The 72,089-nt window shown below is 38.0% G+C and overlaps 4 protein-coding genes and 1 long non-coding RNA gene across 8 annotated transcripts in view; 4 read left to right on the top strand and 1 right to left on the bottom strand.

The window, feature by feature from the left end:
* Positions 1–5,513, top strand: part of LOC114686850 (caspase recruitment domain-containing protein 17-like) — a 9,153-nt gene extending 3,640 nt beyond the window's left edge. The window contains exon 3 of the mRNA XM_037207783.1: positions 5,373–5,513. The gene's annotated coding sequence lies outside the window, so the exon portion shown is untranslated. The remainder of the gene's footprint in view (positions 1–5,372) is intronic.
* The window catches only part of LOC114686854 (caspase-1), a 5,809-nt gene extending 296 nt beyond the window's left edge, over positions 1–5,513 (top strand). Inside the window, exons 1-3 of the mRNA XM_028861533.2 lie at positions 1–149; positions 756–1,022; positions 5,373–5,513. The exon at positions 1–149 is cut by the window's left edge and continues 296 nt beyond it. Coding sequence (XP_028717366.1) covers positions 143–149; positions 756–1,021 — 273 coding nt within the window. The 5' untranslated portion in view covers positions 1–142 and the 3' untranslated portion in view covers position 1,022; positions 5,373–5,513. The remainder of the gene's footprint in view (positions 150–755; positions 1,023–5,372) is intronic.
* A 7,142-nt stretch (positions 5,514–12,655) lies between these two features.
* On the top strand, positions 12,656–23,575 carry Casp1 (caspase 1). Its single transcript, XM_028861531.2, has 10 exons — positions 12,656–13,105; positions 13,709–13,975; positions 14,238–14,300; positions 17,101–17,213; positions 17,833–18,006; positions 18,396–18,630; positions 19,141–19,281; positions 21,812–21,921; positions 22,368–22,471; positions 23,471–23,575. The coding sequence occupies exons 1-9, from the start codon at positions 13,099–13,101 to the stop codon at positions 22,464–22,466; spliced, it is 1,209 nt and encodes a 402-aa protein (XP_028717364.1). The 5' UTR covers positions 12,656–13,098; the 3' UTR covers positions 22,467–22,471; positions 23,471–23,575.
* LOC119088346 lies at positions 20,940–45,227 on the bottom strand. Of its 3 annotated transcripts, XR_005092001.1 has the most exons (4): positions 44,745–44,832; positions 40,897–41,053; positions 23,808–23,872; positions 20,940–20,979 (listed from the first exon to the last, which is right to left on the bottom strand). It is a non-coding gene; the product is annotated as an uncharacterized LOC119088346 (long non-coding RNA). The 3 variants fall into 3 exon arrangements; XR_005092002.1 differs by lacking the exons at positions 20,940–20,979; positions 23,808–23,872 and adding an exon at positions 45,138–45,227 and having other exon boundaries at positions 40,624–41,053; positions 44,745–44,888; XR_005092003.1 differs by lacking the exons at positions 20,940–20,979; positions 23,808–23,872 and adding an exon at positions 44,973–45,062 and having other exon boundaries at positions 40,624–41,053; positions 44,745–44,888.
* LOC114686852 (caspase-12-like) lies at positions 45,163–60,372 on the top strand. Of its 2 annotated transcripts, none has more exons than XM_028861528.1 (12): positions 45,163–45,256; positions 46,196–46,447; positions 47,814–47,876; positions 48,741–48,818; positions 48,989–49,066; positions 50,859–50,953; positions 51,344–51,517; positions 52,265–52,499; positions 53,278–53,427; positions 56,274–56,383; positions 56,761–56,864; positions 59,781–60,372. In XM_028861528.1, the coding sequence occupies exons 1-11, from the start codon at positions 45,184–45,186 to the stop codon at positions 56,857–56,859; spliced, it is 1,407 nt and encodes a 468-aa protein (XP_028717361.1). In that variant the 5' UTR covers positions 45,163–45,183; the 3' UTR covers positions 56,860–56,864; positions 59,781–60,372. The 2 variants fall into 2 exon arrangements, with proteins under 2 accessions (XP_028717361.1, XP_028717362.1); XM_028861529.1 differs by having other exon boundaries at positions 56,761–56,879.
* Positions 60,373–72,089: the final 11,717 nt, after the last annotated feature.

Below are 72,089 nucleotides of genomic sequence, written 5' to 3'. Positions count from 1 at the left end.
AACTGAGTTTCAGAAGAGTAAGTCTGATTAGGGAAGGAAGCATGCCCACACATGAATAGGGGTTATTGCTCAATCTGCATTCACGCCCTGGTGGAAACGAACTTTCAGTTTCAGTAGCTCCGGATGGTAGGAGAGAAACACCATGGCTGGTGAGTTTTCCCTGCTGTTAAAGGGGCTAATTTGGTGAATAAGTCGTTTGGAAGGGGGCTTTTCTGGGAGCTATCAGCAGCTTCTGCAGATACTTACTTGAGCTGAATCTGGGGAAAGGGAAGACTGTGTGGAAGAAATTTGCACAGCAGATTCTAAAAGCCACAGAAAGCAAAGGCCAGGACCTGAGAGGAAATGGTGCTTTACTTGCATCCTGCGCCATTTTGCAATCTTAAGTATTATGTGTCCCTAGTCTGACAGCTTGACTGTCAGATGACTCACAGAGATGTAGGCTGCGAAGGAGAATGGTTTATCGTTATTTCTTTGTTTTGTTCATCTGATTTGAGAACATGTGAAGCCAGGATGAGCGTTTATACTTCTTGAGCTCTAACAGAAAGACAGTAACTTGGTACTCCTGCCTCCCCCATATGCGCCTGTGTAATGTTGAGGGGAAACAGAGAAGAGAGATAGCAAAAAGAAAGGGATAAGGGGTGTGTGTGAAAGAGACATTTTACTGATTCAGTCTGAAAGAGGCTATGTCCTCTTTACAACATGAAAGGGGCACGTGGTTGTTTTCTTGACTTGAAAAATCTTTTTGCCTTAAACAGACAACATCCTCAGGGCAAAGAGGAAGCAGTTCATCTGTTCAGTGGGTGCAGAGACAATAAATGGCTTGCTGGATGAACTTTTGGAGAAGAAAGTGCTGAACCAGGGAGAGATGGAGAGAATAAAAGCTGTAAATGCCACTGTTATGGACAAGGCACGGGACCTGTGTGATTCTGTCATTAAAAAAGGGCCTCTGGCATGCCAAATCTTTATCACTTACATTTGTAATGAAGATGTTTACCTGGCAGGAGTTCTGGAACTCTCCTAGAGTAAGAATGAATCTCCCAGGAAAATTTATTTATTTTTGCCAATGTTAACTTTTTTTTTTTTTATTTTCTTATGTGGTAGTTAATCTTGACTGTCAATTTGACCCATATGGATTATCTGGGAAGAAAGTTTTAGTGAAATATTATCTACTATTCCGTTGGCTATGGAGGACTTTCAAATTTGTTTCTTGATATAGTATAGCCATGCAGTTCACTGTGGGTGGTGCCATTCAATATGCAATGTTAGAACAGTGTAAGAGAGAGAACAGTACTGAAGGCAAACAGGCAAGAAAGTATCCCTGTGCTTACTCTCTGTTCTTGACATTTCTTCAGTTATGGACTGAAAACTGAGGTGTATACTAAAAAATACCTTTTCCACTAAGTTGATCTTTGGCAAGTTGTTTTGTCCCTGCATCTGGAATTAAACCATAACAGGAATCAACTGGTACTGAGGGTGAGATTCTTGCTGTGATCACCCTGAGCATGTAAGGGAAGGATTATGGAGACTTTGGAAATTTGGCCTGGGTAAGCCATTGAGTGCATGGGCAAAGATTAACAGTCCATTACAGTGGACATTTGGAAGAGGAGAATCTTGAGAGGAATGCAGACTGTGAAGGCCTAATTCATGAGGTTTCAGAGAGAATGTGCACTTTATTAGTAACTAAGCATCAGGCACTCATGTGAGCCTGTGATATTATTATGGTCAATAATCTGTGTCTGCTATTCAGACTTCATATAAAAAACTCAGCTGGGATTGGTTTCAGTCAGCATCACTGAGCTGAACCCTTCTGAGATTCATTTGAGATAATAGAAAAGTAGTTTCTTGGATCAGCAGAGAAGCTCATGCAATTGTGGTCCAAGGGAGCCAGGCTACATCTCAAATTCGGAACATATTTTGGTAATATAAGAGTCATGCCAAGAGTACCTATGGAGAGACAATGAAGGTCATTCACAAATATGAAGCCTCAATTGCAATGGCGATGATAATGGCAATCGCAAGACAGTGGACATCCATCAAGGAGAGCATCCGGTGTGTAATAGTGTAGGCTGAAGACGGATGCCATGTATTATGTGTATTATGGATGCCAAAACTGAAGGGGTGCTGTTGTGTTGATTGACACTCTTCCTGGGGAAAGATGAACAAATATCTGCTCATACCACATGGAGAAATGAGGATAGAGAAAAGTAAGGGCACATCAAATCTTACCTTGCTGAAACCAGGAGTAATTAATCGGGGTCATCTATAGGACTTGAGGTAAGTTTCTTACAGGAGCAGGAACAGCTCAGAGGCAGCTGCACCATAGAATGCCCACACCAGCATTGAAATCTGTGCATGATTTATATGCAGCTTGATAATCACAGAACATCTCTGATAGGCAGCTCTCCTAGTCTGGGCCTCTTCCAGGCATCTTGGTTGTATCTTTTCCTCAGCAGGTCTCAGTGTTTCTACAAGCTTGGGCATGGGAGAGCCTAGTGCACCTGGCCGGTTTTAGAGACTTCCTGAGGCTTCTGAGTTGTTTGTTTCTTGAGTATTAAGGAGACCTACTTTAGAATGTTCTGAGTTTTGACAAGCTTTAATTTAGGACTTTCTGAGTCCTAAGGAGCTTTTGTAAAAGATGGATGCTTTGATTGGGAGGAAATTGCTGCATACTATTCCACTCCTTCCTCTGGCTATTTTATTCTTTCCATCTCCTCTACCAACCCTGTTCCCTGTACTGCAGAGGGCTGATGTACCTGTCTGTCTAAGGCTAAGCATTAGGCCATTATGGCACAGAAATAGTTACTGGAGCTTCACTAGTGGTTATGAATCTCTGTGATATGAGATCTATTCCAAATAAGTGATAGTTAGTCTTGGCAAGCTAAGTGGATGCTAAAAAATGAATGTTAGGAAGGACAAAGCAGTATGAAAAAAATCTTCTCAATTTTATTGATTTTTTTTTAATCAAAAGAAGAACATTGGATATAGTGGCATGAATGGGGTGGGAGGATACTAACGTATTTAGTTGTCATTTTTAATCCATAGTCTTTATCCCTACCATGGGATTTACTAGTTTCTGAAATTGCATCCCAGGCCAAGGTCCCTGATAAATTCATCTTTTTTTTTTTTTTTTTTCTATCAGATAAACAAAATCTGATCTGGTCTAGTGAACTGGGTATAAAACACTGCTTTTGGTATTTTAATGATTTTTTTATGGTACTGTTTCCTGTTTACTATCCTACTATTTCCGTGGTGCCCATGTGTTTGGGTCCCAAGAAGGGCTGCTTGGCATGGATCTAATCTGTACTCTACTCTGCTTCCATCCTGTCAACTGTAAGATAGCATCTCCATCTCATTGTCTCCTACATAAGATTTTCTCTGAGAAGCTACCTCCAGTCATGCTGGAATTATTAACTGGCTTGAACTTGTGTGAGCAACCATAGCTGCTCTGGGTTTGTGCTTGCAACAGACAGCCCACATTCTATACTCCATCTCTTACATTATACCCACACCACTTCTGTGATGTTTACTTAGGTTTAGGGTGCCTGTGGGTATATGTGTGAGTGGTATGCATGCCTCATCTGTGGATAAGGACTCACAGTCATGTATTCTCAACACTTTAAATACTTCCATGTTCCTGAGTTAACCACAACCCACTGTGGGGGAGGGAAAGGGATAAACTTCCTTGGCCAGGGTTGATAACCTCACAAATTAGTGACTATAAATACAAATATTTAGAAGAGAATTTGACACCATGATCATTTAACAAAACATTAAATCTACTCTGCTGACCAGGACCTATGACCTCCCTGGGCTTTGACAAGAGTTACAGTATCAGGCATAAATTCTTCTTGCAGCCTCAGATCCAGTCACGAAGCAGTGGTTACCCCCATAGTCATGCCACGGTCATCATTGCACCAGTGGACACATCTTGCCAGATAAGTCAGTATTGAAACACAAGGTCCAGTGCTATATGGGACTATTGATGTCTTTTCTTCCCCATCAGCCTGCATAACATCTTGCAGTACTAGGAAGTCTGGAAAGCAAGGGTTTTCCCACCAGTTCAAGATTCATTTCTCTATGTCTTAATGCCAAAGTGTATGGTGTCTTCAGCAAGAAGGTCTTACTGTCTAGTTGAAATGGCAACTAAGAGTTATAGCAATCATTTGTATTGTTTTGAATGCCTCTGGGGCCTCCCTAATCAACAGGTAGTAGGAAAGTAAGCCATTTCTGGCACTGAGATTTCCATATAATAATGACATCTTCTGGAAGCAGCACTGTCCAAACATAAAGGATACAAATGTTCAAGCTCATTTTAAAATATTTTTTAATTGGCTTACAAATTAGTGAGATTTTATAAGGCTCCATTATATAGCCTTAGTTTTGATTATCCCTTATTTTCTCTTTTTTCTCCATCACCCTATCCTGATACACATTTAAACTTTTAATCTGAAATGCCCTATGCCCACCCCCATCCTTTCATGTCATATGTTTTCTACTTGTCCTTATTAGAATTATTACTTAGGTTGCAAGATCATGGGTTTCCATATAGCTTTTTACTTACATGCTTCATTTTGGCTAACCTTTCATACATCCCCTTGTTTCCTGGTCTGATCCTTCAACCACACTCACTGGTTCAACCTCTCTGCTACCAGAAACTCTCCTATTAGTCAGGGTTCTCTAGAGTAACAGAACATATAGCACAGATCTCTCTCTCTCTCTCTCTCTCTCTCTCTCTCTCTCTCTCTCTCTCTCTCTCTCTCTCTTCTCTCTCTCTCTCTCCTTCTCCCCTTCTTTCTATCTCTCTCTCTAAATAATATAATATCCCAAAATAGAAAATCAACATAGCCAAAGCTGACTTCAATGAATATAGGAAAGGAATCTGGGGTGTCCTCATGTTCAGTAAAACTACTGAAGTAAATGAAGAGCTCAATGCTCTATCATGTCTGCTAGGCAACAGGAACCAGTCAGTAGTGATGGCCTATATAGGTTCCTGAAACAGCAGACTTAAGTCCGAATTTAACAGAAGCAGTGAGAAACGTATTGTCCAACCTTCCACCCACCTGACTCAATCCATGTTATTTACATTTTGGAGTATGTATTGATGGTGAAATTTTCACAGAAGAAGTTGAATATGTATGTAAAATTGTGCCAAACAGTTATATTTTAATTTTGCTGTTTGTACTTGTGTGTGTGTGTGTATATGTATGTGTGTGTGTGTGTGTGTGTGTGTGTGTGTGTGTGTGATGGTATCTTTATATAGTCTCAATCTACAGACATTTTTCTGAGGTCTACCTTCTGTGAATTTGCCCTTCTAAGAACAAATCCAGATCATCTATCTGATCACTCCCGATAACCCGTTGCTTCCTCTGCAGAGTGAAGATGAGATCTGATGGACTTCAGTCATTTTACAGAGCTTCTTCAGGAGTATGAGTTCTTCTTAGATGAAAAAAATCCTTGCACTGAACCATGTCATCATTGGTTTTCTGTTTCAAATAAATTTCTGTTTTTTTTTTAAAATTCATTGTTTCTTATGTTTCACATTATCACTCCAACCAAGATGAACCAACATCAGTGGAGGCTGTGGGAGATTGACAAATTATTTGTCTTCCAAATTCTCTTTGCTTCTTGTTCAGAGTTTCATTATAATCCTTAAGATACACCAACTGTTCACTGTGATAATTTCAGGCAGTATGAGCTACAGCCATGGAAACCAAATGAAGTCTTCATCCTGAAATTTCAGTAACATTGCATCCTTTTAAGTTACACACATACACACACACATGCACACAAAAACACTCTGATATTTCAGATATGGGTAGGTCTATAGTAAATATTTATTAAAAGTTCACAATTTCAGATATGGGTGGGTCTATAGTAAATATTTATTAAAAGTTCACAAGTCAGCTGGGCGGTGGTGGTGCATGCCTTTAATCTCAGCACTCGGGAGGCAGAGCCAGGCTGATCTCTGAGTTCGAGGCCAGCCTGGTCTACAGAGTGAGATCCAGGACAGGTACCAAAACTACACAGAGAGACTGTCTCAAAAAACAAACAAAATAAATAAATAAATAGAGTTCACAAATCTCTGTTACTTTCAATGCAATAGACCAGATCTGAGGACACTTTTGTTAGAAGAAGACCTTCTTCAAAACGTGTTTTAGGATGTACCGATACTGTCTTTCAATTACAATGTGAAGGTATGGCTGATGTTGCTTGCTCTCTGGGAAATAAAGATGGGCACAGCCAGTACAGTATAGTGATGTATCAAGGCTCTGAATCTTTCTCTGGAGGAAATTGACCATCATTCTTAGGCTAACTTCCACTCGCATACATAGTGATATATATCAAATATAATCTTCTAGAAGGTACAGGACAGGTTCTGATTCATTAACTCCTGTCAATTTCTAAAATTTCAAGCATAGAGTATAGTACAGGATGTGTGCCAGGAATGAAAACCAATACATTTACTGGAATATTAAGTTAGTGCACTTTTGATGAGCTCTTTATGAAGCTGAAATAAAATCCAATGTGTTTCCTATTCTCTTGAGTTTCCTCACTGTAAGTGTCTTAGTTAGGGTTTTAATTGCTGTGAAGAGACACTATGACTACAGTAAATTTTATAAAGGAAAGCATTTGGGTGGCTTACAGTTTCAGAGGTTTAGTCTATTATCATCATGTTGAGAAACATGGTGGTTTGCATGAAGCCATAGTGCTGGAGTTCTACATCTTGATCCATAGTCAACAAGAAGTGAACTGAACACCGAGCATGGCTTGAGCATGTATGAGACCTGAAAGCCCCCACAGTGAAATACTTTCTCCACGAAGTCATACGTACTCCAACAAAGGCCCACCTCCTAATAGTGGGACTTCCTATCAGCTATGGGGTCCAATTACATTCAAACTATAAGTCACAGAGTGAGGTCACTGTAAGTTGAAGCTAAATACAATATTGAGTATTTTCAGTGTTTTGCTTCACAGAAAAGGTTCTGGCCACTGACAGTGATTTTTTACTTTTGTATATGTTGGAGGTTTTTATAATGACATGAATTCTTTGGGAGGACACAGTTTGAGGATGGTCTGATATCATTTCAGGAATCAAGAGTACTACCTAGGATCAATGCAGGACAATCATAGGATGTGCGGCCATCTGAAATTTCCTGGCTATAATTTGTTCAATATGTAAAATGGAATTAACACCACTGTCCCTCAAAGAACTAAAGGACCTTGCAATGGCCTAACTGAATGCTTGATAGCAACAGAATGAAAAGCAGTGAATATATTATATGCATTGCTATCAATATCCATAGAGACACAGAATCACTGTGTCTGAATAAAAGAAAATCCTGGAAATATGCATTATAACCCCTGCTGCAGAGGTGACGAATGGATTTCCTTTAACATCATGAATACTACAAAACTTAGAATTAATCCAATCAACATAGCACAAGCCTATTCACTGCAAATAATTTCGAAGAGGATTAGAAAGGCTCTTGAGGGGCTTCATGTTCAGAAAAGCTATTAAAGCAAATGAGGGCCTTGAGGTCATGGGCATGTGCACCGGGCAGCACCCACTCTTCTGCCCTGGTGGTCATGACAGTGCCTGGAAGGACAGACTCAAAGTAAGAAGAGCTGGCTTCTTCCACCCACTCTGACTTGATCTCTGAAGCTCAGAAGCTTAGTTAACACTAGTCAGGCTATGTATAGTGCAAATCAAATCTAAGAACTTAAGACAGAGTAGTTTAAAACAATTGCCTTAGTTTCTGAATTCACAACTTTCTTAATCAGGAAAGTTCTCTTACATAAATATTACAGAGCCACCACTTTAGCTAGAACCTTTCTAGAGAAATTCTCTTTTTCAAATAGAACAGCTTCATTTAATAGCTTTTAAACATGCCCCCAAATGGCAATTCTCTGTTGCCAGCTTACCTAGCATATTTGTTATGTTTATCAATGTTATGTCAAATACCTAAAAGAACAACTTAAAGAAGAAAAGGCTTATTTTGTCTAACATTTAAGAAGGTACAATCATCATGAAAGGGAGTCCCGGAGATGAAAGCATGAGATTCTGGTCATACGGAATTCCCAGTTAGAAAGCAGGAAATGATGAATTCTGGTACTCAACCTGTTAATCACCCTTTCTATTTCTCTGGGTATCCCATGTACATGCTGGTTCTACTCTCACCCTGAAAGAGCAAATCTTCCTTTCTGGGCTAAAGTGCTTTGCAAACACTTTGAAAGACTCACCAAGATCTCCTATGGGATTTCAAGTCAAGTTAAGTTACCACAAAGATTATCTGCACATCTGGCTTTTTTGTGGAATATTTAGCCTCCCCCATTTTAAGTCTTCAGTGTACTCGTTGAATCAACTTCTATCTTTTCTCATCAGAATGCTCTCCTTCCCCTCACCCCAACCTTATGCACAGACACTTAAATCTTCAGTTCTATTACTGACTCTTCTCATGTGAATTGTGAGGGAGCCTTTACTATGTGTCAAAATTCAATATCCTACCAACAATCTTGATACTAGTAGCCTATTAATTACTGTCCAAAATACTTGTTCTTCATATCAAATTCTAACTTTCTAATTTTTTAAAAATTTTATTGATTTTCATAATTGTGGTTTGTAAATAAAAGAGACATTTCTATTAACTACTCCTCAAAACAGAGTAAAAGGCTAACATAGTTACTCTATGCAATGTAAGCAGAGTGATCTCACCGTTTATGTAGGGCCTAATGATGACCTTTGCACCCTATGATTGTGAGGAAGCAAGGTGACCTGATTTCCTGTTTCCACAGTAAATGTTTGCAAGACTATCTCAAAACAAAGAGGCTTCCCACCCCTTTTTTCTTTCCAATTTTCTTTTCTGTATTCTCCCTTAGACCAGTATCTCCAAGGTGAATGACTCCATATTGGAAATACTTATATAGTGGTGGTCAGCTTTGGAGTATTAAATACATATCCACTTTAAACTTGATTCATTTTTATGCTATACATATTTTTTCCTACATACATACATGTGTATGATGTGCATGTGTACCTGCAGAAGCCAGCAGAAGGCTTTGAATCTCCTAGAATTAAAATTGTAGGTATTGTGGATGTTGGGAACTGAACCCCTGCCTTCTGCAAGAGCAACAAGTATTCTTTAACAGTGAGCCATCTCTTCAGCCCCAGTATATCTATTTTAAAAGATGAATTTCACATCTGGACAGTAGTTGGTAATGTCACTGCTTCCAAATAGTCAAAACTATTTATCCTAGGAAATGAGATTTTTCTAACAAGTATTTAGTGTGTGGAAGAATTCTTTTGACATTTCTGGAAAATTGGCCAGTGACTGTTTTATTAGGTGTCATTGCTATGTCACCTACCATTTAAGAAGTTGTTATTATACAAAAGCCTCCTAACCACAGGTGCCTCCCTCTCAAGTAAATTAATATGTTGGTTTTTGTTGTTTGTTTTTTAAATCAAGTACAGTCTTTGAAGTCTATCCTTTTTGATATTATTTACAAATTCAAGAAGATGTTTCTTTTCTAAATCACACTCAGAAATGTTCTCTGAGTCAGATATGGTAGCATACAACTTTAATTCTAACATTCAGAAGGCAGAGGCAGGCAGATCTCTGTTGGTTTGACACCAGCATGGTCTGCATGTGAGTTTCCAGCCATCTAGGGTGCATAATGTGACCCTGTCTCAAATAAAAGCAATAACAATTGAAAGAAAAAAACCAGAAAGATTCTCAGAACTGCTCATTGTATCCCTATTTTGAGTCTTCTCGACTGTAGGTTGCATCGCCCTTTATCAAGTTCTCAAAGGTAAAGCACTTTTGTGGCTTTGTAAACTTTCTCTTAATTGACCAACGAGTTTCTTAAATCACATTAAACTGGGCATGTCCAAATCTAAAGTTATCATCTTCCTCCAAAGTTTTTCCTCTTACACTTTACTTATTCTACTAAGGGCATCACTATCTATGCATAATTTGGTATGCATGTTTTTAATTAATGTAGAATGTCACTTTTTCAGTTGACACCTGTGTTAGGGTTTCTATTGCTCTGGTGAAACACCATAACAAAACAACTTGGGGAGAAAAGGGATTTATTTTACCTTATTCTTCCAGATAACAATCTATCACTGAGGGAATTGAGTAAAAAACTCAAACACGTAGGAATGTAGATGCAGGAGCTGATGAAGGGACTATGAAGGAATGCTTCTTACTAGCTTGCTCCTCATGGACTCCTCAGACTGCTTTCTTATAGAACCCAGGACCACCAGCCCAGGGATGACTCCACCCACACTGGGCTGAGCCCTCCCATATCTATCACTAATTAAGAAAAGGCCCCACAGGCTTGCCTACAGCCTGAGCTTATGCACACATTTTCACTTTTAAGGTTCTGTCCTCTCTTATGATTCTAGTTTGTGTCAAGTAAAAAAAATAATAACTAGCCAGGACAACACCCCAACTGGTAACTCAAACTGTGGCACATTGTTTGATTCTGTTGTCATGTGTATACACCAAACTACCACCCTTCCAGTTATCACCTGATTGTGCAAACCTAGCTGTAGGGTCCAGGAATATAGGAATAAGATAGGAATATAGAAATACTCTTAAGAAATGAAAACTGACAGCCTTCAGCTTGGCTGGCGAAAAGGGATTAACCTTTAACTGCCTGCAGTGTTTTATGATGAGCTGCTCCACAACCCAAATGTCAGTTTTCTTTTACTAAAGACTACCCTTTGCAGCTCTGGGGTTAGCTATTCTTTGATAACCCCTACCACTCACTACCAAAACCAAAGTTAATTTTTAATGAGTTCTCTGTGACAGCCTGCCATGCCTTGTTTCCTATCCCCCACCCCCACCCCCACCCCCACCATGGGAACCCAGCTATGTCAGGAAAAATTAATTGCAGGTTTGGACAAACATCAATTAACTGAGTTAAGAAGGGCTACAGGGATATAAAAATATTATTTAGCTAAAATTCCCTAAAACCATGTAAATGGAAAATTGTAAAAACCTAGAACAATTTGTCTCTAAGAGTTTAACTTCAAAATTGTACAAATTCCTTTGTCTATGTCTAATGCTTTACTATAAAAAAGAGGCTCATAGCCCACTCCCTCCAACTGCGACAGCCTCAGAATAGTGAAAACTGGCTGTGGTCTCAGCTGGCTGAGAAGTTTTTGTGCCCTGCAGTGACATTTCCATTCCTTGCGGGGTGGTGGTGGGGGGGGGCGTGGAATAAAATCTGCTTCTGGTTTAATGGACTTTAGTGGTTTGTCACCCATTATTGTGTGACCGCAGACCCAACATAGCTTCTATATTGTCCTGGGTTTCCATGACAAAAGTGCTCCACGAAGTAGATTTTCTGGATCTCTCTCTTCCTCACTACACTGTAGCTTCTAATGTGACTGACAAGTGTGTGTATCACCATTGAAGCTTCAGTCATGTTTGCAGCATAGTTGAATGTCATTCCTTTCTCTTTTTAAGATTTTAAAAGAAGCTTATGTTCCTTAAATATGTACATTACAGCAAACAAAAGCCAAGAGGACAAGAACTAAGGTCATCTAATTGCAAGTATGAAGGAAAATCCCCCCAAAGAAGCTATGTCTGGATGTGAACACAAAACGCCTGGAAGAAAATTTTGTATCCACAGAGACTGGTGGACCAACTGGAATTTCTGCTCTGTGGAAAGATTGGAGTTTTGTAGGTTCAGAGACTAATTAGTTTATGTTGGGCTAATTTTAGCCTCCTGCAACAGCCATTCCTTGCTCCACTCTGTATCTGAACCCAGTGATAATAAATAAAGACCACCGAGAAGCTATTAACTCTGGAGAACATGAGATTTCACCAATCAGAGAGCTGAGATTGTCATCAGATAACAGTTTAGGACTATAGCAAAGCTTTGCCCATCTCAGTGTATCTGCTGAACTCACCAATACATTTTACACTTGCCTGGATTTATGGCTTTCTTGGTTTTCTAAAACTCGAAAAACTTGATGAAACTGCTTCCATGTTGGAACTTGGGATTTGGGTAACTGAAGTCTGTGTTCCTGGGCCCTAGAAATGGCTCCAGGATAAACCTCTCTTTACCTGTAGGATGAGAGCTGTGTTTTTATGACACAAGCAGCTCAGCTTGATGTGTCCCTATAGACCCCACTCATTGTGTTTTGTCCAGCCCCCACCTCAGCAGGCATGCCCTGCTAGCCCAAGGGCAGCTCCTGCCTGGAAACTGAGTGGTCTGACTGAGGATCCACACCTCTCCTCCTCCAGATCCACTCTCAGTCTCATCCCCAGCCCTGTAGCAGAAAACCTGCTGCCTTCTCCTTTCCCTCTGTCCTCATCCCCAACAGATCACAAAGATCTTCTCCCCAAACTCCCTTTCCAAGACTCATCCTCTTATCCCAGCCCCAACACCAGCAGGCATTCCCTGTGAACACTCCAGCCTAGTAAGCCAGGGAAACAGGAAAGCCCACTGAAGATCTCCCCCATCCCCTCTTGCCCTCCCAATCCAATCCCCCAGTCTCATCCCTATCTCTGTAGCACAGCCCAGCTGCAGCCTCCCTTGCAAGTCCCACCTCCCAGGTTACATTTCCCGTGGATCCCGCAGAGCAGCCCCTCCCAACTTCCCTTGAGCCACTCCTGGCTTTACTCCAGCCCCTCCCCCAGCTGGTGATCCTGCTAACCCACAGACCTCACAGGCCAGAGACCTTCTCTTCTCCCTCTGCTCTCCCAGCTCCAATCTCCAGTCTCATCCTCAGCTCTGCAGAAGGAACAACTGCCGCAGCCTTCCCTGCACTCCGGTTCCCATCTCCTGTGGATCCCACAGATCTTCCCTTTCTAACCGTTCTGCCTTAAACTTGTAGCCTTGTCCCAGCTCATTCTTTGCTTATGACTGAAACACACTGGCTTCCTACCAGGAGCGATTCCAAGTATTGTGGAAAGATGATTTCCAAGGTTGACTCTTTGTCAAACTGAGTTTCAGAAGAGTAAGTCTGATTAGGGAAGGAAGCATGCCCACACATGAATAGGGGTTATTGCTCAATCTGCATTCACGCCCTGGTGGAAACGAACTTTCAGTTTCAGTAGCTCCGGATGGTAGGAGAGAAACACCATGGCTGGTGAGTTTTCCCGGCTGTTAAAGGGGCTAATTTGGTGAATAAGTCGTTTGGAAGGGGGCTTTTCTGGGAGCTATCAGCAGCTTCTGCAGATATTTACTTGAGCTGAATCTGGGGAAAGGGAAGACTGTGTGGAAGAAATTTGCACAGCAGATTCTAAAAGCCACAGAAAGCAAAGGCCAGGGCCTGAGAGGAAATGGTGCTTTACTTGCATCCTGCGCCATTTTGCAATCTTAAGTATGTGTCCCTAGTCTGACAGCTTGACTGTCAGATGACTCACAGAGATGTAGGCTGCGAAGGAGAATGGTTTATCGTTATTTCTTTGTTTTGTTCATCTGATTTGAGAACATGTGAAGCCAGGATGAGCGTTTATACTTCTTGAGCTCTAACAGAAAGACAGTAACTTGGTACTCCTGCCTCCCCCATATGCGCCTGTGTAATGTTGAGAGGAAACAGAGAAGAGAGATAGCAAAAAGAAAGGGATAAGGGGTGTGTGTGAAAGAGACATTTTACTGATTCAGTCTGAAAGAGGCTATGTCCTCTTTACAACATGAAAGGGGCACGTGGTTGTTTTCTTGACTTGAAAAATCTTTTTGCCTTAAACAGACAACATCCTCAGGGCAAAGAGGAAGCAGTTCATCCGTTCAGTGAATGCAGAGACAATAAATGGCTTGCTGGATGAACTTTTGGAGAAGAAAGTGCTGAACCAGGGAGAGATGGAGAGAATAAAAGCTGTAAATGCCACTGTTATGGACAAGGCACGGGACCTGTGTGATTCTGTCACTAAAAAGGGGCCTCTGGCATGCCAAATCTTTATCACTTACATTTGTAATGAAGACGTCTACCTGGCAGGAATTCTGGAGCTTGAATTGGGTAAGAGCCTGCATGTCAGACTAAATTGAGAATGCATTTTTATAACCAATATCTGATTCACATGTTTCTTATGCGGTTTGAAGATAACTCCCTCACCTCAGACTCCAAAGTCCATTTTTGTTTCACTGGCCCTGTCATATCTCCTGTCTTTATTACTCCTGTTCCTTCTGCCTGGTCTCATGTAGCTCATATTGGCCCCCAACTGGCTGTATAACCAAGATTACCTTTGAATGGTAAATTAATTGCTTTTGCCTCTCTTCAGGTTCACCAGCTGAAAATTCCATCAGGACAGATAATTTCCAAGGAGGACTTCCTTCTTCCTCAGGTAGACCCTAATCTTTTTGGCTATTATCTTCATGGAGTAAACCTAAGTTGAGGGGATATGAGTAACTCCCAAGCATTGATTCTGTCATTTTCCTCCTTCTATTCTCTACATGTCTTGCTCAAGCAAAAGCAGTTCTCGTGGCCTCACCACCCATATTTATAGCAAAGCTTTCGGAGTTTGTCCCTCAAGTCTTAACTCCAGATTTGGGTACCAAACCTTACATTCATGTGCCTAGTGCACATATTCCCATCTCCTCTGGATGTTAGTTTCTAACTCCGCTGCAGGCAAGCTTCTCAGTCTTCCCTATCCTACTTCCCTTCAGTGTTCTCTGCCTTTGCTAAAGCTGTCATCATCAGCCATTGTTCAAATGAGAAACTCAAGATGCATTCTTAGCTCTTCTTTTCCTTTCCTACTTACCAACTTTCAGTGTGTGGCTAAGTTTTAATGGGTTCCCTCTCAAGTCCTCCTGCACTTTATCACACATCTGTTATTTATAGCATACAGTAATTGCCAATCATTACTCTCTCTATGGTTATCTATGTCAGCTATAATTTTCTTGGTCATTAGAAAGGTAGTTATCACATGCCAATTGTATTCTAGACATTGTTCTATAAAATTCAAGAATAATAAGCATGAAAAACGATTGTTCTGATTGAATTGAACTTGAACAAATAAATATTACATGAATATTTATTTAATAGTATTTTTATCACTGAATTAAAGCTACAAATATTTTAAGCATAGTAATGATGACGCAAACCTTTATTAAGATAACATGGAGCTCAGTTAGAAAGTCAATATTCATAGTGTTTCTTACATGATAGAAGGTTGTTCCTTATTCGAGAAGATTATAAAAGTCATTCTCAATGAGCAAGCAGCCTCTTTGTTAGTATTTCTGGCACCACCTGGCCTATCCCCAGGGCCCCCAGCTGCAGCCACTACATATACCTCTGGCATGCATGTGTTGTCAGTATTCAGGCAGATGCCTAACCATCCCAGGATGCTATGACCATACCTTTAAAAGCAAGTGCTGCCCATTCCCCCTCCCTTTTTCTGCACCACTTCTCTCTCAAAGGCAGGTCCCCACGAATCTCCTCTCTCCCCAACCCTTTCAATAAACCTCCAATGTGGGTTTGTTGCATGGTGCGATCCGTTCTCATCACCACCACTATGACATTGTTGTGAGAGACATTGGAGAGGATGTGAGAAGATTGTGGGAGACTTTGTAAACTCAGCTTAGATGTGTCACACACCAAACACATGTGTGTCTTCTATTGCTTACAACTGATCATTCAGACAATACCTTCTGAAATGCTGGTAACAAGGATATCTTAGTGGCACAGGGTGGGTGCATCTTATAGACTGATTCTGAGAGTGTACAATCAACCTTCATTGGAAAAAAAAACAAAAATAATCTTAATTTACACAATATTAGAGCTACCACGGGAAACATTTATGTCCCGAATGACAAAAACCACATTAATATTTCAGTGGTCTTCATTGAAATGGCACCGTAACCTTATGGAAGCTGATGATCCACACATACCAGATCCATTGCTAATAATGTTAGTTTTGAATAAGCTCATGTCTTTCTTAAGAAATGGATAGTGTTGCATGTTGTAAGAGAGGTTTTTCACTGTAGTTCTGAAATAATTTCATGCACAAAACAATGCTTCCTCTCAAGTCAGAAAGGCAAGTGTTTAAAAAACACCCAATTATTCTACTGGATCTATTAATTTGATAGTTAATCCACATGTTTTATTCTATATTTCATGTAGTGTGACATTCTTATATACTTGAATACTTTATTCAATTACTTAAAAATACCTCTAATATGAATAAATATTTGTTTAATTTGTTGTTGCTTTATACTTATTTGTGCAGAAGCAAGACATCTTTTTCCAAGTAATGAGTATTTTCCAGTATATTCTTTCTAAGTAATTTATGTTCTTTTCTACAGTCAACACATTTTGATGACTTGGCTCAACTTGCTAAACATACAATTTATCTAACACCTTTTAAAATTAATCAAAATATCCTCATTTTAATTGCTTCATTTCTGCTCTCTAAGTACCTAAATAAATTATTTCTATTTTGAAAATATATCAAGTGTACATCAAATCATTTAGAAGTGTATCGCCTGATTGAAGATATTGGAGTTGGGATCCGATAGGAGCTCCAGGAACTCATAGAAACTACTGTGAAACTCTCCCTCATAAGTTAGTGCAAACAATAATGAATTCACAACATTTGCACATTAATTTTAGCACTTACATGCTACTTCACGTTCATTCTAGTAAATATATTCAATGTTGTTCCTTCTTTGGTTAATGTACACATACAATAGAAAGTGATCATGAGGGAGAGGATAAAGAATCATTTCTAAAAAGTACTTAATGTGATGGCTACTATTGTGCACATGTTAAAAGAAAATAGGTAAGCATGTGCTTTTTAAATTTTTCAATGGAATTAAATAAGATATATTTTCTACCTCCCCTGCATGAAATTTCATCTTAGGCTTCAAATAATTTCTAAAATCAATTAAAAATCTTAATACTCTGTGCTTTGTTCTTATCTAAAATATTTGTTAAAATGCTAATCACAAAATAGATCCTAGATCACACCACTGGGCATCTCTGGCTTTCAATCTGCCCATTAATGATGGTGTGTATCTCATTCTACAGTGTGGTAATAAACCCAGGGTTGTCCTCACCTATCTTCACACATAGATAAGACTGTAAGAGACTTGATGTGAGAGCGCCAGGCTTCAATACATCCATGGTATTTTTGTCTTTTACAGAAACAAAGCAAGGCCAGAACAAAGAAGGCAGCAAACTTCCAGGACCAAGTGGGACCCTCAAGTTATGCCCCTTAGATCAAGCCCAGAGGATTCGGGAAGAAAACCCTTCAGAGGTGCTGTGCACAGAATTTGGGATGGAATGAGCTGAGGAATACTGAGGCCATCCTGAAGGACAGTGCTTCTTTGTCACAGCCATGTTCATTGAAATGTCCCAGAGACTCCATGAGCCACTTTGCCTTACATAAAAGTTCCCTACCCCTAGAATCTCAGGCTTAATTTGGAGTCTTACAAATTTTGTTAATTCCTTGGTATACAATAATAGCAACAGCAAAATCAATGGCTGACACTAGATTCTTACGTGAGTCAAATATTACTCCACATACTTTATATCGACCTTCAAAATGACCCACATTAGAGATTCAGAAACTGAATCAGGTACAGGTCAATATTATGTCTAGAGTCAGTAAAAAATTGGAGGAATCAGTTTTACAATTTAGAGATCCCTAACTTTGTTTTTCAAAATTTTACTTTCAAAATTAAGGGTAGATGCCCAGAGACCACGTGGAATTTTGGAAATTCCATTAGCACTTTGACTTAAGAATCAATTCCCTTCCTGTTCTTAACCTAATCTTCACAAGGTTGTTTTCTTGAAGGAATTAAGAGGAGGGAACTAGGAACTACCATAAGCACATAATTAAACAAGGCTTTTCATCCAATCTGCCCTTCATACAGATTTATCCAATAATGAATACATCCACTCGTACACGTCTTGCCCTCATTATCTGCAACACAGAGTTTGAATACCTTCCTAGGAGGGATGGAGCTGATGTGGACCTCAGAGAAATGAGGTTGCTGCTGCAGGATCTGGGATATACTGTGAAAGAGAAAGAAAATCTCACAGCTCAGGTAGTATTGCTCATAATATGAAAACAATGTCCATATCTTTCAAACCCCTAGATAATGCTGGAAAACATGTAGCAGAAGTTTGTAATGATGATATCCTTTGGTGAGAAGCCACTGAGTATTACACATGCCTGTCAAGTGCTAAATGCTAAATGCTTTAACCAAAGTCTCCTGAAACATCTAATTGGAAAATATTTCTACCAGTTGAATGATCTCAGGATGACTTCCTATAATCTTTATATCCTTGATTTTCATAAAATTGAAAATTAGAAAATTTCTTTTCCATGTCCCTCATTTTCATTGAATTATTCAAGGACTCCCTTTACTGTTTCTAGAGACATCTCACAGTGTAATGATAGTTCATCTAAAATCACTAATCTGGTCTCTTACAGGAGATGACTGAAGCGGTAAAGGAATTTGCTGACTGCCCAGAGCACAAGACTTCTGACAGTACTTTCCTTGTATTCATGTCTCATGGTATCCAGGAAGGAATATGTGGAAAGACATACTCTGATAAAGTACCAGATGTTTTAAAAGTTGACACTATCTTTCGAATGATGAACACTTTGAAGTGTCCAAGCTTGAAAGACAAGCCCAAAGTTATCATCATTCAGGCCTGCCGTGGGGGTGAGTTCTGATAGTTTAAATCAACAGGACATTCACAGTCTGACCTTATCATTTATATGTAGACAGTACTTTCCAGTGTTTGGGGTTGATATGTAAATATCAAACAGCTGTTTTACTACACAGTTAATAATGCATTCTGTAGATTGTATGTCAAGGTGGTAGACATTTGCTTCATTTTCCACTAGAGAATATCACTATCAACTGTCAGTGAATACATATTGGTCTCTGGATGTTATTGGAGTCCATTCAAAGATTAAGAGAGAAAAGAATCATTGAAACATTCCTATAAAACACACACACACACACACACACACACACACACACACACACACACACACACAGATACATACATATATATTTACATTCACATGTGTGTATGTATTCACATTTATATATATATTTGACTAAAAGCTGACTAATATGTTACAAATAGAGTTTAATAAACACTTCAAGCAAACAATAATTCCCTTGGAAATTGTTGGTAACATAAAATGAATTTTGTCTTTCTAGAGAACCGAGGAGTGGTGTTGGTAAAAGATTCAGTACAAGACACTGGAAAAAAATTCCTAGTGGATGCGGATTTGGAAGATGATGGAATTAAGAAAGCCCACATAGAGAAGGATTTTATTGCTTTCTGCTCTTCAACACCAGGTAAAGATTTTTTTTTTATGCAATCTCCAGACATAGTCTACTTCTACTACTACTTATTACATAAGATATTTAATGACTTCATATTCAATCCTTCCTTACCCATAGAGACAAAATATACATATTTTTTTCTGAATTAGTAAACTCTTTCATGATGCATAATGTTTTTCCTAGAAATATGAAGGAAAACAATGAACAGATGAATACGCACCCTAAAGTTCATTAGAATCTGAAAGGTGCATACCATTGGGTTTAGTCAGGACACCAGTGTGCACAGGTATGAAGTATTTCCAAAATCCTGATGATTAAGACATGGAGACAGGAAAATTAATCACTGGACCTCAGGTCTTCTGAGCCCAAGCTGGACAAGTGCCTGCAATCCCAATGTTGTTGTGAGTAGTTGAGAGGGTGGACACAGGACAACCTCCTGAAAACATGACCAGCTAACCTATGCCACATATTGGAGGCTAAGTGGGTTTAATGTGAGATGGTTTTATACATGAAAAGAGATATTAATAAATAATTCAGTTATATGCTAAACAGTAATAGTCAGACTACATCCTAATACTTCCAGTTATTACATCTTATGTTAAGGCTAGTTGTTTTATCTTACCTGAGATTTCTTTGAATTTCTCACCAACATTTGCAAATATACTTCTTATTGTGGCAAGGATTAAACAAGACTATATGTGTAAAATATTGAACAATTCCTAAAAACTCAAACATTAAGTTATTCTTATTATCAAAGTTTTAATTTGTAATCTAACTCAAGTTACCTACTATATTAAGAATTAAATAAAACTCATTTGAGTCTTTCATTTCATGAATTTTCCATTTTGGGGGGTCTATATTATTTTACACAAATGCAACCTTAAGGCCCTACCTCTGATCAAATAGCTTACAGATTATGTTATTGACAATGGTTACAATCTCTAGACATAGTCTACTTCTACACTGGTTAGTTCATGCCTTAATCTGTATCTCACTCCATTATTTTCCAATGACAAAATTTCATGGCTATTGATTCATTCTGGGCTCATAGGGCCTTGCTGAATAATTGGTTACTGATAAATTCTGGCAGATGGAGAATCATCTTTGGAAATATACCAAGTAATAAGTCTATGAGACTCCATTGCATAGTTTCATACCATTGGTCACACAGACAGCCCTGATTACACTCAATGAATCATTAAAATGACAGAATGACATACACACAGGAAGGAGACATATGAGTGGAGAGGTGTTGGCTTATGAGTAGGAGGGAGTTAATGAGAGGGTAGGATATAAACATAATCAGATGCATTCTATATATGGAAGAAATTGTCAAAATAAAAAAATATACTGAATTTAGAAATACCATCACAAAATATCCACATTTCCAACTTAAGAATGTAGCCAACTTTATTATTAGATTTAACTGTTTCTTTATATCATTTCTTCTCATCTTGCAAACACATTCCTCTCTGGTTGTAGTCTTCTTCGTCTATCCATTCTTGCCATCCATGCTGCTGGTTTCTGTATCTCTTTCTTTTGCTATCTTCACTATTCTTTGTAAATGGTTCAGACTCAGTTGGGCAGTGGTGGCACACTCCTTTAATCCCAGCACTTGGGAGGCAGCACCATGAAGATCTTTGTAAGTTCGAGGCCAGCCTGGTCTATAGAGCGAGATCCAGTAAAGGTGCAAAGCTACACAGAGAAACTCTGTCTCAAAAAAAAAAAAAAAAAAAAAAAAAAAAAGTCAACAACTTAGCCGGGTGATGGTGGCGCATGCCTTTAATCCCAGCACTCAGGAGGCAGAGGCAGGCGGATCTCTGTGAGTTCGAGGCCAGCCTGGTCTCCAAAGCAAGTTCCAGGAAAGGCACAAAGACACACAGAGAAGCCCTGTCCAAAAAAAAAATGATTCAGACTCCACCTATCTTCCATACCCACTACCAAACCCAGTTGTAATTTGCCTGTGTAAACCTCAACCACATAGTAGGACTTTTTGGAAAAGAATCTGGACTTAGTAGGACTTTTATGGAAAGAATTTGGCCTTTTATTCTCTTCACTGTCAAAGTATTTGCAGAGATACCTGTTTCTACTCCACATTTCCTTTACCTAGCTCAGATTTTTGTGGTGTATTACCTGTTCTTCAAATGTCTCTTTTTGGTAGAAATATTTACTCCCAACTTACAATTAAAAATATTGCATTTCAAAATGTGCAACAGACTTAAGTCAGAGCCATTACATGGCATCCTGGATAAAAACACTCAGATACTTATTCTCCCTTACCCTAGGGCCTTCCTCTCTACTAGATTTTCAGCTCTTTGACATCAAGAACTACACCATCTGAAAATCTGCATTGTATTTAGCAACTGCCTTGAGTAAGAGGGGAGGGGCATTCATTGAATTTTATATATCCATTGAAAAATGGCAGGCAGTTTATGAGATACAATATAGATTCTATAATGTGTCCAGTTAGAGTGGAAAGGTTAGAGTGGCCTATATCCAAAGTAAGGCCTGTCATAAGATTTGGAATATATGTTATTCACAGATAATGTCTCCTGGAGGCATCCTGTCAAAGGCTCTCTTTTCATTGTGGAACTCATCAAACAAATGAAAGAATATGCCTGGTCTTGTGACCTGGAGGACATTTTCAGAAAGGTAGGATTCTGAAGCTTTATTGATTCTACTTCCCTGGTCCTTGGCTATTTAGGCTGGTTCTAATGGGAAAGTTCTGGACATGTTTGTCTTGTAATAATGTAGTCCTTTCCAAACAGCTTTGTATTATTATTATTTCTTTTTGGTTAGTCAACAATACCTCCATGATGCCAATGTTTTATGATCAAAAGCTTTAAGAAATAATCATTTATATTAACTGCTATCCTGCCCCTATTAGAAAATGGAACAGAATCTAATATCCCTGTGTCCATCATATTTGTAATTCTAGCAAGAGAACTTAATAGTCTGGGAGATAGTCTCATAGCCGTAGTTCTTACAAATGCCTTGAGTTATTGTTTATTGTCATGCTAGTCAATGCAGTTTTTTCCATCTCAAGTCAAGATTCTACTCTCTGAAAATAATGGCTGTAAACCTCCTTTCTCTTCTAGGTTCGATTTTCATTTGAACAACCAGAATATAGTTTACAGATGCCCACCACTGAAAGGGTGACTTTGACAAAACGTTTCTACCTGTTCCCAGGACATTAAAATAAGTATGTTGTACCATTGTCTATGTACGTGTGTGTGTGTGTGTGTGTGTGTGTGTGTGTGTGTGTGTGTGTGTGTGTGTGTGTATACAGCAGGGAAAGGTTGGATAAAGACCACTGAAGATTAATAAAACTGATCCTGGTCCAGGTTGCTAGGTCTGACATAATTATTGGAGAGAGTAGGGAAACACTGAAGGGATGCCATGTAGCATGAATCTTAAAAGTTCTTATTAATAAAGTCAAACCTGAGGCCAGTTATTGGGGTGAACACTGGAAGATCAGAGAGACAGAACAAGCCACAGCTATCTCACCTCACCGGATCCTCAGCTGGTCTTGTCTCCTCAGACTGGAGGCCTCTGAGTCCTCATCCGGAATGGGTCTCAGCTGAATTACTGCTCAAAAGCCTGAATGCTTAACCAGCTGATTGCTTAACCAGCCATATGCTTAACCAGCCAAATGCTTCTAGTTTCTGGTCCTCACACTTTATATACCTTTCTGCTTTCTACCATCACTCCCTAGGATTAAAAGCTTGCTTCCTGGGATTAAGAGCGCGAGTCACCATGCCTGGCTGTTTCCAATGTGGCCTTGAACTCACAGAGATCCCAGATGGATTTCTGCCTCTGTAATGCTAGGATTAAAGGAGTGTGCTATCACTGCCTAACTAGTGGCTTTTCTGTTCTCTGACTCCAGATAAGTTTATTAAGGTACACAATATTTTGGGGGACAAAATACCACCACATTGCCATGTTTTCAGTTCTCTACAAACAACATTCTTTCTTAGCATTCTCAGATTTGGATGGGTCTTTCTCAGGGTTAGTTGTTGTGAACCAAAATTTTGTGAGGCCTATGTTCTATGTGTCTAGATTTCATCTCAATAGAATAAAACTTAAACATCCCTTGGTTCTTCTCTGTTATGAGTGTATATACCAGAATTACAGGGTGATATGATAATCTGCATATACATCAACAGAATACTTATGTTTGTGTAATTTCTCTTTCCCTTAGGAAGCCAAGAATTCCATCATTCTGTACCTGTTTTGGGAATCATGTCAATGAAAAGCAACATTTCACTAAATGATGCAATAAATCTCAAACAAAACTGAAAGGCTACCCTGTTTGTTGTTGCTGTTGCTATTGGATTTTCCTTTGCTTGATTTGATGCTCAGAGCACAAGTGTGTCTTTTTTTATTGAATTAATTCTTTGATAATTTTATACATGTATAAAGTGCATTTTGATTACTATAACTTCATACCTTCTTTAGTATTCTTTTATCACGATAATTACTCTCCTCTCTACCATTCCCTTTCACAGACCCATGTGTCTTTTATTTTTGAGACCTACCAAGTTTAACCAGGATCATCAGGGCAACCATGGGAAGGGACTGTCCACTGGAGCCTGGTAGATACCTAAATGGAAATAGAACTGCAGACAGTTAACTGGCCTTCTCTGTAGTGAATTACTGTTCTGTCTATGACCTTGTAACACCACCCCTAGATATGTAGTAGTAACTGACCTACCTACCTATGACCTTGAAGTACCTGCCCCTAGGGCATGGCTTGGGACTACCCTTAAGACTTGAGACACTTTTAGGCTGGTTTCTTTTCTTACTCATGGGCTGGATGTTGCAGACAGTCTCAGTGGCAGAACAGCATTAGACTGTACCTCAGCTTTCCAGGGTAAATCTCCTGTGCTGTAAAATTCCTTTACCCTTTAAGCAGACTCCATGGATTTCTCATTATCTGGCCCCCAATGTGGGGCACAAGCCCACAACCCTGGGATTAAGAGTCCCATGATCTATCAATTGAAACTAATTTAGCAAATTATCAGCCTTAGATAAATTGCATTGTTATGGATTCTTATATATTGATACAATTTAAACTATTTTTCTACTCCTATGTAAGATAATTTGTATATTGATACAAATTCAAAACTATAATTGTCATATTGCACACATGTTCCTACTTGTATTTGAAATATTTTGTATATTAACACAAATGGAAAATTATATTTACCATATTGTATGTATGTTCTACTTTTGTTTAGAATATTTTATATATTGATACATATTAAGGATATTGTTATATTGCACTATATATTTCTACCTCCGTTTAAGATATGTTGTGTGTTGTCACAATTTTGAGGTCATTGTTCTTACACTATACATCTGTTTATAGACTGTTTACCTTGATATGTGAAGCCTTAGTCCTTAGGTTATTTAGGTAGGTAAGACTTACAGATTAATAGTCATCTATAGTTGTGTTAGTTAGGTTTTCCAGATTTACAGAAACTTATGTCAGATGGATAGGAATCTTTAAATGCTTCATAGACCTAGGGAACATGGCATTTAAAATGTTTTGATAACTTAGAATTCTGTTAACGTTGAGACACAATTGCTCCTGGAAGGACCAATCTTCTCACTTGAGAGAATGTTGGACTTCTAAGACACTCCATTTGAAAGTTTATCTTCTTCTTGGCACAAAATGCCCTGCTCAAAGAACTTCCCTTGCCTTGACTGCTGACGGTATGAGCGCTGTCCTTTCTGGACAAGCAGGACACAAGGAAAAGTGACTACTGAAACTTGCCAAAACAGGTTAAGATGGTCTCTCAAAATTTTGCTTCTGAAAATGGTCTGACAGATATTCTAGTCCTTTAGCCAAAATGGATGCCCCAATTGTGCTGAGAATCTTTAGGTGACTGTCCAGGCTACCAGCTGTCTCTGTCTATTCTCATTTTTTTTTTTTAGAATTTGCTTGTTTGTACTTCCTGTTTTCTCAGGTAATATTATTTTCCTTCTCAAGTCTTTGATTGGGTTGAAGACTAGATAGTTACAGTTATAATCCTCTCATATATCTTAGCTAAGATATTTCAGATAATAAAGTTAGATTCTTTGGGATAGAACAGCTATTGGAGCAATCTCTGTAACATGCCATTTACCTATATTCTGGACATTTCTGGATTTTAGTATATGTCTCTTGTTTGATGTTGTTCTTGCTGGTTGTATTTCTATTTTTGTTTATGTTATTACCTTTACTTTCTCCTGGACAATACTTGATAATTGTTCCTATTGTATATAGTTTTCTACTAGGTTAGAATTTTCTTATTTAAACAAAGGGAGACATGTAGTGGATAGCTGTTCTGTCTATGACCTTGTAACACTGCCTCTAGAGATGTAGCAGGTAACTATCCTACCTACCTATGATGTTGAAGTACCTGCCTGTAGATGTAACCAACCGTCTTATTAAAATAAGAAACACAGAACCAATGTAAGTGAGAAAGCCGAGAGGTCAGAGCTCAGAGCTAATATCTTACCTCCTGCAGTGCTCCTAGCTTCCCTGAAAAAGAGCTACTTTCTGTGTATCTGTCTTTAAATAGTCTTTTTGTTCTGCCTTCTCATTGGTTGTAAACCCAAACACATGACTGCCTCGTCACTGTCTGTAAGTACCGCCCTCCAGGTCTTAAAAAAAGGTTATAACTAACAAAAGAAAAACTATATACAAAACTACAATAACTATATACAATATATACAAGTAACAAATACCTAAACAATGTCTAGTCCATTTGTGTTTGACAAATCAGAGAAAATAATTTCCTTATCTATCCTATTTTAGTAAGTCCAAAATGTATCTAATGCACTTTCTATCCTAATTAATCTTCAACTATAACTAATCTTCAACTCCCTCAGAGACCCAAGAAGGAAATAATATAAGCTAACAAAAATAAAAACAGGAAGTGCATGCAAGCAACTTCCAAAAATTTTATGAGTTGACAGAAACAGCCAGCTGCCTGGACAGTCACCTGAGGTTTCTCCACAGTGTTGGGGCATCATCTTCAGCCTATAGGCTTAGCGTATCTGACAGACTCATTTGTGGAGCAGGATGTACACAATGTCAACAGTTCAACCTCACATTAGGTGAGAGCAGTCCATGTACCAGAAACACCTGAATTTCACTAGTGTCATGTCATGATTCAGGATTTTAAATTCTGGAAATTGTTGACAGTTTTTGAATTCAGCTGTCCATTTTTCTTGGCTGTGTATATATGGCTTCATCTCAGCTCTCTTTCAGGAAAGCTAGGAGCACTGCAGGAGGTAAGATTTTAGCTCTGAGCTCTGACCTCTCGGCTTTTCTTTTACATTGGTTCTGTGTTTTTTATTTTAATAAGACAGTTGGTTACATCTACACCTGCCCTTGGGACATGGCTCAGGGCTACCCTTAAAACCTGAGATGCATGTAAGCCATGCTGGTTTCTTTTCTCACTCATGGGCTGGATGGTGTAGACTGTCTCAGAGACAGAACAGCATTGGACTGTACCTCAGCTTTCCAGGACCCTACAATAAATCTCCCATGCTGTAGTGAGTTTTCTTCCCTAATAAATTCATTCACCCTTTAAGCAGACTCCATGGATTTCTCATATTACCTACCAGAATCCCTTAGTAGCCAGGGTGTCAACAGAGTTCTTAGACTTGGCTCTTGAGGCTGAACTGGCTGGGCACCATTATTTCTTTTAAGGTATCATTTGCTTGTCTTTCTCTATACACATATAAAATTGATATCTTCACCACAGGTGTGTGAATTGCAAGAATTTAGAGCTCAGCAGAAGAGAAATAGGAAATAGAACTGGGAAGGTGACAGCCAAAATGATAAATGGCATTTCAAAGTGAAGTGCTTACTACTGTTGAGGCTTTCACAAGAATCCAGCATTTTCTACATGCTGCTATACTTCACGGTTTCAAAGAAAATATTGATTCAGTCCAGAACCTTAAAATTTCAAAATCTCATTGTAAAGATAAAACAGTCAGCACCCCTAGCAAATATGGAATAATTAGCAGACACATATGATATTGAACAGGTGGTCGCTTGTGTTACTCCACAACATTTGTTAGGTTAAGGAAGAGCTGAGAGAAAGGCCGTCCACATGCCCCTTTCTAACCCATCCCATCTAATCCAACATTCCCTATAGCCTCAAAATTGATCACACCACAAACTTTGTCTTTGGCCCATTCTCTAGCCATGTCCCTGATACACCTCTTTGCTGAGATCATGTGGTCAAGCATGCATTCTATTAAAGCCTGAAACTGCCTCTATGAGCAAGGAGCAGTCTTTGTTCAGAGGATACCCCACATAGTGGTGATTAGTCACTCTCAGCAAAAATGTATACACAAAGGCAGTCTTGCACAGTTAATGAAAGACATTCAAAAAGGACAAAATGGTTGCTCTGAACTATGTTTAATAAAAGACTAAGGCTATAAGAATACACAACAAAATGACATACCATCATGATTAACACATTGAAATAGGAAGCAAGAAAATTGTTTAATTCTCAACTGGAAATGAGACTTTTAAACTTCACCGACAGCGCATTAGCTCTAGAGAGCAGAGATAGTGATACTGAGAACTCAAGAGGAGAAAGAATCAACAGTAGGTGTTAGTTACTGGGGCCTTGAAGAATGGCGAAAATGCAAAGTGAAAACCTCTCAGAGGGTGGAGCCTGCAGAACACTATTTTATTTCCATTTTTGCTGCTGTTGCTTTTTTGTTTTTAATTTCATAAAAGGAAGGACTAGAGTTCAGGAAGAGAAGGGCAGTTTTATGAGTCATAGGGGACTTCCTTATAAGGGCTGAGATTTTCTGGGCAGTCTTTTCATAATCTAATCAGAAGTCCCCACTTCCCTATACTAAGGAAATACCCAGCAACTTACGTTTTACAATATGAAGCTATCTGCACTGTGGAAGAGAATGGAGGCTTTTTCTCATGGCTGGTGAGCCTGGGAGCCCTCCCAGAATAGGGGCTAGGACTTAAATCATAAAAACCACATTATCCATATCTCTGAGAGAGGCAGAGGTAACAAAAGGGAAACAGCAATAATGTAGAAGCCAGACCCCACCTGCCTGGTCATGGTGAACTGCAAGCTACTGTGTATCAGGAATTGTAGAGATAATGAAATACATGTAGCTTTGAGCCACAAAGACAGTGATCTCTTGTTTTCCATTTCTGGGAATCAAAGAGAAGGTAAGAACAGAATAACACACATCTGAGAAAGCTCTAGAAGTCTGTAATAAACTCTGAAATTTTGTTTTCCTGGGATACTGAATTTTTTTCACTTAGGCACCAAAATTCCTCTTATAAACAGATTAGAGCACACATGAGGTCACCACCCATTTCCCATCTATAGATTAAAAAGAATTCCATTTTCTTGCTAGCTCTCTACTTCTGCTAAAACCAACTCTGATGCAACTCACTCTAGGATTCCTTTTGACTCCTGTCTCTCTTTGCGGCTCTTAGCCTTCTGTTCCATCCTTGGCGTACTTCAACAATAAGAATGGGAAATGGACTGACATTACACAAAACAAAGTATAGTATCCTTATAAATATACACATTTATAACATTCTATTATGCTGCCTGGGACTGAAATACAGACTGGATGGGTTCCATCTTCTAATTTTCCTTCTGATTTTTTTTTTTTTTTGTTATCACCGCAAACCCACCTAAGCAATAACTACAGTGACAGCAAATAATCTACAATTATGATTTTTGAAGTATTTAATGATCTCTGTCTTCATATTCAAAGTTACATGAGTATGTTAGCATTACCATTGCTGTTTTATGATTGATGAAAAGTTATGTATATCACCCTAGGTCCAGTAGTATCATTTGGGAGAGTGATCTGAGTTTGGCCTTACTCACAAACTCAGCAACCTGACATTACCTTACTTTTCTGCAGAAGTCTTCTAAGAATTGCTTGCATTTAACCATTGCCTTTTCTGATTTTGTTGCACACTTTTGGTCAGAGTATGCTCCCTTCTAAAGCTTATGAATATAATAAAGCTCATATATGTGCATGTATATATTTCAAGTTTTAAGATGTGGTATTAATTTTCATGGTTTTCCTACTTTTATAAAAATGTCACTTGACTTTTGATAGAGATTCCATTAAAGCTATAGTCTGTTTTAAGTGTTTGGCTATTTTAACAATTTTAGCCCTTCCATTCCACAAACATAGGGTATCTCTTCATTTATATATGACATTTTACATGCATATTAGATGTATCTTTTACCAGTTTGGATAGATTCATTCATTTTTTAAAACTTTATTTTTATTTATTCTTTGTGTCTTTTATATCATCATCTCTATCCTATTCATTTCCTCATCCCTTCCTATATCCACCCTCTGCCCTTGCAACCTCCCCCCAAAAAATAAAATAAAATAAAATTTAAGAGAAAAAAGGAAGAAAATAAAGGAAAAATCAATCATGTCATGGAAGCTGTAGTGTGACACAGTGAATCATGCAGTAAATCCCTTTATCAATATATCTTTACTACAAGTGTACATTGCAAAGAGTCGTCCTTCTGTTTTGAGGCCTCTGGTTTCTGCTACCCTATCTATACTGGACCCTCACTGGGACTCCTCTTGGATATCCTGGGGCTGCCCTGTGTTGTGAAGATCCTGCAGCTTTGGATCTGCAGCCTGGCCTCTTCATATATGGAAGCAGATCACAGAAAGGGAGGATGTTGGATCGGGCTAACTCATAACCCTGGTTCTGGGCCTGGGTCATTGCAGTGTTGATCAGCCTATCAGCTCTTCCTTGTCCTCACCACCAGGGTGAACTCTCCAGAATTGCCTCGGCTAGTTCACCCCTTGAGGAAATGAGCAAGAGGCGGGGCCAGATCTCCTGCTTTCACATCCTCAGGGTCAGCTCTCCTACATCTATATACCATCAGGGCTAGCTCCACTGTGTTGTCTAGGCAAGGTGTGGGGCTACTCTCCCAAGTGCTACAGTAGGAACAGCTTTCCCACTCATAAGTTCATGGCCAGCTCTTCCACCTGCCATAGGTGGCAAGGGACAGGGGAGGAGGGCATCTCTACCCTGTCTACACCCCCATAGGGCAGATGAGGGGCAGTGCCAAATCTTCCCTGATCGTGTTCTCAGGGTGGTTCAACTGCACCCTTGTTGGGTCAGCTCTACTCTGTTGCACAGAAGAGGTTGAGGGCCCACATTCCCTCGTGCTCACTTGGTAACGGGGAAAGTCGATTCCCTTACCTGCCACAGGTAGTAAGGGAAGTGGGGAGGGCACCCTAACCCCACTCATGTTGCTATATGGCAGATGAGGGGCAAGACCAGATCTCCCACACTCACATTATTTGGAACTGGCTCACCCCTGCCCCCATCAACAGGGTGAACTCTGTTGTGCTGCCCAGTCAAGGTGCAGGGCCTGCTTTCCTGAGTGATGTGACTGATAAAGGGGAAGGTCAGCTCCCTAGCCAGCTGAAGGCAGTAGGGAAAGAGAAAGGACATCTTTCCTTTTCCTACTACTACACCACAGTTGAGGGGGGCAGTATGAGCTAAGCCTCCCTGGTGCCCTCAGAGCTAACTTACCTATGTCCCTGTTTACAGGGTCAACTCTACTGTGGTGACCAGGGAAGGCACAAGGTCTATTCTCCTGAGTACTGCAGCTGGTGAGGGGTTGAAATTCATTCTTGTATAGATTTTTGTAGCTACTTTTAGTGAAATTTATTTCTTGACTTATTTTTCAGATAACTATTACCATAGAACAGCTATATTTTCATATGTTGAAATTTTTTACATTTTTATTGAAAAAAATCCATACAATATTCTGTTTAGTTTCCACTACCCAAATTCATATCAGATCACACCTTACTTTCCCACCTACCCTAAATCATGACCATTATTTCTCTCTCTCTTTAAAAACAAACAGGCAAATAAAAAATAAATCAAAACAGAATAAAACAAAAAAGAAAAATACATATACATACACAAAACTAATAAAAACATAAAATTGAAAATAATAATATATAATCATAGTAACAGTAAGGGCAAAAAATTCCAAAATAAAGTAATAAAAAACAAAATGTCTAAAAAGTACCCTTGAGTTTTATTGTTTGTTTTGTTTTGTATTGGTCATCTACTGCTGAACCTGTGACCTACCTTTAAATGTGGTTTGTATACCCAGTGAGATTCCACTGAAGAAAGCTAATTTTTAAATCATATGATCTACTAATAGAACAACTAGTTAGTGTTTTCTATTATTTTAGTTGGTAGGCTTTTTGAGACAGGTTCTTCCTATATATATATCCAAGCCAGGACTCACATTCACAGCCATCCTTCTGTCTCAGTTTCTAAAGTGTGAGAGTTCAGATGCATAAACCATTATACCTATTAGTTTTTATAATTGATGAAATATTAAAAAATCCTTTATGTTCCTTAGAATCAGATGCTTTATATTTTGTTTTCTAATTTCTAGAATTTTCAATATTTTATGGAACAGAAGTATAGAGGGTAACTTATTTCTGATCATATAGATATTATTTTATGCTAACCATGGTGAATTTTTTCATATAGTTTTGTTATATTGTAAATCTTTTTATCACTTACAACTCATCCCTCAGTCAACACTCTTCTCATTTTGAAAATACAAATCACTATGACAGAGGACCAGAACTCAGGCAGAGCTGATCCTCAAACACTATTCTGAGTTCTATTTAATTATTATTAAAGTCTGTGTGATGATGTCCTGAAACATCATATTAGTATGTTTTCAAGCATCTCTTCACCAAATGGCTCATAATATCATCTGATGTTATAAGAGAGGGCCTCTACATTCTGAGGCCCTGTGTTTCAAGTCTTGCTTTCCAGTTCTGTTTAATTGATAATATTTTTCATGATTTGACCAACTAATAACAAGTTTTTGTGTATGCATTGTAAGTTTTATCTCTTTCACAGAAATTGTTTTTTGTGGCATCTTGGCGAGAAAGAACATTCATATGTAACAACTGGCAAATCAGTAAATATTAACTGTTATAGATCTTACGTCATAGTTGACTATATATGATCTTAATTTGTTTATTTTCTAGTAACTTGTTAATTAAATTTTATTATATTTATTTGTTATGATATTTGAAATGGATAAGTTATACTATGGCACAAGCTTACTATGAAGATCTAGTATACTTATATGAACAAAAACTCAGACTAGAGACTTGTACCTCATAGTGGCATGGTTGGCTTGGACTGTTTTCTAGGCCATCTCTATTTAGTTATAAATGAACAAGCAATGTTACCTCTATTGAGTTAACTGCTGTTATGTAATTTTTCATGTTTTGTAATATCTATGTGTTTTTTTTTTCAAAATAAAAGCCTAACAAATGCTTAAAAGAACACACAAGACAGCTAGAACAGGGAGCCCTGCGACCTGGGCTGAAGTCCTTGCTCACTATGTTGGTAAATTTTCATTGACTATGTCACTAAATTGTAAAAGCAATTTTGACATTGACTTTAAGCACTTAGTGACAAGTCTTGTAAGGTTAAGTGAGAATTGTCTGAATATTCTGCCTGTCCATATCCTCCATGTCCAAGTCATCTTTAGAACTAAAATTAAAAATGGTATTTTGATATCTATATTCTACTACCCTATAAAAATTTAATCATCCTAAGGAACAATACATCAATTCTTTGCCAAATAATTTTAGTACACTGGAAGATTAATATTCACAATATATTGGGTTCTAAATTCTGTTTTTAATAAAATAAAATTAGGACTTTTAATGCACTTGTCCATTTATTCGTAATACATGTATTTATAAATAAATCCTTTAAAGCATACTGCATTAACTGAAGAAATTGAATGCAAAGGACTGAGAAGACTGAAGACTCACAGGAAAACTTTCCTGTCCTAACAAGAGTACTGGCTTCCCTGAAAACACACATTCAGGATGACTCATCATCATTTCAACAATGACCAAGAGAACGGTACAAATAAAAACAATGAGTGGCTAATGTTACGGAATGAAGAGAATCAGCTGCCAAAACACTTAGTTCGAAATGACCTGATAAGCACAGCCTTGTGTAAACTTGAAAGGTTGTCCCATTGCTGCCGGTGCAATGAAATCGGCGTATAATCTTGTGGAGAAGGGGAAAAACAGACATTGTTTTTCAGATCTTTCACATTGCAAAGGCTGCGGTTAGGGTGAGGTCAAACACTCTGGCTTATAGTTGAACGAATCTTTCTGTCTCTAACAGAAAACAACCACCCTTACAAACCACTTAAGGTGCTGGAACAGCTGGGAAAAGAATTCTTTATGGAGTATTTAGAAAAAAAAACTGGGGGCAAAGCAATGTATTGAAATTAAAGGAGGAAGAAATGCAAAAATTTAACAATGCTGAGTGCAAAGACAAGTGCTGGTCTTTGTAGATGCCATGAAAGAGAAATACAGCAAAATACTTCTCCAGACTTTCCTTAATGTGGACAGAAGGCCCAATAAACAGCTCAGAGTGTCCATTATCTGTTCACACACCCCAAGCCCTCATGATCTTCCAATCTTGGTGTTACTGAAGTATCATTTTTTTCTAAAATAGTTAACCTTTCAGGGATTGTTTTGCCTTTCATGGGTTTCCAAATAGGTAAAAATCTAAGTCCAATGTTTAAAATATTTTGAGAAATAGATAGTCATCTGACAATTCTAGAAAAGAGCACTAAACCTAAATTTTATCACACTGAATTTTGTGACTCTCATAAGTTTTAGCATCTGTGACATGGTGCATAATAATACTTCCTGACATGATCTTGTAGAGCTAGAAACATGATAAAACGAGAAATTTAACTCCCCAAATGCTAACTCTCATCCAAGGTTCTTTCTTCTAGATTAAATACTCAATGCTGCCTGCACAGTCAGTACTGCACAGATGTTCCACTGTTTCATGAAATGAACATACATAAAACTAAACTCTTCCCATGGAATTAATTAGCTGCTTTTCTACAAACTAAAAAAAAAAATCTCAAACATAAAGCTAAACTAGAAATAATGCAATAATAATAATAATAATAATAATTAGATAAAGGTATTCAAAATGTTTCTAGCAACCTCAGAAATCATACCAAGGTCCAAATTCTGAGTTTAAGGGAACTGCATACTCAGCAGTGAGGAGGCACAAGTGAGCACTCCCATGAAAGGTCTTAGGAAATGCTGGGCTCTATGTATGTTGGAATCTCCAAGATGAGCTCAGGACAATGTGAATGTACTGGCCCAATAGACCAGGCCACAGGGGAAGATGGAATATTAGCGTAGGTCAAGACTCTAGCTAGCCATTTGGATATGAGTTTATTCTGAAGGATCTCAGCATATGCCTGAACAAACAGAGTAAAGGATAGGAGGAATCCAAGATATTTGTTTCATTGAACTACTTTGTGCCAGGCAATTTCAGTCATAGACGTTCTCTCTGCCTAGGATGATACATTTTTTTTATTCTACAGATCCCTCATTTTTGTATCAATTTTATAGGTTTTTAATCAGCGTATAAAAATTGGAAGTTAATATTTTGTCTAAATTCCTAATTTTTAAATTTCTTCCCATCCATGATAGTGGTTAGGATCCACACATGCATGCAAAAATGACAAAATGTATGATACATTGCACTAAAGAGTATTACTAAAATGATTTCCTTAATTTTTTTCTCTTCATTATATATAATATTAAAAAAATCTAAGTAGATAACACTCTGGTATGTAAATTATTCATGCTAAGATACAACTGAAGTAAACAAAGATGAGGAAACATTTAGAGCAAACCCCAGGAAATTTAAGGTCTTTGTTGGGTATGAAAATGTCAACTTTGATCCCAAATTACAGTGGTATTCTCCAAAGAATTATCAGAATTCAGGAACTTATTGTTGGGTTGTTCTAATCTCCACACCAAGAACTTCCCTGTAGATGTAACCAACTGTCTTATTAAATAAGAATCACAGAACCAATGTAAAAGAGAAAGCCAAGAGATCAGAGCTCAGAGCTAAAATGTCACCCTTCTTCTGTGGTGGTCCTAGCTTTCTGAAAGAGAGCTATTTCCCTGTGTGTAAATCGTTTCATAGTCTTCATTGCCTCTTCATTGGTTGTAAACCCAAACTCGTGACTGCCTCGTCACTGTCTGTATGTACAGCCCCCCAGGTCTTAAAGGCATTTGTCTCCAATGCTGACTGTATCCCTGAACACACAGAAATCTATGGGATTAAAGGCGTGCGCCGCCGCCGCCGCCGCCGCCGCCGCCGCCGCCGCCGCCGCCACCACCACCACCACACTCTATCTATGGCTCTAATAGCTCTAACCCCTGGGCAACTTTATTTATTAACATACAATCAAAATCACATTTCAGTACAATTAGAATACTACCACACTTCCCTCTCCTTTCCTAGCTGTGCAAGGTCCTGTACTACAGATTAGCTACCCCTAATCTTTATATATTAAAGAGCCTTCTTCCCTTGATTTTCTTCTAGACCATTTTGCTCAGCCAACAAACCAGGTCTCATAGTCAGACATACAAATTTACATTGTGTGATTATTTTACAGTTGATCTAGAAATAGAGGAACCAGAAGAATCCATGGACACTCACGAGCTTTGTTACCCTGAGGAATTCATGAGACCTATGTAGAGAAGAGACTCAAGATGCACTGCCCTTCCTGCTTGGAACAGAGAGACAAAAACAACTTTTCATACTAAGACAATTTTTTAAAACTCTGAGTTCAAGATATGGGGTTATAACTGCTATAGATTATAATTTTGATTATAAACACATTCTAGGTGTCTTTTAACTCAGGAATAAAATTCATAGTGTTCATTTAGTTCATTTATTTTTTTCTCTTCTATGCAAGGTTTATGAGAATTTTGCCTGCAGTTATGGAATTTAAAATATTTATAAAACAACATAGTTGAGTAGTAATTATCTGCAGTCTAGCTACAGAGCACACACATTGAAGATGTTTCACTATTAAGGTATACGAAGCATGATATTGATACACTAAAACTGTACCACAGTAATGTTACAGAATGCACTTTGTTTTACTACTTGTTTAACTTGAGCCAATAATATCTTTGGATTTTAAATGTGACCTATGCCTTGAATTCTAGGGAAATCTAACTAGGTACAAAAAGAGGAAAGAATAGTAATTACCTGGTTTTCTAAAGACTTTTGTTTAACTATCCTGATTATAATCTGTTATGGCTTTAGCCCTTGAGAAGAACAGAGGCTGTATCTTTTTGGTTTGAGGTTGAGGGAGAAGGAAACTATTGAGACCTTAATAAAGCAATGTTTATGATTGACAGATAGGTTTTCAGAAAACTTAAGTAAAAGAAATCCATTGTATGTCCATTATCTACAGATTTACCCAATAAAAGAAGACAAAGGTCACACTTGAAAGGCTCTTATCATATGTAATGCAGAGTTCAAACATCTCTCTCTGAGGTATGGGGCTAATTTTGACATAAGGCATGAAGGGCCTTCTTGAAGACCTGGGCTATACTGTAGTGGTGAAAGAGGAGCTTATCGCTGAGGTAAGAGTCACTACACCTTCATATATAGTGAACATGTGTTTTAATCACAAATGAACATCATAATGTTAAGCAAAAAACTCTACAAGCCTAGGGATACATGCATGTGCAGATGTGTATGTGTGTGTGTGTGTGTGTGTGTGTGTGTGTGTGTGTGTGTGTATGGTGTGAGTGAGAGAGACAGACAGACAGAGACAGAGACAGACAGACAGACGGAGATCAAAATAGTCAAATTAGGAAAATGAAAAAAATAAATCTGTGTCTCTTAAATTCCAAATATTTCATGTACCACACAAAAATGTCTAATGTTGGTTCATATAATATTCTTAATTCCAAAGTAGAGGAATTAAGATTCAGTGCCATGACATAATGTGGGTCTGGTTATTTGTTCCCATCTGTTATAGGAAGAAGATTCTCTGAGCAAGGCACTGATCAATGATGACAGCAGAATATCATTAGGAGGCATTTTATTGCTTCTTTTTAAAGATTTTTTTGGGGGGGAGGCTTGTTAAAAGGTAGTGTATAATTTTACTCTAGGTCCTTGGAATATCTAGTCTCAGGTTCTTGATCACCCAAGCAGTGTCAGGTAATGGTTCTATTTTGTGGAGTGGGACTTCAGTCAAATAAGTTATTGGTCATGATATTTTTATGGCACCATTGCCTCAGCATATCTTGCAGGCAGGATAACATTTTGGATAATATTTTGTATATTAGCCCTCAATCATGTGAGTAGTTAATAAAAATATTTTTTTATTCTTTAGGCCATTGCTTTGTCTGAATGGCAGTGTCCTCTGTCATGTAATAACTTCTCAGTGTCATGAGGTTCCATTTATTAACTGTTGATATTGCTGCTTGTGCTAATCAAGGTGTCCTGTTCAGAAAGTCCAGTGCCAGTGAGTTCAGGGCTATACCCCACTTTCTCTTCTATCAGGTTCATTGTAACTGGGTCTATGCTGAGGTCTTCGATCCATTTCAAGTAGAGTTTTGTGCAGACTGATGAGTATGGAACTATTTGGATTCTTCTATATGCAGTTACCAATTTGATAATCACCATTTGTGGAAGATTCTGTCTTTTGTCCAGTGTGTATTTCTAGGTTCTTTACTTTAAAAATAATAGGGATGTGGGTATCCAATTAGATTTCATTTATCAACATGTCTGTTTTTCTGCCAATAGCTTGCTATTTTTTTATTTCTATTTTAGCTATCTTGCATTGTGTGTGTGTGTGTGTGTGTGTGTGTGTGTGTGTGTGTGTGTTTCCATATGAAGCTGAAAATTGTCCTTTCAATGTCTGTGAAGAATTGTATTGGGCCAGGTGTTAGTGGCGCACACCTTTAATCCCAGCACTTGGGAGGCAGAGCCAGGTGGATCTTTGTGAGTTCGAGGCCAGCCTGGTCTACAGAGCAAGATCCAGGAAAGGCACAAAGCTACACAGACAAACCCTGTCTCGAAAAATAAAATAAAAAAAAAAAGAATTATATTGAACTTTTGATGGTTATTGCATTGATTCTGTAGATTGCTTTTTGTAGGATTACTCTTTTACTATATTAATCCTACCTATCTATGAGCATAAAAGATTTTTCCGTCTTTTGATATCTTTTTCATTTTCTTGAAGATTTTAATCATACAAAAATTTCACTTGTACTTTTAGAGTTATTCCAAGATATTTTATATTTTTGAGAATATTGTGAAAGGTATCATTTCCCTGATTTCTTTCTTAGTCCATTCATCATCTGTACACAGAAGGGCTACTGATTTTTCTTAATAAATTTTATATTCAGCTACTTTGCTGAAAGTGTTGATCCCCAGTGGAATTTTCAGAGTCTCTTATGTTACTATCACAGCATCTGCAAATAAATGTACTTTGACTTCTTCCTTTCCAATTTGTATATATTTGGTCTCCTTTAGTTGTCTTACTGCTCTAGCTAAGACTTCAAGTACTACATTCAATAGTTATGGAAAGAATGGATAACATTGTCTTGTTCCTGATTTTACTGGAATTACTTTTCATTTCTCTCCATTTAAGTTAATGTTGGCTCTGGGCTTGCTATAACTGCTTTTATTATGTTAAGATATGTCCCTTGTATTCCTAATCTCTCTAGCACTTTTATCATGAAGAGGTGTTAGATTTTGTCGAAGGCCTTGTTCTTATCTAATGAGATGATCATGTGATTATATCTTTCAACTTGTTTATATAGTGGATTGCATTTATCGATTTACTTATGTTGAACCATTACTGAACCTCAGGGAAGCCTACTTAATCATGGTGGACATTTGTTTTGATGTGTTTTTGCATTCAGTTTACAAGAATTCCAGCACCTATGCTTAAAAAAACAATTATTCTGTAATTTTCTTTGTTGGTTTTTTTTTTTTTTTTTTTTTTTTGGTTTTTTGAGACAGGGTTTCTCTGTGTAGCTTTGCGCCTGTCCTGGAACTCACTCTGTAGACCAGGCTGGCCTCGAACTCACAGAGATCCACCTGGCTCTGCCTCCCAAGTGCTGGGATTAAAGGCGTGCGCCACCACCGCCCGGCTCTTTGTTGGGTTTTTATGCTGTTTGGTTATCACATAATTGAGGTATAGTAAAACAAACAGGGGAATGCTCATTCTGTTTCTGTTTTGTGGAATAATTTGAAGAGTGTTGACATTAACTCTTTTTTGAAAGCCTGGTAGAATTCTGATGTAAAACTGGCCCTGGGATATTTTTTGGTTATGAAAATTTAATTACTGTGTTAGTGTATCTAACATAAGTAGGATGTGATTAGCTAGTTAAAGGAAAAAAAATTTCACAGGTCAGCTATTGCTGATTGTGGGATTCAGCCAGCATTCAAGCCTTAAAAAGAAGATGCTGAGATTTTAATCTACTTTAGTGAATCCTAATCTTGCCCAAGGGTTAAAACTAGATCATCCTCTAAATTGAATTCTCATGAATATAAGGGAAATAAATGGAGATTGGAAGGTATCTAATTAGATATGATGTTCATTTTATCTAGAGTATAATCTTACATGGGGTGGGGTAGTAATAATGAGTTAGAGTATTCATTAGCTTCATCTCAACAACTTCTGAATCCTCTGTCATCTCTGCAGGTTTCTGCACTTGAAATGAAGCACGTTTTCTATGAATTTTGAAGGTTATATACTTCACAGCTTATTTTTGGCTTTAAGTGCAACAATCAAGCATTAATTTCCAGATACCTACCACTGATTGGGCAGCCCTGAAAAGATACTTATTTCCTGCTAACTGAGAAGAGTAAGTAGATTTATCATTAGAGACCTGACTACTTAGATAGTCAAGTTGATGTTTTTGGGTGGCATAGTTCATTCACTATTGGCATATTTGTTGTTGTTGTTGTTTTACATCCCAGCTACAGTTTCCCTTCCCTCCTCTCCTCAGTCCCTCCCCAACTCTGTTCCCATCCCTTAATCTACTCCTCTTCTGTTTCTGTTTAGGAAAGAACAGGTCTCCTAAGAATATCAACAAAATATGGCATATTGATTTGCAGTAAGACAAAGCACATACCTGTTTATTGAGGTTGGACAAGTATGAGAAGTAGAGTCCCAAAAGCCAGTAAAAGAGTTGGAAACAGTTCCTGTTCCCACTGTTAGGAGTCCCACAAGAGGACCAAGCTACAAAAGTCTAACATATATGCAGAGTGCCTAGGTCTGTCCCATGCAGGCTCCCTGGTTGTCAGTTCAGTCTCTGTGAGCCAAGGTTACTTGATTTTGTGAGTTTTCTTGTGGTGTCCTTGACCCATTTGGCTCTTACAGTTCTTTCTCCCCATCTTCTGCAGGATTTTGCAAACTCTGCCTAATGTCTGGCTGTGGGTCTGCATTTAATTCCATCAGTTGCTGGATGAAGCCTCTCTGATGAAAAGTGGGTTAGGCACCAATCTATGAGTATAGTGGAATATTGTTAGGCGTCATTACATTGACACTGCTTTTCCTCCAGTGGTGTTTGGCTCTATCCTAAGTCTCTGGGTCATCCAGTGTGTGGGTCCTGGTGCTCCAGGCAATGTAAGGGGTGGGCTCACTCAACTCACAAGGGTTTTAGGCTAGACCAGCCACTGTTTGGCCACTCTCTCAATCTCTAGGTCATCCTTACCCCAGCACATCCCATAGGCAGAACAGACTGTAGTTTGAAGGTTATGCGGCTGGGTTGGTTTCCCACTCCTTCCATTTGAAGTCTTGCCTGGTCACAGGAGATGGTTCTACTGTCAAGTTTTTATTCTACTTCCAAGCATTTAGATTGAATTCATCACCTCAAAAAGATAAAGAAAATGATAACAGCTATAAGAGAAACCAAGGTAAAACCAAAAAGCAATAATAAACCGTGGAAGGCATAGTTTGACAATTATTGAATTATGCTCATATGTTCATTAGTGTTTATATTCATTTTTGTCTTATGATGCATCTTTTCCTATCCTGCATAAACTACAGAGAATCTAGGTGGATATCAGGTATAGCAAGAATATGGTTGGCAATGAATGATGAGTGAAGTGCAGTGGATATCTTTCTATATAAATAAAACACTGATGGCCAGTGACCAAACAGGAAGTATAGGCAGGACAAGGAGAGAGGAGAATTGGGGAAACAGGAAGAAGAAGGGGGAGACACTGCAGCCACTGCCAGGACAAGCAGCATATAAAGACGCCAGTAAGCCACAAGCCACGTGGCAAGGTATAGATTTATAGAAATGGGTTAATTTAAGATATAAGAACAGTTAGCAAGAAGCCTGCCACGGCCATACAGTTTATAAGTAATATAAGTGTCTGAGTTCTATATATGGATTGTGGGACTGTGGGGCTTGGTGGAACCTGGAGAGAAGCCCTCCAGCAACAGTGAAGGGGTGGATTCTTTATGGAATGAACATGCTCACCATCTATTCTTTGTCTCCTCTCCAGAAACAGCAAGCAACTGAAGCTCATTTCATCAGTCTGGCCAAGGATCAAGGATTTTGACCAAGGATTGTGTTGTATACCTATAATCCCAGAACTAGGGAAGCTGAGAAAGAGATGATTGTGAATTCAAGACCAGTCTAAGAAATATAGTGAGATTTTTGTCATAGGAACAAAACAAAAAACACTTTACCTAAAGATAAAATACATGTATTTAATTATGTGTGTGTTACTGATTACAAATTGAAAGGCGATCGAGATGGTAAGTTTCAGATTATTTACATTTTGCCAAAATAAAAAAAAATATCAAAACAAAGTACTATTAGAGAGAAAATGGAGAATGGAGCTCAGTTAACTTACACAGAAGAGAGAAAAGCCACTTTCTAACACTGATGAAATGAAAATGGGGCTTAAATGTGGTTTTCAAATCACTATGATGGTCCAAGCCTCCAGTCTCAACATTCATGAGGCTGAGGCAGAAGAATCAAGGGTTTGCTACCATCCTGGGTGTCTTAATTAGTGTTTCTATTGCTGTGAAATGATGCCATGACTGTGGCAACATTTATAAAGGAAAGCATTTAATTGGGGTGGCTTACAGTTTCAGAGGTTTAGTCCATTATCACTATGGTGGGATATGAAAGCTTGCAGGCTGGCATGGTACTGGAGAAGGAGCTGAGAGTTCTACATCTTGAACTACAAGCAACAAATAGTAAACTGTAACACTGCATCCCTTAAGCAAGAGACCTCAAAGCTCATTCTCACAGTAACACACCGACTCCAACAAGGATACACTTCCTAATAATGCACTTCCTTTGGGGCCCATTTTCTTTCAAACCACCATACTGGGGCTATGAACCTTGTCTCAAAAAGTTACTTAATAATTCATACTACATGGTGTAGGAAATAATTGAAAGCCATGGCATTGGCAACAGGAAGAGAAGAGACAGTTTAAGCTAGCTACAGTTCCTTTTTATATGAAGTATTCAATGACAGGAAATATATAAAATAGACATGCTCAAGTGTTAAGAAGATAGATAGATATGCAACAAAATGATATCTTCTGGTCATAAAAAAAAAAAAACTGCTACATGGCTGCTGCTACCTAATATGAACTCAATGAGGCTGTGACTATCTTACATGAATTCAATGTAGTGTGACTTATCTCACATGAATTCACTGCATTTGTGACTATATTATATAAGCTCACTTTAGCCTTGTTTACCTTGTATGAACTCACTGAGGTTGTGGCTATTTTACATGAACTCACTGTGGTGTGACTACCTTACATGAATATTGTGATTAAATCGCTACCAATCCACTGAGATAGCTTAAAGATTATAAGAATTTATTGGGGGGTTAACTCACAACAAGAGTAAAGGAGAGAATCTCGGAATCATAGAGGGGTGGGGTACGGTCCATCTTGGTTCTCAGGAGAGCTCTGCCTTGATCTACAGCACCAGCATCCAAGACCACGAGGTAACAAAGAGAAGAGCAAGCATGTACATGTATGCCAGGTCTTAAGGGGGTCCTTGTCTGGCCAAGCCTCAGGGGGACAGGTACCTAGCAGCTACCTGCTGCCTCACTCGGGGCTATGCTTCCAGTTAATGCACAGACAACCACCCCTACACATGAGCTCACTTCAGCCTTGGCTGTCTTATGTAAAACTCACTGAGACGGTAGCTATTTCAGGCTCATGATTGGAACCATCAACATTTTGTCATGGGTAGAGGAGAGGCCCTCCCTGAAGGACTATTGGCAGCTGAGAGTTCTTTAAAGAGGAGTTATCAACTTCTTCAGTGGTATAACCACTGCTAAGCTTCCATTAAATAACCTCCCATCTGTGATCAGTAAAGAAAATCTAATAAACACAATGGGACACTAATAGAAAAGGGACATGACAGGAAGGGACTTGTTGAGAAAGACTCCAGCAGGAGAGGAAGGGGATAAGTATGGGAAATAGGGGTGAAAATAGCTACAGTTCATTCTGTGAAACTGTCAAACAAAATCATTTAAGAAATGATTACACCATTCAAAAAATAGAAAAAGCTTAGGGAAGTTGTATCTAAAATACAGAAGTAAGGCAAATTGGAGACTCTGGTTTTTATTCTAAGCTTTTCTACACTATGCTATTCATTGAATTTTGAATGTAATAATTTGACAATATAGCATTTTGAAGTTATAATCTACTAAACTTGGTAATTCTTTACTTGTCAGAATATATGTTATTCACTATGAAGTTTTAAAAAGCAAGTTAATTGATTTCTGATAAGATTGTATGACATGACACTGTTAGCTTTTCAAATCTCATTTTGATTGGATTAAGAGAGGCTTGTCCTGTCCTTGAGGCAGGGATGATTGTGAGAGAGGTTCTGGAGAGGATTGAGTGTGGGACAGGGAGGAGAGCTGGCCTGAATGTGGTTCCTTTTGTTCAGAGGTCCTGAAGTAGTTAAAAAGGAAAAAAGGAGAATTCCAACTGCGTGTTTGTCTCCCCTTTTCTATGCTTCCTGGTCTGCTAAGAAATGGGCAAGCTCTCTCTCTCCCTCTCTCTCTCTCTCTCTCTCTCTCTCTCTCTCTCTCTCTCTCTCTCTCTCTCAGAAGCACCAGGTAATCTGCATGGGTGCTCAGGTGTCCAAGCTGGAAAAGTGCACAAGGCTTTGTAAAGACAGGGCCTAGAACTGCACATGATTCTTTGGAGGTGATGTGTTTGCCACACCAATTAACTCCTGAGGCCTTGCCTTACTATAAGGTGGCTGATGTAAAAAGCGAACAGCATTAGAACTGTATTAAGTATTTTATAAAGAACGGAAAAAAATTTCACAAGGCAGGCAGCTAACGTGTAGCCCTCAATATCATGTAACATTCTTTTCCATTTTATAAATATTTCAATTATTTAACTTTTATTGCCATCATTTATCCATAAAACTTTAAAAGTTACAGTGAAAGACTCTCTTGTGCATTTTACAAACAAAAATGTGCACTTTTATCTCCAGATAAATAATATCCAAAATTGACAAGTAAAGATGCTGACTCAGAGACAAGAAATAAGATTGCTTACCTGGGTTTGAATTGGTGGTAGCCACATCAAGGTTTGACATATCTCAGCATCTCTTTCCTCTGAAGCCTTCTAGACTGGCACATTCTTTGTTGAGCAAGTGCCACTGTTGTGTGGTCTCTTATCTATGCAAAGGCCCATGTGACACTGAGAAAAACAGAAGTCACATTGCACTTTGAAACAATGCTAAAAAACAGATTGGACTCAGAATGTATTTGTGTGTGAACATACATTTTTAGTCAGAAAACATTGTTGTGTCAAGGAGAAGCATTACATATCAAAGCAAATTCCTGGTTGACCTTCTGGACAAAGAGCAAGAGAATTTGCCAAGCTGGAATCTCCCAGTGAGACAGCATCATCAGTGTTTCCGGAAAGGAAAGGAATTCCCCGCCTTACCTCCCCCACACTGAGACATCATCATCGGTATGTTTCTGGAAAGGAAATGCAGACTGTTTCTGAGATTGCTTTCGATTTCATTGCTTTTTACAACCAGGAAGCCTGCACAGCCATGGCGGGTGAGTCCTTTCTTTGTTTATGATTCTGTTAAGGAAGTTACATATGGGTTTCAGAGAGCAAAAATAACGATGTGGAGAGACTTCGTAGGAATAGAGTTGTTTTAGTCTGGGAGTGAAGGGGCTATGGCAGCACAGATTACAGAGGGAGCATGCAAACACTGAAAGCCTCCAACTTAGTATTTTACAACTGCTGGAAAGAAAGGAAAATGTAACCAATTCAGACTCATCATTTCAATATTTTCTTGTGGCTTAAGGCTTGGCTTTTGATTCACTGACTTGAGGTTCTCTCCCACTATGTGAGTGCCTTGTTGTGAGGGTGAGAAGCTGTACTATTGAGCAACTTGCATGTCCTCCACCATTCTACTAGGTGTCTGAACTGCTCTCAGCAGCAAGCAAGACAGCTAGCTTGGTTTCTTCATCTCCACACAGAGAAGCCTACCAGCCCTGGCAATATAATAGAGCAAATGACAGTATAGCTGGAAGTGTTCACAGTTCACTATGCCCTGTACGCAATATAACGTCTTTCAAAGTTATTAACAAACATGAGCAAAAGTGGAAGGATCATGAGTGGTACACAGAAATGTCAGATATCTACTGCTAAATTGCTTAATGGAGTTGTTACTCTTCTCTCAATTTCCTCCTGTATAAACTTGAAGAGTGTTAGACAAAATACATGTTTGTGTGCTTTCTAGACAAGTCACACAAGTCAATTTCAAAAAATAGAAGGAACAATTAAACACACACACACACACACACACACACACACACACACACATGTCTCATCCTAATGTATTTAGCAGAATTCCAAGAATTTCATTCAGGGAGTACTGTTTATTTGGCTATGTAGATGATTCTTATGTACATTAAAATCTGAAAGCTCCTAGTGTAGGAACAGATATCTAAATTTCTTTTCATGCCTAAATGCTATAATTTTCACAGGCAAGAGGACACATGAAAGAGATCCAATCTACAAGATCAAGGGTTTGGCCAAGAATGTGTTGGATGGGGTTTTTGATGACTTGGTGGAGAAGAATGTGTTAAATGGAGATGAGTTACTCAGAATAGGGGAAGGTGTGCGCTTCCTTCTGAACAACGCTGAGAACCTGGCTGAGAACATCTTTGAGAAAACAGAAATGGCAGGCAAAATATTTGCAGGCCACATTGTCAACTCCAGGCAGCAGCTGAGACTAAGTGAGTAGTTCTGGCCAAACGCCATCGACTCATTCCTTTCCACTGCCCATGAGCCTTCCATCTTTATTTCTCCTGTTTTCAAGGGAAGTCTAATTTACCCACATCCCCCAGACTGTTGCTTGTCTATTTGTTTAACAGATTAAAAAGGTTCCAATTCAGTCGGGCGGTGGTGGCGCACGCCTTTAATCCCAGCACTCGGGAGGCAGAGCCAGGCGGATCTCTGTGAGTTCAAGGCCAGCCTGGGCTACCAAGTGTGTTCCAGGAAAGGCGCAAAGCTACACAGAGAAACCCTGTCTCAAAAAACCAAAAAAAAAAAAGGTTCCAATTCACCCCAACTGCTTTTCTATTCCCGCGTATTTTGCTTTTGGTTGGACAGTTATACCATTAATTACCCCCACAAAATTTACATATTCCTTCCTTTACTTTGTTTCACTATTGAAAACATGGTCTTAATAAGGCAGGTCTCTGGCTGCTTTACTCATGAATATATATTGAATATACAAGAACAACATCTGACACATGACAGGTGCTCAGACAGTATTAAGTTAGGTTGAATTCAGTGATAGTGTTTATAGTGTTCTGAGCTTCTGGTCACATATAGAGATGTAGACTTATTCTTAGATATAGATTGTTGAATGGGGGAGGGGAGAAGTCCACACTTTTTCTCTTAGCTCTGGCTTAATTCCAGAGAAGAAATTTTCACCTTAATTTCTAATGGGAAAAAAACCCTGAATTTGAAGGTTAGTGGAACATTAATTTATCTTTAAAAACAATAAACATTGTAAATTGTGTGTGTGTGTGTGTGTGTGTGTGTGTGTGTGTGTGTGTGTAGTTGTCTCCTTCACATCTCAGGTTTTCTGTTTTGGCAGGACAGCATCAATTACTGCAGGGCAGTGGGGTGTTTATGCGCTCCATTAAATACTTAACACAGGGTAGCTGGTGGGACTTATTCTGCAGGGCCACAGATTCTACCCCAGCAAGCGATAGAGAAAATGTATATCTTAAATTCTTGACTTTTTCTTATGTGTTATTTTTGTTGTATGAAGTCTATCTTTAATACAGTCAAGTATTTTTTTTCTTAGAAAAATAAATTCTAAGAAATTTTGGTTACAGATTTTGACTAATTGTTTATATAATAATCACAGTAAAGAAAAAAATCTTGCTTTATAGGGATGTGCCTCATTTTTTTTCATTTTAATTTGGAAGAGGCTAGAGTGTTTGTAAACAAATATGAAGCTTGGAGAACAGACAGAATCTCCATGTTTCACAGAGTAACAGAATAACATGGTGGTTTACTTACCAACGTTGTGGGAGGGCCAGGAATTTAGTTACATCCCTCTAAAATCTGCTGTTCTTATTGTTCCAGAATTTCATTCTGATGATGAGGATGATGAATCTCAGAAAATATCTATAGCATCTTCTCCAGCAGGTAACTGCCTCCATGCCCCAAAGCAACACATAAACCAATTGATGTCAATTTTCATGTTCCAGTAACAACCCATGGAACTGTGGTCTTGTACATTTTCATTCTTAGAAATGACAGCAATAGACAGATGCTGAGGGAGGGAGAGTCACTTGACACTAGGGACATGGCCACTGGTCGTTCAGATCTAGTGGGTAGTCATATACCCATGAGCAACTCGGGAACATTATTTTGACTTGGGTTAATAATAACACAAGAAAAAAGCAAAAGGAGGAAGTGACTCTGGATGAGTAAGGAATGGGGAAATGAGCAGTGGTGAAAAGGAGATTAAACCTGGAAATCGGGACAAGGAAAGACTGAATCCACGACTGTCCAGTTAAAACAAGCTGTATTTTGAGGTGTACCCAGGACTGGCCAGAGGCTTTCTCACCCTATTGAGATTTGAGAGAGCATCCCCTGTTGGTCTCTTGAGGTCCTTTTTGTAGTTGGTTGTTACATTTTGTTATATTTTATTAGAAAGATACAATGGAAGGGAAGGAACATGGGTAAGTATATACATTATGTGAATGGAGTCACAAGTTTAGTGTGGGTTGGGAAACATCTTTTGCAGCTTACATCAGATCTAAGAAACAGGAACTTATTCCTAATTACAAACTGAAACCTTAACTTACTCTTTAGCTACATTAACTGCAAATAGAACTCTTAACCTACAAAGTATATTTTCCTATTTTGAACTCATAGTAGTGGTGGATGAGCATGGTCAAAATGCATTGTATAACCATATGGAACTTAAACAAAACAATAACAAAAAACCATACATAAACATGAAAATGTCTTTGGAACAGAGCACTGATAGTCCTTTTTCTCCAGACTCCGAAAATGGAATTAAAGACAGAAAAGATGATGAACAAACTTTATCAGAGCAGATATCCACTTTCTCTCTGACAGGTAACAGCCCCAAACCCTTTTGTTTCAAGGGGTCTTATCACTGGCGAATGGGGTCACAGGCTCTCTGCTCTACAGCAGAGACCATTTCACTGAGACTTGGAAAGTTTGGGTTTTTCTCCAACTCCACCACTAGAAAGTCTCTCAAATACTTGTTCTCTACTTCTCTTCAGAATTCACAAAAGAAAAAGAAGATGAAGAAATGAAGGACGATGTTGGAGTGGCCCCTGCATCACATCCACTACTAACAGGTAATGTCAATCCCAAGATACATGCAGACACTACTTGTGATAAAGTGGATTTTAAGTCTTTATTGGTTACAGGACTAGGATCACAGCCAAGAAGGTCATACAGCAAGGCCATCATTATCACTGACATGAGTCCTGATAGCCCATATTTTAAAATGATGTTAATAATAACTTTACATTTATAAAACACTAGGGATTTCAGAAAATACTAACACAAATAAGATATGGTTAAGCATGTGAGTATACAGTGTTTTAAAATTTATATATAATATATATATATAATTACCTAACATGGTATGAGTCACACATTCCTTGTGTTCACCAAACTGATGAACTGATGGTGTTCATTAAGGAACTGCACTAGTCTAGAAGGAGGACCAATAGTGCTGTGTAAATGATTTATTTTCAGAAGTTCTTAACAAACTAATTTCTTTGATTTCCCAAAGGGTAGTGAGTCTTCTGGTCTCTATATGCAAGAAATCATCCATTTCTGAACTTACAGCTTTACTTATTTCACTCTTAGTTTCCTATTTCACAGTCAGATGATAGCCTTCCATGTGGGCATATGACATCCAAGTTCATTCCTGTCTTGGGGCTTCCTGTTTTGCTCGACAGCTTTGCACAATCCCCTTTACACATTTAAATTATATACTAGCATACCTTCTCAGTGAGGGTGGACTTGGCTAAAAATCTGAGTGTGATTTTTTATGTTTGTATGCTTATGTCTTATATTACATGAAATATAAAATTGCTGTTGTCAATATTTGGTTTGCATAACTGTAAGAAAAATAGATCAAGATCACAATTCTCTTACCAGGGAGTTTATAATTTAGTGAGTGCTGATATACAATAATCATGTAAGAAGGATATGCACTCAGATGTTTAGCCAAGTCCACTCCCACTGAAAAGATATGCCAGTATATAACTGAAATGCGTAAAGGGAATTGTGCAAAGCTGTCGAGCAAAACAGGAAGCCCCAAGACAGGAATGAACTTGGATGTCATATGCCCATATGGAAGGCTATCATCTGACTGTGAAATAGGAAACTAAGAGTGAAATAAGTAAAGCTGTAAGTTCAGAAATGGATGATTTCTTGCATATAGAGACCAGAAGACTCACTACCCTTTGGGAAATCAAAGAAATAAGAGCAAATATTTTCAAGAAATTGAAGAAATCAAGTCATTGGCAATGAAGTACTTTTTCCTTTGTCTACTGCCGGATTCTGGGAATACAAAGATAAAACTTTTTTTTCTATTTTTAAGTTTATAAACAATAAGCACAAAAACATGGAAGAATTCATGTGATTTTTATGGGAAAAGGAATGAAATGTTGTTCACATGGTCTGGATGTGAGGATGCATATTTTACAAAAGCTAGAATTTTAACAATGTCTTAGACTGACATAGGCTTCCTGTCACTGGTATGGTCTGAAGGGTAGTAAAAGGTAGAAAATTGAAATATCAACTTCTAATATAAATAAACTAAATGAAACTAAACTTCCTTACAAAGTTTAGATCCCTGAGTTCATGTGATTCTAATATGTTGAATCTGAAAGTCTAACCAAAGTCACAAATACTAGAAAAATACAAAATTGGCAGGGTCAGTGTTAAACATAAATAAAAAGGAGGAAAAATCAAGACTTTGGTTTCAGTCCTTTTACATGTGAAAAGTTGTCCTCCTTTCAGTACAGTTTTCTGAGGAACAGCAGTTGAGCACTTCAGAACAATAACCATGTGGCCAGCACGTGTGCCTGACTGGGGGCTGCTTCAATTCTTTGGTTCTGTTTTCTCTTTTAGCTCCTCAGGAAATCCAGAGCACAGAAGCCCATGATACACTGCAACTTTGTCCTCGAGATCAATTCTATAAGATGAAGACAGAAATGGCAAAAGAGGTGATGAGCTTTGGAAGCAGGGGGCTGGAGTTACCCTAGTTAGACCATGTGTGCTTTTTCTATTTCTTATAACGGATCTCTACAGATCAGACAAAGAACATTGGACTTTATCAAGTGATATTCAACTTAGATTTCCCATTTTTAAATCTCATCTTAGAATACGTCCTTAAATCCACCCCGCCACATAATCCAAGCCATGTCACTAGCCAAAATTAATAACATACTCAGGCCCCAGATATGTTTTCAGTCTCGAATCTTACCATTTCATCAACCGAACATAACTCCACCAGCAACATTCTGTTCACTATAATTATTTTTTGTCAGCTTTGTTTAGATTTTGAAGGCATGAGGAGGGCCTTGGTCAAATCACTCTGTGTCTGTTAACCTCAGATATATCCAGTGATGGAGAAGGAAGGCCGAACACGCTTGGCTCTCATCATCTGCAACAAAAAGTTTGACTACCTCCTTGATCGAGATGATGCTGAGGTTGATATTTTGAACATGCAAGAGCTACTTCAAAACCTTGGATACTCAGTGGTGCTAAAGGAGAACCTTACAGCTCAGGTAAGCCGTGAGCAGAGAGCAGATCAACCTTCCCTGAGCTATTTTCAGCCTCACTTTTGGTAGCAACAAGAACAAATATGTCAGAGTACAGGAATTAGATCTGTTCCAGGATAGGATTTACTGGGTTTCTACTGTTTCTAAAGCATAGTCTCATGAGAATATTCACATAATGCCTGTGCAATATTATTTCAGCAAGACAGGGGTCTTTCTTAAGTGCTGACCAAGTGTCTCTATTACTTGTTGGTCTGAGGGAGGCAAGAAAAAACACATATGGCTTTAACAACGTCAGAACAAAATGTCTAATTATTGAGAGTTAAAAAAAAACTCTTGGGGTTTCAGTTCTATCTAAGCAATCAAGGTGAATTTAGTTAAAGAATGAAATACTTGATTATTGTTTGGTATCAAGGAATTTCATATTTTCAGTTTTTATCAGCATAAGCTTTTCTGTCTGCCTCTCCTTTTAATGAGAATTTCCCAAAAACTAATTGCAATAGATTTAGCTTTGATTATATTCCATCTCTTAGATCCAAGATCCTTTTTAATTCCATAGGGCTATAAACTATCTAAAACAAGAAAATTTCACTAATTTTCACATCTTGTGCATATATTTTTATTCCTTTTACAACCCTACACGGCACAGACCACTCAATTCTAGAAGTTATTTTATTTTTTCTGAACTTCCTCTGTTATCCGGATACAAACTCTGTGTGAGAAATGTGCTTGAGAATGACTCCAGAGTCTTTTCAGGAGATGGAGACAGAACTACGGAGGTTTGCCGGCCGGCCGGAGCACCAGTCCTCTGACAGCACCTTCCTGGTGTTCATGTCCCATGGCATCCTGGAAGGAATCTGCGGGGTGAAGCACAGAAACAGAGAGCCGGACGTTCTTCATGATGACACCATCTTCACAATTTTCAACAACTCTAACTGCAGGAGTCTGAGAAACAAACCCAAGATCCTCATCATGCAGGCCTGCAGGGGCAGTGAGTCTGAGTTGGGCTCTGGGGTGTGGTTCTGAACTTTCTTCTATGAGTCTGGCATGTTCTAGAAGATAAATAAGGGGAACATTTTAGTGTTGATGGTATGTTCGGTACAAAAGAACTATCTTATGTCCTATGTTTCAAACGAATAACAAGTAGCCTAGAAAAATAAGAAACGTCCCAGTCATTTGTCAACATTATTGTTCTAGGCATGATGGGTATTGTATTGTTCTTGGTCAGTGGGAGTTTCTCTAATAGTAAGGTATTTGGGGGGCTGAGGAGATGGCTCAGTGAGTAAGAATGCTCACTCTGCAAGAACCAATCCTAAGAACCTATGTGAAAAGCCAGACATAGCATGTATTCACATAGCCCCAGGACCACAGAAGGTAGAGACAGGCAGATTACTGATGTTTGTTAGCTACCAGGTTAGCGTCAGGTTAAGTGAAAAACACTGCCAAAAGAATAAGTTGAAGAGTGGTAAAACAAAATAATTGACATCATTCTTTTTAGCCTCCGAGTGTACACATTGACATGGATAACTGGCACTCACATATGTACATGCATCCCCTCCATACACAACATGTGCACATAGATATTCACATTTTCAATAAGATCATCATGTAATGTGCCAAATGAAAGTATAATGGCAACAAATATACTTTATCTCTGTGGAGTGTGTGTGTGTGTGTGTGTGTGTGTGTGTGTGTGTGTGTGCACACGCTCATACATGCATACATGCATGCATGTGTTACATTTATTTAAGAAGTGCATTCTCTCCTAGGACATAATGGAATTGTTTGGGTATCCACAAGGAAAGGGATAGCCACTGCTGATACAGATGAGGAGCGTGTGCTGAGCTGTAAATGGAATAGGTGCATAACAAAGGCCCACGTGGAGAAAGACTTCATTGCTTTCAAATCTTCTACCCCACGTAAGTGAGCTCAGATGTTCTGAATCTGTTAGTAGTGTTTTTATACAGTATGTTTGGCTGAGCTCATATACTTTCAGTGAACATTCTGTGTCTAATTATTGGAAAGGTTTCAATGGTGAAGAAATTTAAAGTATTTGGATTATCGCAATTAAATTTGCTTAGAAACTTTCAATGTAAACAGGTTGTTTTGTGGAATCCAAGATTCAGATATTGTAACTATAAAAAAAGTGAATGATATTTTATTTTGACTTGCTTTTAAAATATGTCAGTGACACATCAATCCATAACATTCTCTGTGATTTCCCCAAACTGAATCAGTAAAAACGGCTAGGTCCACAACAAACACTATGGTAACTCTCAGCCTATTATTTTAATGTAATTTGGGAAATTAGTTAATTCTTAAGTGGCTGCCTTCACATTAACATAGTCAACAAATGACCAATGCCCTCCCTGGGACAGGGAAACTATAATAAAGGTAACAGACAGCCCAGAAACAGCTCATTCCCAGTAGCTGATAGTCAGTATAACCGAACATCATTTTTTAAGCAGTCTATAACAGGGTTCTATCAAGGATTCAGAGAGCAAGGCACCTTTAGACAACAAGTTAGCACAAATCACAGTTCCTTTGCATCCACATTCTGTGATTAAAAGGTCTAAAGTGTGTAGGAATTATTTGGAGATGTTGATATGCAGATGTCTGGAATGAGCCTGGACACGTGACCTTTCTAATAAACGTGGTGATGTATCTGCTGCTGATCCATGACCATGTGTGAGCTGAGAGATTACCAGACTCTCCGAGTGTAAACCAGAGAATAAAGGCTGCACACAGTGGCCACCACAACAAGATGAGGCACACTTTCATTTGTTTTATGTATTGCAATTCTAATGAGATTTTATTGAAAGAAAAATTCTATCCTTTAACTGACAAAAGGAACTAAAACTTTTATATGATCTAAAAAGAGTACTGGAAGACTGTTTAGTAGTGGAAATAAAGTCTAGTACACAAAGTTATTTTGTTAAGATTATGTATTCAAAACACTGTGCTAGAATTGGGCTAATAAAAAGCACATTTCCATAATGAAAGCACATGTGGACACTGACTTTGAACTAATGCAAGCTTGTGGGGTAGATATTAACTGGAAGGGAAAACATGAGTACATTGTTGCAGAAACAGTGATAGGCCCTTGCATTAGATGCTATAAAGGGATATTTGGCTCACAGGATAAAGAGGTTATCCACCTCAAAAGAGAGAGGATATTCTACATGGTATAAACAGAGTCTATGGAGGACCTAAGAAAAGCCCGGTGGAAAAGACAAGGTTTCATCAGCACAGAATCAAGAAAGAGGCTGGAGACAGAGGCAGGCATCAGATAAGGGAAGGCCTTAGATGAACTTTTATGGTAATAGCTTTAGTGAGGTTTAAACAATGAGATGATGCAGATCTAACTCTGAAATGAATGAATGCAGTACAGTGAGAATGGATGCAGCGAGGCAGGTCAGACTGCAATGAGAGTACTGCGACCCAGAGATGATGATTATAATGTGGGGTGAACAAGTCAACGGCTCCAGTAATTAGTAATGGAATCAATATGACTCATTAGTTTAGTTGATTTGATTGGGGAAAGATGGGGAATATGGAGATTACAGTATTCAAGAAGATGATTATGGTAAATTTATTTAAAAGGATATTTTATTTTCCATAAATAGTGTACTATCCTGTTTTATAGCATGCTGAATTATATTTAGCAGAAATCTATATGGAAGGATATACTACAAATATGTTCTGATACTTTACAAATTAAAAGGTTGACCAATGTGACTGCTTTAAAGGGGAAAAAAATTAATTCTGCAAGTTTGAGATGGTCATGGCATAGCTTGGGATGAAACTATCAATAAGGAGTTACACTCTTGTATATTTCACAGAAGACATCTGCCAGAAAGGTCAAGTTTGGGGATTTTAAGTTGTCAAAAAAAATTTACAATCCTAAAGATGAATAAGAACAACAGGAAATAGAAAATAGTTAGAAAATTCTTGGAGTGAGGATGAACAACCTCTTGGAAATGAAGACTAAAGATGGAAAAGCTAGCCAGTGTGCTTGACTCATCAGGCTAGAGGAAGACCAGGAGAATGGATTCCGGAGCTATCAGTAAGGCTGTGTCAGAGATGACAATTTCTAATAGGAATGATGGACCAGGTGCAGGTGAGGCCTAATAAGTGAGGTTGATTTAGGGACTTGGAAATCCTGGGTGACAGGGTGCAGTTCTGTTTTGTAGTATTCATAGAAGATCTAGGAGGGAGAAGCCAGGCAGGAGTGAGCAGAATCATGTGGAAGGGAGCTGCCGAAGACAAAGTTTGAGCACAACAGAGGAACGAGGCAACAAATGAGTGCTGGTTAAGTGGCGGTTAGAGAACTGCCACTCTGCTTTAAGAACAGAAGCTTAGATCAAGTGGCAGAGCGAAGGTCTTCCTACGGAGATTGCTCAAAGGGAAAAATAAGTGCAAAAAATTTCCCCAGGAGGCAAATGGGGTGAAGAGGCAGGGAAGAGAGGACTGGTTTGAGACGGGAGTTTTTCTCTTTCGTGAAGTTGGTACTGGAAGGAATCTGCTCTTTTCCAGGACTTGCTTGCTGAAGGCTGTTCATGTGGCCTTGCCTATTAAAAAACCCATGTGGTTTTATGACGTGAGTCTATACAGGTTTCCTATGCATCTTTTATGGTACACCAAGGTCTCAGCTTTACTCAGCTGTGGCCTCTTGTCTTCTTCGAATCACCCAAGAATACTTTGTTCCTAAACTGTGGTGTCAGGAGTACATCATCTTTCACCATTCCCACGCTTCTCTTTGCAGATAATATTTCTTGGAAGGTGGGCAAGAATGGCTCTCTCTTCATCTCCAAACTCATCGACTGCTTCAAGAAGTATTGTTGGCGTTATCATTTGGAGGAAATTTTTCGAAAAGTAGGAGTTTGTTTTAGTCTTTTATGTCCTCGACAACTGTGAAAAATCACATGCCAAGAGCCATAAATGGTTTTATCTTGATGCTACTAATTACATCCCAATTTATCTAATGAATAATTTTCTAGAATACCACATGCAAACAGTACTTGTTTTTCCAAAGCCTTCCTATTTGTACAGCCTTGACTCATCACTTTTCATAAAGTACTAAGTCATTCTGTCTGCACAGTATTCAAGAAAAAGCTACATATTCCTTCTAATATACTACCCAGCCACAATCTTAACGTACATGATGAGAATCTTTTTTCCCTTTTTCTGTGAATAGCAGCAAAGAACTCCCCTTCTTAGGAGATCTCTAAGGACTTTCTTCATCATTGCAGGTTCAACATTCATTTGAGGTCCCAGGTGAACTCACTCAGATGCCCACCATTGAGAGAGTATCCATGACACGGTATTTCTACCTCTTCCCTGGGAATTAACACAGGTAACACACATGCAGGTACATGTATGTGGGGAGTGGATTTGCAAACCCTTTTCCAGTTGGTACAGAAAATCTGACTAAGATGAAAAGTGTTGGGGACACACCAGCTTCCTCTTACTGAAGCATTTCCTTAATGAAAAAAAAAAAAAACCTTGATTTTATTTGTTTTCAGCTACAGTGTAGTTATTGAGTGAGAAATTATTAGTCTTCTGGTAGCCAAATGGAAACCTACTGAGAGTTAATATTTTCTCTCTAGAACTCAATCAGTGAAGGGAAATATTTGGTTTTGATGCACATACAGCATTCTGTAAATGGAAGCTATGTACATGAATAATCTCTTCTGAAGAAGCCGGTTTGTTGAGCTACATACTTTATGTTTGAGATGAGGACAGTCTGAGTCACCCTATAGATTGAGAAGACATTATCAGAACTATGCTGAGATAGCCAGTGTCTACTAACCACTCTCCCTCTGAGGGACATATACAGCCCATATCCTTTCTGACAATATATTTCTAACTTCAGAGACCATTCTAGTTGTATCTTAAATCCAGTACAGTAAAGATCTATGCATGCTCCTCTCTACCTTTTCAAGTGAACAGATTATAACAAAAAAATTGTTCTTTAAGAAACTAATTTTCCATCAAGAAGTTCAGAACTAAGCTCTCAGTCTACTGAATTTCCACAAACATCAGGACTAAAAATAGAATCACAAGTAGACCAGTGAGCAAATGAATGCAGAGAGACTATATACCTTTCTCATTTTATAAGAGTAAGTCATACTCATTACAAAACAAATATGAGTCAGATTTTTAAAAATAATAAGGAAATAATCACTGCCAAAGTTTTTGAAAAAAATATATTTGTAAAAAAATTCACTTTTATTCAATTTTGTCTGTTATTTTTTGTTATTTCCGTTAATAATGGTAATGCAATGTTTCCTACAGTTTTGCTTTTCACACACCTGTGAAGCGTACACAACCCATCATTGCCTCTGACCTTACTTGCAGAGCTGTATTTATTATTTAATTCATACACACATTTTAATAGTGATATTTTTATGTCTTTATTTTTGTTAACAAAAAGTTAATTTTCTCAAAATATATGTCTAAAATCAAATCAATGTATTTAGATATATTTCTATGGACCTTTATAAATTAATACCACAAAATGATGAGAAACTATATATATATGTATATATATGTATATATATGTATATGTATAAAACTATATAACTATATAAATATTTGGAAGTTTTCCTGTATCTCACCCAGTCCTCAGCCGCTCAGACCCAAATAAACACACAGAGGCTTATATTAGTTATGAACTGTATGGCCATTAGCTCAGGCTTATTACTTATGAGCTCTTACATTTAAATTAACCCATAATTCTTATCTATGTTTAGCCACGTGGCTTGGTACCTTTTTCTCAGTTCTGCCTTCGCATCTTGCTTCCTCTGTGTCTGGCTGGCCACTCCTGGCCCAGTCCTTCCTCTTCCCAGAATTCTCCTAGAGTGCTTGCCCCACCTATGCTTCCTGACTGGCTACTGGCCAATCAGCGTTTTATTAAACCAGTGTACAAGAGGACTATCCCACAGCATTTCACTTTTTTTTTTGTTTAAACAAAAAGGAAGGTTTTAACTTTAACATAGTAAAATTACATATAATAGAAAGAAAAGGGGGAATGATGGGTGATAACATTCTATATGCTGTGATTACGTGTTGCTCTGATTGGTTGATAAATAAAGCTGTTTGGTCAATGATAAGGCAGAATAAGGTTAGGCAGGACATTCTAACTAGAGAGAGAGGAAGGAAAAAGAAAGAGCAGAGAGAGACACTGCTAGATGCCCCCAGGGGAAGCAAGATGTAAAGATACTGGTAAGCCACAAGCCACAAGGTAAAGTATAAATGTATAGAAATTGATTAATTTAAGATATAAGAGCTAGCTTAGCAAGAAGCTTGCTATGACTATAGTTTAAAAATTTAAAAAAAGAAAAAAGGTGAGGCAAGCAGACTAGGAGAATTCTGGGAAGAGGAAGGGCTGAGTCAGGAGAGTCATCAGCCAGACACAGATGAAGCAAGATGACAAGGCAGAACTGAGAAAAGGTACCAAGCCATGTGGCTAAACATAAATAAGAATTATGGATTAATTTAAGTGTAAGGGCTAGTTAGTAATAAGCCTGAGCTAATGGCCAAGCAGCTATAATTACTATAAGCTTCTGAGTGATTATTTTATAAGCAGCTATGGGACTGCAGGTCCTGGAAGGACTGGAAAAACTACACACACACACACACACACACACACACACACACACACACACACACACACACACACACCCCAATAGATAGAATACTTACATAGAATACTTACATACATCTAATAGTAATGAAAAGGTGTGGAATTCACTGTCACACTATTTATTAATCACTTGGCTTCTTTGACACCAGTTCCAGGTGTGAAATGGTTTTGCCAACACCTTACTCCACAGGTTGATGCGTGCATGGCAGGCCTCTGCCATACTGCTGGGTATTTGGACAACTGCTCACTGTAAAAGCTGTTACCGTTGTATGTACTGACTTGCCTCTCAATGGTGAATGTCATGCCATGTTGTTAATGAATATCTTCATTAGTCATATGTTGTCTATACTCTCCTTAGTTATTCTGATTTTGCATGCTCTTCCAGCAAATTTTTATAACAATCTTACAGAGTTTTCACAGTTGCTAAGAGGTTTTAGTGGGATTTGACTGTGTAGGACTGTGCTTTACTAATTCATTGTTACATTTCCCTTTTAATTTTTAATCAGGAGTTTTATATTTATATTTTTATAAACTTTTCAAATATTTGAAAAAGAATATCCCTAGGCTATTTTATTTTGTCATAATATTAAAATAAGTTTTGTTTGTTTTTGTTTTCCTGCACAGTTTCCAACCAAGTATTGCTGTGGGTAAGAAGAAAAGAAAATACAAAGACTCCTGAATTGTTAAATGCATAAAACCTTTCAATTAGATGTTATATAGACTATCATAAATCTAGGTAATTTTCCACAGGTTTTTCTTGAGGGGGGACTGATATGTAAACATTTGCATGAAAACTATAGATTAGTTTCCTCTTTTCAAATCTTTACACATTTTATTAAATCTCATATTCACAATCTCTATAAAATGAGTGAAAGAGGAACAAATCAAAGAGCACCTGGACATGACCTTTTGGTAGGGTAGGAACCACTTACACTTATAAACTAATAATTGGAATTTACTCACAAAGCAGATCTTATCCACAATGGAGTTGAGAATCAAAGTGTCTCCTGTACATAGGCAAGCTAAGAGTCATAGTCCTATAGGAACAAGATAAGGGAGAATGACGTCCACTGCTTACCTCTGTCATACATGGTTTCCATGTCTAGTGGCTGTCTAGCATTCCTTATAATTGGTTTGTTAGGATATACTTTACAAATTTAGGTTATTTATACATTTGTTATATTAAGTATTTTTGTAATAAAAATATCCTCAGACACATACATTTAAATTTCTGTCTGTTAGTATTATTGGAAAAAAACTTTCAAAACAGAAGTTACAGGATTAAAAACATTAAGAGTGTGATAATATTTTATTTGTGCTGAAATGTTTTGTATTTTGTATGGTAATAAGTTTGCCTGAAGATGAAAGGGAATGGCAAGCCATTTGAAGGTAAACATAAAAGTCAGGCAGAGGTAGCACACACCCTTAATCTGATCACAGGGCAGGCCGAATCTCTGTGTGTTCAAGGACACACTAGGGAACAGCCAAGTGTGGTGACACACACCTTTAATCCCAGTACCAACCATAGATACCTGGAGATCTGTACAGACAGGCAATGACAAGAAAGTGAGGTAGCTGGGCTAAGAGCTAATGAGAGGGCAGAACAGAGAGGCAATAAAAGCCTGGGTAGACAGGAAGTATCTCTCTTGGGAAGCTATGGTGATGTGGTGAGTTAAGGCTAGCTGGTGGCTTTCACGATTTCCCTGATCTCTAAGACTTTCATCCCTATATTTGGCTATGTGTTTCTTATTTAGTAAGACCATTTAGAAATTTGTCTACATAAGGCTAATTTTTGAACACAAGATATTGTGCAAAACACTGCAAATTTGTGTTCTTCAGCAGCAGGACATGACAAAGCCTACTTATCTCTACTTTGCCCAATCTTGAGAAGGTTGCATCATTATTTTCATTTCACTGAGCCAAAAATAAAATCAGTGTTTATTATTTGCCTTATAAAATGTTTAAGGATCTTTATGTATACTCTTTGGTCATTGTCTGTGCATTAAATGTTAGCCTGCGCCTCTTGGGGGATACAAATTCTATATAGGCATAGTTTGAAGTTGTAGGAGGCACCCCTGGTCACCACCGTGCCTTAAACCTTACCAGAATTGTGGTCTCTCTTCTGACATGCCCTCTAACAATTCTATATTCTAAATGGTCCTTCCAAAATTACAGTCTATGTTTAATCTGCACCTATCAAAAGCATCTCCTGAGCAATGCTGAATAAGGCTCTGGTGGTCTTTGCATTCTTGCCTCTTTACATTTGCTTCACTTGACTTCCTCAGGATCTCCAACATAGCTTGTCTTTGCCATTTGTTTGTTCATATTTTCTCACAAGAACAAATCTCCATAAAGGATCTTCCTTTTCTTTTTCCTGGGTTGGGGGGGGGGCATGTTCAAGACAGAGTTTCTCTGTGTAGCTTTGGCACCTTTCCTGGAACTCACTCTGTAGCCCAGGCTGGCCTCACAGAGATCTGCCTGCCTCTGTCTCTCTCCTACTGGGATTAAAGGTGTGGTCACCACTGCACAGTGGGATCTTACTTTTCTTTGTTATGCTATTCAGCGTGCTTAACACAGTGCCTGTCAGAGAGAAAACTCCCTAACTCTTAATTAGAGAAGAATATTAATGTAGAGTGCATTATATAGTTTATTACATATTGAGATTTTAGTAGACTTTGTAAGTACTCTTAAATTACTAAATTAAGTTACTTTACTTGAGGATTTCTTAAAAACTATTTTGTCAAATATATTCATTTTCCCCTCGATTTTTCTTGGGAACTATTATGTGTCCAGAATACATAATCTACCCTTTTATTCATGGTTCCTAAACTTCCCTTCAAAAACAGAGTTTGTATATTAGTTAATATAATGGAGGTACAGAGTAAACAAGGCTGGTACATGTTTGACTTAAACAGAGACATTCAACATAAGATACCTAAATGTGTTGAGCTATAAAATGAGCTAAAGAATCTTGGTGCAGTGCCATTCCTTTTTCTAGATCAACCATTCTATCTCCACATTTACCTTTATAAGATAGATCCCTAAATTTGTAACTTCATTCTCTTGCACCCTGTATGTCAAACTAATTGCTCAATCTGCCCATTCTACTTTTACATGTCCTCTCTTCCTATTCCTGCTTACTGCTGAGGTCACATGTGGTTTATTTCTCATAATCTTACCATTGCTCAGCCAAGTTCCAGATTGCTGCTATTGTTTCTTTGTTTTGTTTTGGTTTTTTGAGACAGGTTCTCACTGTGTAGCCCTGGCTGTCCTGGAACTCACTCTGTAGACCAGACTGGTCTCCAACTCACAGATATCTGCTGTGGAATGTTTGTTTACACTGTACAATATGTCTTTGCCAAAGTGTCTTCTGACTGATTTAATAAAGAGCTGAAATGCCAATAGTTAGGCAGGAAGAGTTTAGGCAGGACTTCTGGGGACAGAGAGGACTCTGGGAAGAATAAAGTCAAAGATGTTAGGAGACACAGAGCAAGCAGGATGTGCAGGAGGAGAGGTGACAGCCACAAGGCACATGGAAGAATGTAGATTGATATCCATGGGTTAATTTAAGGTATAAGAACTAGTTGAGACAAGCCTAAGTTACAGGCCAAGCTTTCATAATTAGCAAGAAGTCCCTGGTCATTCTGGCAGCCCAAAAGAAAATCTGACTAGAGACATCCATGTGCCTCTATTTCATGAGTGCTGGGGTTAAAGTCACATGCCAGAAATGAGCTCTAGAATTATTGTACAGGAATACAAACACCTCATCACTTTGTTAATTCTCCTTCTCAGACAAAAGCACAATACATTTTCATAACCTGCAAGCATTCTTCAGAGTTTTCTATTATATGCTATTTGAATCCCTGAGATACCTAAATAATGTTTGGTATGTGTGTGTGTTCTGTAAGCTTTTGCACACAACAATCTAGCTTTCTAGGACTGTATACATTCTCTACTCCTAGTGTGCTTTTAGTTGACAAATCTATGATTGACTCTCATAAGAATAAGGATTAGTCAACAACAATAGGAACTTGAAAAAGCATAAGAAAAAATACCCATTTGTGTCATCTTTGTTTATACTAGAAACCTCATCAAATCTTGTATAAACATTTTCTACTTCAGATACTTTAATCCCAGAAATGATAGCATCCTTCCAACTACTGGAATATCCTCCAACATATCTATGTGTTTCCATCTGTTTATTAATCAGAGTCCAAGCAAAGCATATTCTGTAGCTAAACAGATGGAATTTAATTTAGAGACTATTCAGCGTGGCTTTGTGTTTTGGAAAATAAAATATACAAAAAGGATATTGCCAAAGAACAAAAGTATTTTCAGAAGGTATCTACCAACCCTAAGTCTGAAGTAAATAAAAAAACAAGTAGTCAGAGTTACTGAAATATGTGTTTAGAGGGGTAAGGCCTGTGTCAGACCCATGAGGAAATGCATTATTTTGACATGGGGTCCTGTGAGGTAGACTCTTCCACCCCTGGCTTTATCAGTTTCCCAGAGTCATTCTAGAGGTATGATGAGGGACTGACAATAAGCCAGGATGTGAAATTAACCGCTGCTTTTAGAGTAAAGCAACATTGCTAGTCTAGTACCTACAGGATTGAGTATTGCACTTTCTGTGGGTATAAACATAAGTAGTTAGGGAGCAGTTTAATACTATGTCCATTAGGTAGAATAATAATAGTAGGTTCTCCTCTAGGGAATATGATCTATCCATCCATGGATAACTCTGATTTTTAGGTTCCAAATAATGAAAAATTGGAATGTTGTTTTCTTAGATTGTCATGTCAGTCTAAAGACTATGGAATTCAAGTTCAAGATAGAGACAGAAGTGAGAGGTCACCTTCCTTCTCATACCAGATGTGGATGTGTGTTCTGTTTCTTTCAGTTATATATCCAGTGTTGCTTTATCCTCAGATTCTAAGACTTCTAAAACTCAGACTCTGCCAGCAACGTTTTCTAATTTTCCTTTAGAAACTCGTCACGATGCTTTCTGCTTTCTGTCTATAGCCACAGCACCTCCCACAGCACATGAAATGGGAACGATGTGCAGAAAATACTTATGAAATGGAAAACAATTACCACCAGTTTAGGGATGGGATATATATATATATATATATATATATATATATATATATATATATATATCCGGTAAAAACAAATAAATAAATAAATATAGATAGATAAATAGGTAGGTAGGTAGATAGATAGATAGATAGATAGATAGATAGATAGATAGATAGATGATAGATGGATAGATTGATCTACAGTACTAAATATACTGGAGATTAGACTACATGTAGGTAAGAATTTAAATGTCTTTTTATGACTGTAGCTCAATCTGTTTAATCCTAACACCAAAATATTAGAAACAGATCATTAGACACATGGGTTCCCAAATGCTTTTAAGGTGTTAATTATTGGTCAGGACTTCTAGAACAATAAAAGGAGTACTGACCTCACCCAGATGTGGTGGTATTTTATTTGTGCTTTAATAAATAAAGCTTGCCTAGAGATCAGAAGAAAAAGCCAGCCACACCACAGAAGTCAGGCAATGGTAGCACATGCCTTTAATCCTATCACTTGACAGGCAGGATCTCTGTGTGTTCAAGGTCACATTGGAAATAGAACCAGGTGTGGTGGCACACGTCTTAGATTCCAAAATTATTTAACCATGGAAGTCTGGAGGTCTGTACAGACAGACAGGAAGTGACAGAGCTGTGTAGGAAGAGGAAGTGATGTAGCTGAACAGAGAGAGCAAATCAGATAGCAGAACAGCAAGGCTTACAGACATGGGTAGACAGGCAGTAACTCGCATTTGGAAGCTGCAGAGTTGGTGAGGTAAGGTTGGCTGGTGGCTTTCCCTATTTCCCTGATCTCTCCCAGGCTTTTACCCATATATTTGGCTCTGTGTTTTTTATTTAATAAGACAATTTAGAAATTTGTCTACACCTAGAAGCTAACTATGAATCTTGCATAGAAATAGAAACTCAAGAAAAAAAAATTGTTGTATATGAAAAAGCTGTGAGTCTCATGGTCCCCCAAATCAACCAGGTGAGTAGCAACAAGTTACTCTGTAAAGTGGCTCATGTCCCTCATCAACTTTATTTAAGAACAGCATAGACACTACTACATTTCTATCTTTCAAACCTCATGAAAAATGCCATGCATGATTAAAACTAACCCAAGGTTATGTAAAGTCATGAATGATGAGACCATTTGTTCTAGTTTAATTATGTTGAGTTGATGAAAATCTAAAATAATGCCTTGTATATACTTCATTATACACACACACATATATATATGCTTATAATACAGATTTATCAATTCACCTCATTTTCTACAGTGTCTTCCTACATGAAACTAATTAATTTCATGTCCTTTAACATCATTTGTATGTTGATATATTATGAATCCTCCCAATTAATCTGTCTTCTAAAAGTGACCTCAATATTTAACTGATTTTCAGTGTAATGTCTCTAGTATTCAAAAATGTATTTTTAGTTTATTATAAATGCTTCTATTCTCCAACATACTTCTCTTCTATTCTTCTTACTGTCATAGAGACACCTGTATGGAAGCAGAGACCTGAGAGATTTACTTACTTCTCTTCACATCTATTTGAACATCAGAAGATTTTCTTGACATTGCACCACTAGAACTAATTTTCAAAAGCAAAAATATCATTGGACTTTGAATCACTAATACTCCTGTGTCCCAGCATTGCACTGTTAGGGAATTGATAGCAGGTAGATTTTTTTTCCACTTGATTTAAAGAATGACATGAAAGGAGTCACGCTTGCCTTTGAAAGAATTTAAGACACATTATTATGGACATGAGAAGTATTAAACCTCATCAGAGACTCAGAAATATTTTAAGTTCTTGTTTCTATTAGAACAGAATGGAGCCTTAATCATTATCTCAACTTTATTTTTAAACCTGATTCAGAAATTAACAAAACATTCATGATCCCAGACTGTAACCCACTACCAGTAAGACAAAAGTAGAAAGAGTGTAAGCAGGGAGTGGAGAAGAAGAAGGGAAGGATGGAGGGAAGGGAGGAAAGAAAGCAAAAGAATTTTGCATCCTTTAGCTTGAATTCATTTCTGGTCAAATTCAAAACTAAAAAATAGTCCTGTGGTACTAAAGTGGTGGCTCAGGAGTTAAAAGTACATCCTTTTCTGCAAGATCCAGGTATGGTTTCCAGCCCCCTGGGATCGTGTCCTCTTCTGATCCCCATGAGCACCACTGCATATGTGGCATACTTAAACACACACACACACACACACACACACACACACACACACACACACACACACCACAGAAATCTCAACCACAATTAGTTCAGTCAGGGACCTTCAGCTGCTGTCTATTTACTGTCAGGTTGTAGTTCTATTTAAATGACGAATTTACAAAGGACACAGTCACTTCCATTATTATGATGATCTCCTTTCTACTGAGTTCTTAGCCACCTATAACTCCACATTCTATTTAGATGAAAACAGAAGTAAAAACATCTGTTTTATGAGGGATGAAATCAGTTAACAAATAATATTTCTACATACCTTTGGCTAAAATGAGGGTTTCTGCCCAGAATGGCATGCCCTTACAACTGCAATCAGTAAATCTATTGTTGTAACATTGCTTCACTGGGAAGGAGACAACACACATTCTTAAGACTATGCCACTCTGAAAAGAGGTGAGGAAAAGGCCAAACTAATTAAATGTAATATATTGCAAACTTCCAAATTAGATGGATTACTGTGCTTCCCATGTTCAAGGATGAGCAGGAGGAGATGGGGTAGAGCAGGAAGCCCCTGTTGCTGTACTTCTTTCTAGTTAGTAGATGAGAGCCTCCTTCTACAGGTTAACACAGACAGGCAAGGACAACAGAGCCATATTTTTAGTCAGCACTCTCTGTCCCTTTGCCAGACATCTCTGACTCCTTACCTTACAGCTTAAACAACTCTGATTACAGGCTTAAATAAACATGGAGATAAATCTATTTTACTTTCCATACATCCATGCCTCATACTCTGTTGCCCATAAAAAGTAAATGTGGAAATAATAAAGTTTGGAATATTAAGGATTATAAATTTTATGATGAAGAAAAAAGTTGTATTGAACCCTATACATAGAATAAGATTAACTCATTTGCGGTAGTTAAATGTTTGAAAACATTATACTATAAAAGACAAATATGAAGAAGCCACAATACAATGCACACAGGTTTATTTTATATATAAGAAAAGTTTAAAAATGCAATGTTATATTGATGATCTTATATATTAAGAAAAGCAAATTGACAGGTTGTAGAGATGGCTTAACAGTAAGAGTGTGCTGCTCCTGGAGGAGACCTGGGTTCAATCCCAGCACCCACATCAGGTGGCTCACAATCACTTTTAACTCCAGCTCCAGGGGATTTGATGTTCTCTTCTGGCCTTTAAGGGCCCCTGCACACAAGTGCACATATACAACCACACACACACACACATGCACATAACAGTTTATTCTTTTGTAGAAATGATGACTTAGTTATAATAATTATTTTTCCTAGTCCCAAATACTAATTTCTTTAGTGGTTCTAATTTGAATTATACCATCACCAGGCTACTTTTTTGTTGTATCTTGTCAGGGAGGTGGAGAACAACTTTAAAAAAATGAAACTGTTACAGACAAAATTAGCAAGTGAAACTATATGGTGTTTATTAATGGCACTAAAACAAAGGTAAGCTGATATCGCCCAGTCTCGTGTCAGACAGCGAGGAGGGAACTAAGAAGTAGAGCCTATGCAGGGATAGCTCCTTAATTTCGAAAGTTTCTAATTTTCTACCCAGAAGCACATTCCAACAGAAATTGATTTTAAAAGTTCACACTTATTTGACTGGGTAACTAAGTAATGAGAATATTAAGAACAAGTTATGAGGAAGGAGTTTTCCAAATTGGTAGGAACTTAGAAGTTCTAGAAGTCCCCTTGTCACTACTGGCCATGGGGTAGAGCAAAGATAGTATTGTTTGAACAGCCCTGCCTTCCACTCATGGCCTTGAACCACATTTATGAGTGTTCTTGGGTGTGTTAAGTTACACATAATATAAAGGTTTATTTTTACCCATCCTATATTTAAAATTCAATCATTTTTAATCTAGTCACAATTTGAACAACCACCACCACTGCCTAATTCAGCAAATTAGGATATTTGTATCACACTGAAAGTGAATCGCCTTTTTATCAAGAACCATATAAAGTAGTTCCTCCTTCCCCTAATCCTTGATGTTATGAGTGAGCTATGTTAGAAAGGTAAATGGACATATTCATGCCTTTCTACAGTATTAAATAACAATAAATGCACAAACTGTCATCTTTATTGCTTTAGTTCAGTAAGTAATCCTCACTTCACCAGGAAGCCATAGTGATCAAACACAGATCCCTTTGTTCTTATCTTATTTAATTATTAACCCTCAGGTCATACATTGGTCTCAACAATGATATTAAATGGCTTATCTAGGCTTAAGTGGATGTAGAGTTCAAAAAGAACTTTACTGAATACAGGTAGAGGGCACTGATAGACTTGGTCAAGTATTGAATGGGCACAGAACAAGAAGACGTAAGATACTAATACCTAAGGGATATTGTAACTTACTTGTTCCTGAATCCTTCAAAATGAGAAACTAGAAATCATTTTCTTTCCTGAAAATGGTATAATTGAGTATTTTAAATAGTTATAGTTACTTTATTGTGCATCTCTCACTTTGTCATTATTATTAGATGTGAAGTATCTATTACTAGCCTCAATTGGTGATTATGGACTTGACCTATGCTTCACTAAGCACAGGTTTTCTCATCTCTTGGAATAGCAATAGCAAAGTAGGGCATGAAGTTCTAAAGGTCAAATTAGGATATTTGTATCACACTAAAAGTGAATCACTTTTTTTTAAATCAAATAACCATATGATGTAGTTCCTCCTTCCCCTAATCTGAAAGAGACAATCTGAATACAGCCATTAACTTAGTGAACTATTAGAATATTTTTATTTCATTTGCAGACAATGTTATTTTCTGTGTTTGTGTATGAACTACACACCAGTTTCTTTAATGAGGCTTTTGTATCAAGTATATAGTAAATGCTGATTCTGCCACTATTACTAATTGAGGAATTTCAAACTTGTCTGGCCTGTTCAGAGCCTCACTATATTGTATCCATTTCTCCTTTGTACCTCAAATTTATATAATGAAACAATGGTATCTGATTAAATTGCTACCTAAGGCTGCACAGCTGCTGGAAATTCAACATGAGGGATTTTCCATCTCAATGATTCACACATTCTAGTCAGCTGGAATCAAGTGAAAGTTGTTTATGGTACTCAGCTTTGTTCTCTTAAGATTCACTTGAAGGTTATCTATAGTATTAGGTTTTGTTCTTAGAAATGTAGATGCAAACCAACAAGCAAAATTAGAGTAGTTTTTATTTAAGTATGAATTTAAAATACACATTTGAAAGCTAAATCCAGAACATGATTTACAGGGAAATTAGTTATGCACCTTGCACAAGATTTTAAGTTTGACTTTATAAACCTAACTTTAGTTGCACTGTTGTCTAAAGATAAAGTGGGTATGAATGGTAATGATGACTGTTAATTTGTGTATAACGTCTTAGAAAGACAAATGAAAAATACTTGATACTGATGATTATCTGCTTAGTTTTTTTGTTTTTGTTTTTTAACAACACAAAACAAATGGTACAGGCCCTGTCCTAGTCATCCTTAACTGTCAACACAGCCTAGAGTCATCTGAGAAGAGAAGCTCCACTGTGAAATGGCCAAGGTCAGACAGACCTATAAGCAGATGTGTGAAGGGATGTCTGGACTGTTAGTGGATCGGGGCGGGGAGGGGGGGTCCCCTGTGAGCAATTCCATCCCTAGGAAGATAGTTGGGATGAGACAGGATAAAGCCTGAAGGTGAGCTAGAAAAAACATTCCTCATGCTTCAGGTTCCTGCCTTAAGTTCCTCCCTTGACTGTTCTCAATGGTGGTCTGTGACTGGAAGTGTCTACAATCAAATTCCTTCTTCCTCTAAGTTGCCTTTGGTCAGAGTTTATCACAGTGGTCAGAACCAGGAAGGGAGATTGAACAACATACACCTCTGCCATTGAAATCTTCTAAGTGATATGAAGACATTGTGAAATTATTTAAATGGAGCTTACAACTATAAGAAATACTGTGACTTCCATTTTTTTTTTTTTTTTTTTTTTTTTTGGTTTTTCAAGACAGGGTTTCTCTGTGTAGCTTTGCACCTTTCCTGGATCTCGCTTTGGAAACCAGGCTGGCCTCAAATTCACAGAGATCTGCCTGCCTCTGCCTCCCAAGTGCTGGGATTAAAGTCGTGCGCCACCACCGCCCGGCAACTTCCATTCCTAATATCTGAATTTTACTCTTATTTTCTTGAATTAGCCATTCCTACTTTTAAAAAACTCAACCAAGTAATATGTCTATCTCAAATTCATTACCATTTAATTATTTTATATTTTAAAGCATTAATCATTTCCTGCTTAGCCTTTTTGCAAATGTGCCTGTGATAACAATTGGACTACTATAATATTACTTCCATTTATCCATTGAATTATACTAGACATTGGTAGAAACCCTACTTGGAGTTTAATGGTAGATATGCACATGAAAGCACAGAAAATTTAATGTCAGAATGATAAAGAGGAGATCAGTGAAAAGCTGCCTTCTGATTCTGGTTGGCCAGAAATCCTGAACACACACCAGCTATGTTACCTGTGCATGATATGATGAAGAAAAGGTAGGAAAGCATGAGGACGGCTGGCAAGGGTTCAAGCAGGAATCAGAGAATGTTTGAAGAATGTGCAGTGACTATGATCATGCTGCATTTCACACATGTACAAAATGTCAAAAAGAAAAATATATGTACAGAATTTCAAAGATCCATGCTATTTTTCTTTCTTTAATGAGAGAAAATTTTTATGAATAAAGCAAAACAGCCTCAATCTTTAAAATTAAAGATGATACATTACAAAATTAAATACATACTTTATAGTTTTATAAGAACTCTGTGCCTCAATCTTTATTGTGTTTGTGTAAAATGTTTACCCTGAAGGATGTCCATAAACTCACTTTGCTTATTCACTAAAATTCAGTAATATCTTGGAATCAAGTTTATTTCTTTTTATATAAGCACACATCTCAGGGAAAGGTCTCTAAGGAAAGTATTGCCCCATTTCCACTAAATCTTTTTAAAACTGTGTGTTGCTTTTTTCTCCCAGGTAATGACATTATTATCCCATTTTGATCTGCACTGTATATCCTGCTATCAGTCAAAGGGAAGTGACTTATCTCCTAACGTGTTTAGGACAGTCCTAGACCTTTCCGGGACATTCCTTTACACCTTCTTATATGCCTTTCTCTGCCACTAAATTATTTGTCAAACACAGAAGATAGCACACCATTTCTTACTCACCTTTAGTTTTCATGATGTTTCACGCATATTTGATGAGATGGCTTGCTATTTAAACAATAAGTTTCAGTTTTCTAACTATAAATTCAGACAAAATTCTTCCACAGAGACTACACAGATTTTAAGGAAGAAGAAAATAAGGCATATAGCGACACTGTGGATGACAAAATATTACACAGATGTCAATGGCATATAAATTAAAATAAAAATGGATGTAAAATTCTTGTGTGTGATAAGTGATTTTATCACAATGACCTTTTTAAAAAAATTAAGGCATTGAAAAACATTAAGTATTTAACTGGGAAAAGTCAACTATTAAGTAATAAGATAAAATTAAAAGACCTGCATGAGAGATTGTCAAAGTGGTAGATGTCCCTTAATTTGCTTAGGTCTTTGGTTCAATCCTCAATGCTCCTCAAGGTAAGTTCTGTACTTAATGATGATG

Source organism: Peromyscus leucopus, chromosome 7, assembly GCF_004664715.2.
Source record: "Peromyscus leucopus breed LL Stock chromosome 7, UCI_PerLeu_2.1, whole genome shotgun sequence".
NCBI classification, from domain to species: Eukaryota; Metazoa; Chordata; class Mammalia; order Rodentia; family Cricetidae; genus Peromyscus; species Peromyscus leucopus.
This window is presented reverse-complemented; position numbering and strand designations above follow the sequence as displayed.

Excerpts from the sequence above, each read along its gene's own strand:
- LOC114686852 (XM_028861528.1), top strand. The coding sequence starts at position 45,184 with ATGCAGACTGTTTCTGAGATTGCTTTCGATTTCATTGCTTTTTACAAC. Across the intron at positions 45,257-46,195 it reads AGCCTGCACAGCCATGGCGG|GCAAGAGGACACATGAAAGA; the intron begins GTGAGTCCTTTC and ends TAATTTTCACAG. Across the intron at positions 50,954-51,343 it reads AGACAGAAATGGCAAAAGAG|ATATATCCAGTGATGGAGAA; the intron begins GTGATGAGCTTT and ends TGTTAACCTCAG.
- Casp1 (XM_028861531.2), top strand. Across the intron at positions 18,631-19,140 it reads CATTCAGGCCTGCCGTGGGG|AGAACCGAGGAGTGGTGTTG; the intron begins GTGAGTTCTGAT and ends TTGTCTTTCTAG. Across the intron at positions 19,282-21,811 it reads TTTCTGCTCTTCAACACCAG|ATAATGTCTCCTGGAGGCAT; the intron begins GTAAAGATTTTT and ends TGTTATTCACAG.